Raw genomic sequence first — 72,089 nt, forward strand, 5'->3', positions numbered from 1 at the left:
CACAACATTACCAGAGATCATGCAGGAAGAGAGGCTCCATCAGTCAGAAGGCACTCAAACTGTGACTGATGAGGAACTGCTGAGTGGATTCAAGCCTGTGGGATCTTCATTTGCTGATAGGCCAAAACGCAAGGTAAGAAGTAACAGCTGCAAATATCTACTAATAATTGGAACGCGGAATGTATGGATTGCAAATCTACAAAAGTAGAAACTCATCAAAAATGAAATGGACTGGGGGCCGGCCCCAATCCCAACTACTAAGTGGACACCTGCCCCTCCCCCCAGAAGAGGCATCGAATCTGCAGCTCCGGTAGAGGAACATATCTGATCAGAGCATATGGGAGCAGATGAAGGGGGAGGAGGAGAGAGTGGAGCACATCCTGGCCCACCAGGCCACGAGGATGATGTTCCCAATTAGAGCAGCCAGTGGACAGAGAGGACCATGTGACCAGCCCCACTATGAGACATGACGCCCCTCACTGACCTTTAGCCCTACAGGGAACAACACCAGAGACAAGTGTGGGAATTGCACCCAATCTGATCCTGCCACACCGAGGCAAAACACTAAGAGGGTGCAACAGAACAGCAAGGGAATGGAGCAGTGAGGTCCCCCAGGGAATGCTGAAGGTGGACTTTGGGGCCAGGGCATGGTGCCCCAGCAGACTGGACTGGAAAATATTCCTAAAGGTCAACGGGAAATCCTTGAACTAACTACAAGCTTTTCTTTCTTGTTGTGTTTCATTTTTGTTTTGTTTTTTTGTCATTTGTTTGTTGTTGTTTTGTTGTATATTGTTGCTTGGTTTTGCTCTGTCTTGTTTTTGTGCATGTTATTATCTTTGCAAGTCTATCTAAATCAGATAGGCTGGATTAACAATCTGGAGGAAATAACAACAGGACCGACAATTTCCGCGGGGACATGGGAGTGGGGAGGTGGGGGGAAAGGTAGTGGTGTTAATAAACCTAGGGACAAGGGAATAACAAGTGACCAAAATCTGTGGTGAGGAGTGTTGGGAGGCCAGTAGGGCATAATCAAGGGTAATGTAACAAGAGGAATTGCTGAAATCCTGGTGGGGACTGAGCATGATAGTGGAACAGGAGGAAAGTCAAAGAAAATAAAGGAAAGATCTGGGAGGCAAAGGGCATTTATAGCGGTCTAGATAAAGACATGTACTTATTTAAATATATTTATATATTAGGATGGGGAAATAGATCTGTGTGCATATATTTATAGGTTTAGTATTAAGGTAGCAGAAGGATGTTGGGCCTCCACTCAAGTACTCCCTCAATGCAAGAATATTTTCTTCTATTAAATTGGCATTCTATGGTGCTCACCTTCCTGACACAACTGTTGAAGACAAAGCGGGTGAATAAGCAAATGTGGTGAAGAAAGCTGATGGTGCCCGCCTATCAAGCCTATCAAAAGAGATAGTGTCTGGGCTCTTAAAGACTTTAAGGCAGATAAGCGGCCATCTAGCTCAGAAGCAAAAAAGCCCACATGGAAGAAGCACACACACCTGTGTGATCACGAGGTGTCGAAGGGATCATCATAACAAAAAAAATCTTACCATAATAAATGAAGGGGTTACTGCAGAGTGGAGACCCAAAGCCCATTTGTAGGCCACTGGACACCCCCTTACAGAAGGGTCTTGGGGAGGAGATGAGCCAGTCAGGGTGTGATGTAGCAATGTTGAAAAATACAACTTTCCTCTGGTTCCTAAATGCTTCCCTGCCCCCCCCCACACACACCCTATCATGATCACATTTCTACCAGAGGATGTACACTGGTGCAGAAAGTATCTGGGAACTCAGGGAGTCCGGGGCAGATGGTCCCTTCAGGACCAGTGGTGTGAGTGGCAATACTGGGAGGGTGGAGAGAAGGTGGGTTGGAGAGAAGGTGGGTTGGAAAAGGGGAACTGATTACAAGGATCTACATGTGACCTCCTCCCTGGGGGATAAATAACAAGGAAGTGGGTGAAGGGAGACGTCGGACAGGGTAAGATAGGACAAAATAATAATCTATCAATTATGAAGGGTTCATGAGGGAGGGGAGAGGGGGGAGGGAAGGGAAAATGAGGACCGGATGGGGCTTAAGTGGAGAGCAAATGTTTTCAGAATGATGAGGGCAATGAATATACAAATATGCTTTACACAATTGATGTAGGTATGGATTGTCACAAGAGTTTTATGAGCCCCTAATAAAACTATTAAAAAATAAATAAACACACACAAAATGAAATGGAATGCATAAAGACCAATATCCTGGGCATTAGTGAGATGAAATTGACTGGTATTGGGCATTATGAATCAGAAAATTAGGATTTACTATGACAGGAATGACACAATCAAGAGGAATGGGGGCTTCATTCATTGTCAGAAAGGACATTTCAAGGTCTATTCTGAAGTGTAACACGGTCTGTGATAGGTTTACATCTATCATCCTTAAAAGAAAGTCAGTCAATACAACCACTATTCAAACTTTTGCACCAACAACAAACGCAAGTGATGAAGAAATTGAAGAATTCTACCAACTTCCTCAGTCTGAAATTGATCAAACACGCAATCCAGCCGTGTTGCTGATTACTGGCAATTGGAACTCAAACAAAGCAGACAGACAGTAGTTGGAAACTGTGCTCTGAGTAATGGAAACGAATCTGGAGATTGCATGATAGAATTTTGCAAGACCACGACTTGCTCATAGCAAATACCCTTTTTTCAACAGTACAAATGGCAACTATTCACGTGGATCTCTCAAGATGGAATTCACAGGAATCAGATTGACCACAGATATGGGAAGAAGCAATGGAGAAGCTCAATATCAGCAACTAAACCCAGCCTCAGGCTGACGGTGGAACAGACTATTGAGTACTCACCAGTTCATGTTGAAGGCAAAGAAATGAAAACAAGTCCATGAGAGCCAAAATCCACCTTGAGAATACCCCATCCAGATTTTGAGAACCTTTCAAGAACAGATTTGATGCATGAACACTAATGGCAGAAGACCCGAGGAGCTGAGGGAAGACATCAAGAACAACGTTCATGAAGAAAATAAAATAAAGAAAACTCACTGCTACTGAGTCGACGCTGACTCACATTAACACTAGAGGACCAGGCACAACAGTCCCTTTGGGTCTCTGTGATAGATAGTTGTATGCCAGCTTGAAGCTATGTAAAAGTGTAGGGGTGGTATTCAACCTGTCCATCCGGTCCCAGCCTGACAGTGCCTCCTTGCGAATGTGGCCTTCTCATAAGGAGGATCTTGGGGACCTCACCCTCTCTCCGCTTTTCTCTTGCTGTTGCTGAGCCTGAGAGCTACCGGAGTCTGCCATGTTCCCACGGACTTTGGACCCACGGGATGCTGCACTCACTGGCCTTTGATCATCCTGCATTCTCGAGTCTGAAGAGGGTCTTATGGACGAGCATCGGTCTTAGGACCTGAGTTGGACTGGGCTGGGATGTTTTCTTGACATATAATCACTTCTGGATAGAAAGTTCTCTCTTATATGTATATGAGTGTCTCCGTATTTGTTTCTCTAGTCACCCCGGCCTAACACAGTTTCCAAGACTTTAAATCTTTATGAGAGTAGAAAGCCCCATATTTCTTACACAGAGCAACTTCCAGTATGCCACTAGAACTCCTAAAGAAAGCAAAAGTTATTACAAAGACAAGAAAGGAAGGATCAAAGTGGACATCAGAAGAGACTGAAATGTTCTCATAACTGTAGAATATCCAAGGCAAGTGGAAGACAAGATGCAGTCAAAGAGCTGAGCACAAAATTTCAAAGGCAGCTTACAAAGACGCAGCCAAATTGTGTTAGTCTGGGTAGACTAGAGAACCAAATCCATTGGTACAATTATGTGTATAAGAAAGAGACTTATATATAAGAGCAATTGAACATTGAGAAAACATCCCAGACCAGTTCAGATCAGGTCTATAAGTCCGATATTAGCCCCTGTGTCTGATACCAATCTATAAAGTCCTCCTCAGACTCACGAAACACATGCAATAAAGCCAAATGTAGGACAATCACAAGCCAGTGGGTAGAAAGTCTTTGGGTCCAGTAAGGTTGTAAGCATCTCAGTGCTGACAGGGGTCTCTCTGTGGCTTCTCCGGCTTCTGAGGTCTGGTTGCATCCACGTGGCTTGTCTTCTGCAATGTCTCCCAAGGAGTGGCAGAGAGAGAAGTGTCTTCCGCCTCCAAGGAGGAAGTAATAGATTTCCCAGAATTCTTAGGAGAAGGCATGCCCACACAGAAGTCTCCTTAGCTATCGACAGCCTAGATGCCACCTCTACACTCTGAATCCTTAAATTGATACCAGATTAGGTGACTACCACACAAATATTATAACAAAATGTGAAAAGACCCAGAGTTAGAGAATTAAAGGGAAGAGCACACTCAGTATATCTTAAATTAAAAGAACTTGAGAAAAAAGTCAAGCCTCAAGTTGAAATATTGAAAGATTCTACAGGCAAAATAGTGAATGCTGCAGGAAGCATCAAAAGAAGATGAACAGAACATACAAAGTCACTGTACCAAAAAGAGCTGGTCTACATTTAACCATTTCAGAAGGTGGCTAGTAAGGTTGACTGAGAACCAGTGGTGCTGAGAGAAGGAGTTTAAACTGCACTGAAAGCATTAGGTACACACAGGGCTCCACTGACTGGTGCCCATGAACCAGGCACTGGCCTCTCTGTGTGCATGTCTTGAAGGTCACTTTGACGCAAGGGTCCTCACGTCAGCTGGGATCAAATAGTTGAGAGGGGGAGGACAGGATGACAGACTGGTGGCTGCCATGCAAACGTATGACAAGGTCTCCCCAGACTGGCCGAAATTCCTATCAGTCACGAGGGACACTGATGGAGATGTAGTTAAAGTTTATTGTGCCAACCTGGCTGATAAACACATGTGGGGTTAATTGAAGGGCGGAGAAATAAATGGCTCAGGGATCCTCGTCTTTCGAGTTCGTGGATCTCTTGCTTTGTGATGGTTGGATCAAGGTGCAGCTGCCTTAGCCAGTTCCCTGCTTTGGCTGGCAAGGCTTACTTCCTGCAAGACATCCCCAAGGAGAAGCTGCATGGACCTATCCAGAAGCAGCCCTGGGTAATGGAGCAGCCGTGTGGAGACATGTGCCAGAGCTCAGATACTTACACATTCACTGATTTGGCTTTCCTCCTGAAGTTGGCATCATTACTTGTCTTTTGTGAGATAGAGGAGGACTTTGTGGATTGGTGTTGGATATATGGGTTAATGTTGGGCTTGTGGGCTTGGGCAGCACTGGGTTGGGATGTTGTCTTGATGTGCACGCACCCTTTATATAAAACTCTCTTATACATGGGTTTCTTTGGATTTTTTTCTCTAATGTACCCAGACTAACACATATGGGAAAGTCACGTTAGGATGGTGGAAAAGGAGCAGACACATCTGGGAAAATACGTGTGTGCTGGTAGAAAAAAGGGGAGAACCATCGTTCTAGTGGGGGTGGGGTGGAGAATGCCTAACAATACTTTTAAGGACCCTAATTAGGGAGTATGCCTCCTAATAAGCTACATTGGTCTGCATTTCTGTACACCTCCTGAGGACCCAGGCCATGTGTCATAGAACACCGGGACATTGAATCCTGGATCTTCAAGGTGCACAACATGCTCCAAAGGACACACTCTCGAGAGGGAGCCAATGTGGAAACCCAACTAAGAAAACTGGACTCTACCTCAAGCACGCTTGTCACCTGAAGACTTAGACTGAGATTATGTGGTGTGCAAAGAAGCAGAAGACAGCCATACCAAGGATATTGAACTGTCAGTAGGTGGACCAACATTTCCTTAGTCCATCAATTCCCTGCTTACTGTATGAAGAGATGTGCTATTCAGGCAGATCTGCGACTGACATTGTCAGTGAATATTAATGTTTTATCTGACCACCAGCTCCCATTGTTTGTGCAAATAATGTACAATCATCTAAGGATGGATTCTGCACAAGTGAACAATTCTGGTATTTTGAGATGTAGTAGCCTACACTTGTTCAATCTCCCTCTCTCATTAGTGTTTTATTGAAACACTTCTATTGGTATTCTTGAATTCTTGGACCCTTTTTCCCCCCAAAACAACTTTATCAGGAATTAATCCAGACATTGTTTTGATTTTCTATGTTTTTTGGTATATGAAACCCAGAATAGATCAATCTATAGAGACAACAGCTAGAATAAGGTGGGGGGGGGAATACGGTAGAGTAGGGTGGGTAGAGGGGTGCTAATATCAAGGCATTCAAAGAAAGAAAATGTTTTGAAACTGACTTTGGTATCAATTGTACAATGTTACTTAATGTGATTGGAGTGTGGAATGGTATGATGTTCTCCAATAAAATAACACTGTCTCTAAAATGAACCAGGGACACATATAAATCATGGATTTATGAATGAATTTCAGGCTCACATTTAATCCTAGCCTTAATTTAAGAAAAAATTAGTTCCTATGACGTGACCCTACTCGATGTCACTGTCATGTAGCGATCACTGAAGATATGGGTGCAATTGCAAAGTGTGGTGTCGGGTAGCCTGGGCATAAGTGATATAATGGTTTGTTTGGTTTGGTTTGTTTTTTTTCCCCCAGAATTCTGGTCACACTCCAGCATACGAAAGACTGAGGTTCAGCCAGAAGGCTCAGAAAATTCACTGCCATCAAGTTGATGCCACTCATAAGCCACCCTTTTGGACAAAGTAGAACTGCCTGTGGGTTTCTGAGACTGTCCCTCTTCAAAGGTGTAGAAAGCCTACTCTTTCTCCTGAGGAGCGGACGGTGGTTTTGAACTGCTAGCCTTGCGGTTAGCAGCCCAACACTTCACTACGGCACCACTTAAAAGACTCAAAGAGCTATACAAATGCTTTGTTCCACCAGGGAGGTTAGGTCATTTCGGAGTGCTCTTCTACAAGGCTGAGCTGTCCTCCTGAAGTCTGAATGTTAGCGTCAGCTAGATAAGCAGGTTGTGTTGGGGGCTGGGCACAGGGGTTTCTCACTCCCTCCAGAGAAGTGGCAGCAGGTGCTTCCTTGAGGGCCTGGAGTAGCAGCCCTTGCTCCCCAGGGAGGGAGACAGGAGGCTTCAGAGTCAAGGCTGAGACACAGAAGGGAGACATTCTAGAAGCAAAACTGGGGCTTGGGAAGACTAAGCAAGGTCCTGTGAAAATAACTGTGAGGCTCCCAAAGTGCCCAAAGATCAAGAATTCAATTGCAGAGGTAAGGACCAGGCTAGTTCCATCCAATCCTAGGTGAGCTCAGAGATCCCACAAAGCTGGGCATGATTGACCTGCCAGGAAGCTGGCTGCTTCAGGACACAGTGTTGGCTCCTTACTGTCACTCACTCCCTTCATGCTCCCAGTATTCTCCCCTTGCAGGTTCTCCTGAGCAAGCCCTCCCCAATTCATTTGGTTCCTCTTCCTTCAAAGGAACCCTTCCTTCACAACCCAGGGTGATTTCTAATCTTCCACTTGCCTGTCCCTGGCTTCAAGCCCTGGCCGCAGGCTTTGGACTCAACAAGCACATGCAGTGAGTCCCCATGGCACATAAATGGTTGAGAGGTTGACCCCACCATTGAATCCCTTCATCAGTGTCTCTCCCCAGCAGCATCTCAAAAGACCTCCGGGAGCCCCAACCAAGCACCTGGAATCCAGCCTTGATCCCAGGCCCTGTAGGCATTAGAACTTCACAGCCCTGCTCTCCACCACCCAGTTTAACTCACACGCCACTTGCGCTCCTATAAGATCCTTCCCAGCCCCTGCTCCATCTTGTGGGAAATTTCACCTCCTCGTGGGACCTTGTGGGACCCCCACCCTGTATGATGCCTCAACACCCTCTGGCATCCTTTAGTAATCCTCATGATCCCTCTCATCCAGTAGGAACACTCCCTCCCCTCGTAGGATCCTCTACATTCCAGCTTTCATCCTTCAGGATCCCTCACTATCCCTCCTCTATTTAGTAGGGCCCCTCACTTTATCAGTATTCTTCCCCTTCACGGTCTATCTTCCATCCATGATCCATGCGCCACGGTGTACGAAGAACCCTCAGATCCCTTATTTCACATGTTTGAACTCTCGCCCTCACACCTCCAGGAGCCTATGTTTATTTCTTACTCCCCACATTCCCTCCTATCAAACCCTCACCACAGACTCAAGTCATCCTCTACACTACAACTGAGGGTAACATCTAGAGTAAACCTCGCACCCCCATTTTCAGCAGTCCTCTGACCCATAAGGTAACCCTTCACTGGGTCCCAGATCAGAGAACCTGCTGCCTCGGGACTTCCTATGGCTATAGAGTCCAGCACTCACACAGCCTTCCCAGGACACTTCCCAACTGCCTCCTCCCTAACAAGCTTTCTTGAGTTCATCTCCCCATCTAAGTCCACACTTGTAAGCCCCAACAGGGACCAGTGCTGCAGGCTTACCACTCCTACCTACATCTGCCCTCTGAGACTCGTCTGCATGTCCACATCCGAGGGCCAAACCCGCACGTACTGTTAGTCCATCCCCTCCACGACTACCTGGCTAAGGACACTGCTTTCTGTAGCCTTAGTCAGGACGGGGAGCAGCTTGAGCAAGTCTAGGACTGATAACCATTGGGAAGGGGATCTTATCTTCTATCTACGTGATAAATAGCTCACTAGAGGCAGATGTGGGACACAGGCTCACTCCTTGTGAGGCATTCTGGTTGACAAAACCCATAGAGTTACACTATTGCCCTGGAACTGAAGGAGCCATGTGGAGACCCCTGCCAGTGCTGAGAGGCTTACACCACCACTGGATCTTCAAGACTTCCCACCCACTGGCCTGTGATCTTCCTGCATTCAGCACCATTGCATGTGTTTCATGAGTCTAAAGAAGAATTTATGGACCAGTATCGACATATACTGGTAATATCAGAGTTACGGACTTGATCTGCACTGGGCTGGGATGTTGTCTCAATATTCCATTGCTCTTGTATATAAATTTCCCTCCTATACACATGTGAGTGTCTATTAATTTGTTTCTTAATCAACCCAGACTCACTCACACAGTCTATCTTGCAAGGTTCCCTGCTCCTGCTACCTCAGATCCCCAGTCCAGAAGGAGGTCTGTAAGAAGATGATGTGCCTTGACTGGAGGGAAACACGTGGTGGTCACCGCTGGGGGTCACTGACTGCCAGAAGCTCCTACTCAAGGTAACAACCAACAGAGAACCCATGACAGTGATGTGTCAATGTACTCGAAGAGAGAAGACGCCTTAGGACTGGGAAGTGCCATGGCCCCTTGAAGGAACTCACTGCTGCTTGGGTCAACAGTGCCCCCCTCCTCCCCATCCATGGTCGCCACTCCCACTGCAGAAAGAGCCTGCATGGCAAGAGGACAAAGACAACAGTGCAGGATCCCAGCCTCTAACAGCTCCATTGCCATCTTTCTTCTTAATTCAAAGATCATTTTATTGGGGACTCTTACAACTCCTATTACAATCCATGCATCAATTGCATCAGGCATATTTGTACATATGTTGCCACCATTCTTTTATAAACATTTACTTTTTATCTGAGCCCTTGATATCAGTTCCTCTTTTTTCCCTCCTCCCCCCACCCTTGATAGATTGTAAATTATTATTTTCATATCTACCTTCCCCCATGGTTTCTGTTGTTCCCTCTGGAAGGGGTGTGTGTGGTTATGTGTTGATCATTGTGATCGGTTCCCCCTTCTTCCCCTCCTTTACCCACCTTCCCCTTCCTTCTTGGTATCGCTATTCCCATTCCTGGTCCTGGAATCCGTTTGTCATGAGCTCTTATCTCTGATCTATACCCGTGTACATACTCCAGTCTAGTCCGAATTGAGAGGCAACACTGGGGTCATGATAGTGGGGGGTGAGGAAGCCTCAAGGAACCAGAGGCATATTGTGTGTTTCATCAGTGCTTTACTGCATCTTGGTTGACTCATCCCTTCCCTGTGGCCCATCTGGGCTGGGGGTGGGGGAATGTCCCACTGCTGTTTCCAAAAGAGATTCTGGGTGCCCACAGTACAGGGACCTTCAGTAGATGGCATTTCTGCACTGACCACAGGAAACCCAAAGTTGGAGGAGAGATGAGGTTACACACCCCACTCTCCTGACTGCCCTCCCCAACATCCCCAGCAACAGCTGCATCCTCTTCCTCCTTCCCTCCCCTACTGCCCCATTCCCACCCCTACCTCATCCGACCACCACTCCAAAAGCCGCAGCACCTCTGCCTCCCAAGGGCACCCTCAGTCCCCACCCAGCTGCTCTCTGGGTTTTGGTTGGGGCAGTCACCACGGTGATAACTGGGGCCACAGTGATTGAGGAGGCTTCAAAAACCCCAGGTCACTGCCTGACTGCTCTGGCCCATGCCTGGAGGCTGCAGGTCTGGGGCACCTGGTCACCATCTCTTCCGGAGATCCCCCACCCCTGCACTGTAGTCCCTTTGGACTGGCCCCTTGGGTGTGCAGCCAAATGGTGGGAAAACTGGGATAAGGTGGACATGAGGGTTGGACAGCCATCTCCACTGCCATTGGTCAGACAAGGCTGGGAGGACCAGCGAGTACCCCCGAAATGTTCCCGACCCAGTAACATGTCCTTCCCCGTCAGCAGATCTTACAGACGAAGGCTGGCGGCTAAGTGAGGGACGCCTGGGGGACTGTAGGAGGCATGAGGGCAGAGAAAGATGGTTGATGTACAGCTGAGCTGGCCACATACATCACTGTGACTATGATTACTTCGATGTCTGGGGCCCGGGAACCGAAATCGTCGTCACTTCAGGTAACTGCATTTCTGCTTGAGCTTCTCTTCTGCCTGGGACTTTTTGACATGACCACTGTCTGGGGTGGACATGTGGGATAATGGACTGCCAGCGATGGGCCCCAAACCCTGTGCAATGCTTTTGTCTTCTGTGGCCAGGGGCACATTGGCCGCTGTCTCTTCAGGTAATTCGGCTTTCTCTCTGCCTTCTTGACTGGCCCAGCCTCCTCTGTCCTGATGCTGGACAAAGAAAGTTCTGGAGGACCTAGGTCTGTGAGGTGCCTCCCGGGGCTCTTGGGGATGTCTCTGAGGGAATGGCTTGTGGTTTGGTTCTACATTCTCTAATTTGCTTCAGTGACACGGGTTTCACGTTGCTGGGACCTACAGTAGACAGAGTCACACACCTCCTACACCACCCCGTGTTTTGGGACACGGAAACCTAGAGCTTTCTGGTTTGGATCTGGCCGTAGGGTAGCCAGACCCAGTAATAGTTTTTGTACGGCCCCTAATGGGCCAGATGGCAATGTGACTACTTTGATCACTGGGGCTCAGGAACCCAGGTGACCGTCTCTTCAGGTGAGTCCTCATCGTCTATCTCTCACTCAAATAAGGGGATTTAGCTGTGTGTTGAGCCGTGTAATAAGTTCTGGGGATACTTTGGAGGTCTCATGCAGGATACATTCAGGGACTTGTGGCTATAGGGGTAGAGTGCTGAGGTTCCTGCCACCTCTCCTTTTGGACTCTGCAGTCCGGAGGTTCTCAGGGTCTCAGCCATCCTTGGCCCTCACAATACTTCTTGTGAGATGGCCCGAGATGGCCAGAGTCTCCAAAGTGGTCAGATGCTACTTCTTGTTTGGGGTCTCTACTCATTTGTTACATTATGACAACTGGTTTGACGTGTGGGGCCAAGGAACCATGGTGGCTGTCTCCTCAGGTGAGTCTTTGCTCCCTTTCCCACTCAGTGCATACTTTTTAGGATTGGGGGGCACAGATATTCCTCTCAGAAAGAGGCCAAGGCATTTTGGCTATCAGGAAAGGGAGACCTGCCCTTCTCTCCTCCTGGGATGACTGGCCCGTTTCGTGTTTTGTGACCGATTGCTGCTTGCTTGGGTTCTGAGGATTGAACACAACTCTGTGGAAAGGAGGCTTTTGTTCAGACCCCATTTGGCATTGGCAGAGGGTTCCAGGGCAGGGAAGGGGTGTCAAATGGTTGTCAGCCTCCTTAAGGAGAGTCCAATGGGCACAGATCCCTCTGCAGAGGGTTTTTGTGGGATGGAGAAAGAAATCCCACCACTGTGATTACAACGGCTTAGATTTCTGGGGACCAGGAACCCCAGTCACCGTCTCATCAGGTAAGAATAGTCTTTTGGGGTCTTTGCTTTTTTACTTGTGTTTATGGGGTTTTCTGAGCACTGTGGGGTGACCAGGGGACACGTGCCTCTGGGACTAGCCAGGGGAGGGAGAGGGACTGTGGAGCAGCCGGGATTTGGAAGCCACTATGGTTTCTCTGATGCCTTTTTATATTGTGATCGATGCTGGCGGTATCTGAAAATAAGCCTGCACTCCTGAAAATTAGGAACACTGAGTCTGGGGTTTGAAGAGTTTGGGGACACATGAGGGTGAGCCAAGGTAGCCGCTTTTTAAGACAAAGTAGGGGGACTTTTCACTGTGAAGTCACAGTGTTTGTGGAGCAATGTGAGGGCAGCACAGTGTCTATAGGATCATAGGGACAATCCACATCGAGGGCTGAATGGTTGACTGTTTGGTTGCTTGCTTGGTTTGTTTAAAATTATGACCTATGTTCTATGCTAGATTAGAACTTAAAATCCTGTAGGGGCTAGAAAAATTACTGCTCCAGCGAGTGAATTCTGCAAAAACGGTGTAGTATTTTTCTTGACTGTCTTCCAAAATCTTCTAGGGACCAGTCTTTCTGAATAAGACTTTCTTAGGGACCTTTATTTTCTGAGGACAATTTCTATAAGAAAATCTTTATTCATTTTAAGAGGTATGCCTACTAAATATTAAAAGAGAGAGTATCTCTGAAAGGACTCCCAGGAAATGGTCAAGATAGAGATTACTTAAAACTTGTAGACATTTCTCAAATAGGTTAAAACAGGCAAAGGATTTTAAAATCTCTTTTTAAAAAAATAATTTCATTGGGGGTTCAAATCTTATTACTCAATTGATAGGGCTACTTGTTCCGGTCAGGAAAAGCAATGGGTGATGCTATCATTTCTCCTACATCAAAACTCAGTTTTAATGCTATCAACCTTTTAAAAGATTACTTGGGCACGATACTGAGAGGACAGTCTTGAGTTGGAGTTAAGATGGCTTCCGAGTGAGGCTGGGACACCTGCAGCAGGTGGCCGGAAACAGGTCCCCCAGGCAGTCTATTTTAGGAAGCGAGAACATACAGCTGCTACATGTCTAGTTCTCGGTTCTGAAGAAGTGGTTTTCCCCATGATGGGTAGTGTTCCACTGTGACAAACAACACCTGGGCGATTTGCATTTCTAAAATAAGACTCAGAGGTTGATGAAGAGAAGAAGCTAGAGAGTTCCTTTTTTAACTTGCTTGAATTTAATTTTTCAGTCTTGACTTCCCAGCTTCTCAACTGTACTCATTCTCAGATTAAGAAATTATGTAACCAGCCATGGATGACTGATGAGTTAATCCATATGACTTTTTAATTCATGACTCTTGTTATTCTTTCAAATGATAATTAATGTCAGGCCATTTGTCAGGATATGAAAGCAATGGTTTTGTAATAATTGTGTTACCTTTTTAAATTTTTTGATTTAACCAATATCCTCTTGGGAATTAAGAATACCTTGCTAGTTTTATAAGAGTGCCTTCATTCCAGAATTTTAATATAGGTATAAAGATAGCGAGCAAGTTTTCCAATTCACCTTTTTTTTCCCATATGTAAAATTCAGGGAGACTGAATATGTGTACAACCATCTGCAATCCACCTCAATAGTCTTGAAGATAACTCTTCAAGAGTTAATTTCAACAATGCTTTCTTGAATTCAAGATATATATATGCATAATATATGTACCTAATACATATATGAGATATTTCTTGAATAATATTATTGTATATCAAAATATAATAAGTAATATACTATATAACAGGCATATAATACATATGTAGATGCATTCATATAACTTTAGAATGGATTTTAGATGCAGTGAGTACATCTGTGCTGATTTTTTCAGTTATTGTGTTAGTGTTTGGGAGAAAAGTGAGTCACGTAGCACAGCAGAAAGGCACTCTAAAACAGAAGACTCAGAACAGAAGTGTAGGTTCTGAGTGATCATTGGCCTGGCTCCTGAGTCAAAGGAACATCACCAGTGAGATCATGCGAACCGGTACTGTAGTCCTGACCCTTGGGGTGCAGTCCCCCAAGATTGCCCAGGTCTGGGAAAATGAGCTCTTGGCTTTGGCCACCAATGAACAAGCCAGCAATTCATGAACTAGCAGTTTTTAAATGGATCTGGTGGGATGACTTCCTGCCCCAGAGTCTCCGAGAGTGTCAAGAGACCAGGCGGCAGAGAAGGTAAGAGAAAAGCAGCCACCGCAGCCACACGGGCTGCTCCTCAGTTCATGTTGATGCTTTATGTCCATATAACAGAAAACCCACCTTTATCTCATTTCTCAGGGGGGAGGGGACTCTGTGACTCCATGTCTGACCAGGGTCTGGCCCGCACTTTGCTAACTTCTCCTAAAGCAGTGCTTCTCAACCTTCCTAATGCTGCGACCCTTTAATACCCTTTATGTTGTGGTGACACCCACCCCCAACCATAAAATTATTTTCATTGCTACTTCATAACTGTCATTTTGCTACTGTTATGAATTGGGTGACCCCTGTGAAAGGGTAGTTCGACTTCCAAAGGGGTCATGAGCCACAGGTTGAGAACCTCTGTCTTAAAGGGCAGTTGGTGGAAAAGTTGGCAGGAGCTGATCTATTGCTTACCAGAGATTGCGTGTGTTGTTCATGGTGTTTTCAAAACGAAGTACCACTTAAATGGTCTTTATACCTTACATAAGGTATCACTCTTATGTATTCTGAAGTAGTATATGCCTTCTAAAATAGTTTAAGGTGAAGAGCATCTTTTTAAATGGCAAATTCAGATAAAATTCATTCACTGGTAGCTTTTAATGATGATTTGATCTTTAGCTAGAAATAATCTCATAATTGCCATGGTTTTGTTGGGTTTTGTTTGTTTTAGACTCAGAAGAAAGGGGTTTGGGCTAAGGGATAGGGAGGCCCTGGGGGTTGAAGGGAATTGTTACCTGAGCCTGGATGCTGCTGTTGTCTCTAGTTGCCAAAGAGGGACTTTTTGTTTCCATGGAAGGAATTCTGTCCTTCCATTCTTTTATGCCTTTAAAAATTAACATAAATTTCCAAGAAACAGTTATTGTGGCAAAAGGGTGATAGTGCTTTGGAATCCAGGCTGGTTGAACTGAGGCAAGATGTGATTCTCAAGTGGAGATGCCCAGGAGGTGAGGAGAAGCAGGAAGAGGTGCTAGGGAAGAACTGACTCTGGGTTGAGTCGGGGTGCCCAGGAACTGAGCTGGACTAGCTAGGATGAGCTGAGCTGGGCTGAGCTGGGCTGAACTGAGCTGGACTAGCTAGGATGAGCTGAGCTGGGCTGAACTGAGCTGGACTAGCTAGGATGAGCTGGGCTGGCCAGGAGTGCACTGAGCTGAGCTGGGCTAGGCAGGGTTGAGCTGAATTGAACTGAGCCGACCAAGCTAGGATGAGCTGGGCTAGCTGAGCTGGCCTGGGCTAAGCTAAGGTGGACTGAGCTGGGCTGGGCTGATCTGGACTAGCTAGAATGAGCTGGGTTTTCCTGGGCTGAACTAGCTACGATGAGCAGGGCTAGCTGAGCTGGGCTGCACTGAGCTGAGCTAAACTGGGTTAAGCTGGACTAGCTAGGATGAGCTGGGCTAGCTGCATTGGGCTGGCCTGGCCTGAGCTGAACTGAGGCAACCTAGCTAGGATGAGCTGAGCTGTCCTGGGCTGCACTGAGCTGAGCTAAGCTGAGCTGAGCTGGACTAGCTAGATAAACTGGGCTAGCTGCGCTGACCTGGCCTGGGTTGGGCTGAGCTGAGCTAAGCTGGGCTGAGCTGGACTAGCTAGGATGAGCTGGGATAGCTACGCTGGGCTGGCCTGAGCTTGGCTAGCTAGGATGAGCTGGGCTAGCTGGGCTGGGCTGGCCTGAGCTGGACTAGCTAGGATGAGCTGGGCTAGCTGCGCTGGGCTGGCCTGAGCTGCACTGAACTGAGCTGAGCTGGACTAGCTAGCATGAGCTGGGCTAGCCTGGCCTGGGCTGAGCTGAGCTGGACTACCTAGGATGAGCTGGGCTAGCTGCGTTGGCCTGGCCTGGCCTGGGCTGAGCTGAGCTGAGCTGGGCTGAGCTGGGCTGAGCTGGGCTGAGCTGGGCTGAGCTGGACTAGTTAAGATGAGCTGGGCTAGCTGCACTGGGATGGCCTGGGCTGCTCTGAGCTGAGCTGGGCTGAGTTGGGCTGAGCTGGACTAGTTAAGATGAGCTGGGCTAGCTGCGCTGGGATGGCCTGGGCTGCACTGAGCTGAGCTGGACTAGCTAGGATGAGCTGGGCTAGCTGCACTGGGCTGGGCTGGCCTGGGCTGAGCTGAGCTGGACTAGCTAGTATGATCTGGGCTAGCTGCGCTGGCCTGGCCTGGGCTGAGCTGAGCTGGACTAGCTAGGATGAGCTGGGCTAGCTGCGCTGGTCTGGGCTGCACTGAGCTGAGCTGGACTAGCTAGGAAGAGCTGGGCTAGCTGCGCTGGCCTTGCCTGAGCTACACCGAGCTGAGCTGAGCTGGACTAGCTAGGATGAGCTGGGCTAGCTGTGCTGGGCTGGCTTGGGCTACACTGAACTGAGCTAGACTAGCTAGGATGAGCTGGGCTAGCTGCGCTGGGCTGGCTTGGGCTGCACTGAGCTGAGTTGGACTAGCTAGCATGAGCTGGGCTTTCCTGGGCTGCACTGAGATGGAGTAGCTAGGATGAGCAGGGCTAGCTGAGCTGGGCTGCACTGAACTGAGCTAAGCTGGGCTGCACTGAGCTAGACTAGCTAGGATGAGCTGTGCTAGCTAGTTGGCCTGGCCTGGCCTGAGCTGAACTGAGCTGAGCTGGACTAGCTGAGCTGGGCTAGGCAGGGCTAAGCTGAATTGAATTTAGCCAACCTAGGTTGGATGAACTGGGCTGCACTGAGCTGAGCTGAGCTGGACTAGCTAGATAAACTGGGCAAGATGAGCTCTGCTGGCATAGGCTGAACAGGGTTGGAGTAGCTAGGATGAGCTGAGTGAGCTGGGCTGGCCTGGGCTGAGCTGGACTAGCTGAGTTGGACTGGCCTGAGCTGAGTTGAGTTGGGCTGAGCCTGAGTAGCTAGGATGAGCTGGGCAAGCTGAGCTGGGCCGAGTTGGACTGGGCTGGAATGAGCTGGACTAGCTAGGATGAGCTGGGCTATCTGCGGGGAGGTAGGCTGAACTGACCTGAGTGGAGCTGACCTAGCTGTGCTGAGTTGAACACAGCTGGGTTGAGCTGAATGGAGCTGTGTTCACTGGGATGAGTTAGGCTAAGCTGAGCTGAGCTGAATCAGTCTGGCCTAACTGAACTCAGCTGGGCTAGCTGAGCTGGGCTGAGGTAGGATAGCTAGAATGAGCTGAGGTGGCTGTGCTGAGCCAAGCTATGCTAAATGGGATGAACTAGGCTAACTGGGATTTGCAGGGCTAGGTGATCTGTGGTGAGCTAAATGAAGCTGGGCTGGGCCGGGCTGAACTAAACCGGACTCAGCTAGCTGGGTTGAGTGAAATAAGCGGGGCTGGGCTATGCTGAATCGTGGTGGGGTAACTGGGGTGAACTGGGTGAGTTGTGCTGGAGTTGGCTGGGCTAGCTGGGATGAGCTAGATTAGCTTGGCTGGACCCAGATGAGCCAAGCTGAACAGACCTGTGCTGTGTTGGACCAAGCTGAGCCTTTCTGAGCAAAAGTAGGCTGGCTGGGTTTGAGCTGGCTGGGCTGGACTGGACTGACCTCAGCTTTGCTAGACTGGGCTAAACCAAGTTCTGCTAAGCTGTTCTGAGCTGGGCTGATCTAGTTAGGATGATTTGTAGTGAGCCAGAATCACCTGAGCTAAGCTGAGTGAGGCCAGATAAAGCTTGGCTAACTGTAAAACTGGGTTGGGCAGACTTGGGTTTGGTTGGACCAAGCTTGGCTGCGATGGGTTGAGCTCATCTGGGATAGGCTGGTTTGAGCTAGGCTTAGCTGGCTGTACGAAACAGCAGAACCATGCAGGGCTGACTTGAGGTAGCTGCACTGAGCTGTGCTAAGCTAAGTTGGGCTGGGCTAGCTGGGGTGGACTGAGCTTGGATGGGCTGGGCTGAGCTGGGCTATACTGATCTGGACTTGGCAGGACCAAGCTGGGCTTAGCAGGGCTAGGCTAGTGTCCTGAGCTGTGCAAGCATCACTGAACTGGGCAGAAAGGGACTCAAGTGGGCTAGGCTGAGATGAATTGAGCTAAGCATCAAGCGGTGCTGGGATACGTTGAACTTGTCAGCTGAACTGAGCTGGGTTGGGTTGGGCTCTATGGAACTGAGCTGAGTTGAATGGAGTCAGGTTAGATGATGCAGAGTTGAGCTGAGCTAGACCAAGTTGGACCACCTGAGCCCAGTTGGGCTGGCTATAACTAGGCTGGGCTGGACAGAGTTTGTCTGTGGTTGGCAAGCTGAATTGAGGTAACTTAAGTGAGCTGAGCTGGGTCCAACCAAGCTTTACTGGGCTGATCAGAGCTGGTAAAAGGAGCCAGTTAAGGTGCTTTGGAGTTCTGTTGAATGGGTCTGGGCCACACAGACCCAATGTGAATGGATCTGGTTGTACTGTACTATCCTGGATAACACTACTATGCTGACCTTTCTGGGTTCACGGGATCCCTAGAAACTGGGAAGTGCCTGCACAAAGAGAGTCCAGTGGGCTTGATCTTGACTGAGTTGGCTTGGCTCTACTCTTTGCTGGCTGTTGCTTGTGGTCCGGTTTAGCACTGCTGCTAAATGTCTGAGAAGGGAAACCGAGAGCCCTGACTGGGGCCCAATTTCTGAGGTGAGGGGCATGGCTTCTCTTCTGACCGGTTGCCAGGGCAGCACTCCCAGGCAAGGACTAGTGGTGGGGACTGGCAGAAGTGCCCATGCCACTCTACCCAACAGACAATGCCACCTCCTTCTCACACATCCTGAGCAAGGTTCCCCGGGATGGACATGTACACAGGCCCTCCTGGTGGCCATGGCTGTCCAGGATAGGAATCACAGAGATCAAATTGGGGGACAGAAAAGGACTGGGTTCACTTGCATTTTTTTAAAAACGTCTCACCTTTCCCCCTCTCTCTTTTATCCCTTCTGGGTCTTTAGCAAACCCCTCGGCTCCAAACCTCTTCCCACTTGTCTCCTGTGGAAGCATCCTGCCTGAGCAAAACACGGTGGCCATGGGCTGCCTTGCACGTGACTTCCTGCCCAGCTCCATCACCTTCAGCTGGAAATACAAGAACAACACTGGCATCAACGCCCAGAAATGGAAGGCCTTCCCATCCGTCATGCAGGAGGGCACATATTTGGCCAGTTCTCAGTTGCTTCTCCCTTCTGAAGATGTCCTCCAGAGCTCTGATGAGTACCTGCTGTGCACAGCCACATATTCCAATAGCAACAAGGAAGTACAGGTGCCCTATAAAAGTAAGACGGAGCAGGCTCCCATTTCTCTGTGGGCAGGACAGGGCCATGGCTTCCCCAGCTGGACATCCCTTAACCTCTCTATGTCTTCACCGCAGAGCCCGAGGAAGAGAAGTCCCCCAATGTGAATGTGTATGTCCCATCCCGAGAGTCCTTCTCAGACACCAGCAAACGGACCTCCAAGCTCATCTGCCAGGCCACAGGCTTCAGTCCCAAGAAGATCTCACTGTCCTGGCTACGAGAGGGGAAGCCAGTGCAGTCTGGTATCAACACAGGCGAGGTGGAGCTGGAGCCCAGAGGGTCTGGGTCATTGACCTATCAGATCACCAGCACAATGACCATCAGCGAGAGCGACTGGCTCAGCCAGCGTGTGTTCACTTGCCACGTGATACACAGGGGGCTGGACTTTATGAAGAATGTGTCCTCTGTGTGCGGACCCAGTGAGTGCATAAGCCCCCGGACGGGGGTGGGGGTGGGTGAGGTTCGGAAGTTCAGATCAGAATAGCCCCTACTCCTCCTGGGCCAGCAGGGACCCCAGCACACACATGTGCACACGTGATGCACATGTACAAACACACACCACATACACCAAACAGATAGAAACACATACCACAAAGGCATACACACAGATATGCAAGCACCAGACAGACACACAGATTTCACTATCTCCTCTGAACTGGTCAAGAACAATCCTTCCATTGCAGTGAGGAAGGGGCTCTGGCCACTGTGAGTGCCCTCTGTCCCTGCTCCCACAGGACCCCTATTAAGCATAGTCCACTATTAAGTGCTGGGGAAACAATACTTCCCCAACCGTCTGTCCTGCTGCATACTGACCCCAGTCTTCTCTTCAACCAGGCTCACTGCCAGGCATGCGGATCTTCACCATCCCCCCATCCTTTGAGGACATCTTCATTACCAAGTCTGCCAAGCTGACCTGCCTGGTCACAGACCTGGCCACCTACGACAGCCTGAGCATCACTTGGACACGTCAGAATGGCAAGGTTCTGAAGACCCACACCAACATCTCTGAGAGCCATCCCAATGCCACCTTCAGTGCCCAGGGCGAGACCAACATCTACGTGGATGACTGGGAGACGGGAGAGAAGTTCACTTGCACTGTCACCCACACTGACCTCCCCTCGCCACTGAAAAAGTCCATCTTCAAGCCTGAGAGTGAGGCCCCTTCCTGTGTGGGATGATGATGTTTGGGGTGGGATAGGTCACATGGGCCCTTTGGGTCTCGGTTTCTCTGCTCCACTCACTGTCACCTTTTCTCCCACAGACGGGGTCAAGCGGGCACCATCTGTCTACCTGACGACACCAACCCGGGACGAGCTGAGCCTGCGGGAATCTGCCTCCCTCACCTGTCTGGTCAAGGGCTTCTCCCCTGCAGATGCGTTTGTGAGGTGGATGCACAAGGGACAGCCTGTGCCCCGCCATCAGTACATCACCAGTGCCCCCATCCTGGAGCCCCAGGCAGTGGACTCCTACTTCCTCTCCAGCATCCTCACGGTGTCTGAGGAGGACTGGAGCGCTGGCGATGTATTCACCTGCGTCGTCGGCCACGAGGCCCTGCCTCACCTGGTGACCGAGAGGAGCGTGGACAAGTCCACCGGTAAACCCTCCCTGTACAACGTGTCCCTGGTGATGTCCGACACAGCCAGCACTTGCTACTGACCGCTGGGCTCCCCATCTCAGCTTGGCCCCGCATGATGACCTTCCACTGTATGTGTGTGTGTGCATGCGCACATGTGTGCATTCTAATTTACCGTGTCCGTGGGGTGAAATGTATATCATAAAAACTAGAAATAAAAATATCAGTTCCAAAAATGCGGGTCCTGTGGGAGCACTGCTCACCCTCCTGTGCTGCCCCCTGTCCAGCCTTCCCCTCCATGATGCCTACCGGCCTCAGCCGCTGCAGCACTGCCCTCTGGACACCTTCCCCTCCTGCGGCGGGCTCCTTCCCCCGGAGACCCAGCTCCCTGTTCCTCTGGCAATTTTCCAGGAAGCTAGTCGGCAGACAGCACCGGCAATACACAGAGAGGCACACACAAACACAGGTACACAGAGACAGGGACACGCACGCATAGACACAAAGACACTGACATGCCCACCGACAGGCATGAGGACACAGAAACGCTGAGGCGCCTTTGCACACACGTGAGCATGAACAGACATATGGGCGTGGACATACAGACACACAGACATGTGCATGGATGCTGACACTCAGGCACACACAGACACAGATGCTCATGGGCTCTGACCTCCTGGCACCTTGCCTACAGCTAGCTTGTACTTCCGCCTCAGCTTCAGGGGGCGAAGGGCGAGGCCCACCATGACTCTGACCAGTGTCTCCCCTGCCCCACCAGCCCAGGGCACAGGGGTCTGAGGCTCTTAGCATTACCCCTTCAGGTTCATTCCAGCCCAGCTCCTGGGGGAGTCCCTGACCTCTGCTGCAGGGCTAGGGGAAGGGAAGAGGTGGCCCTGGACGGAGATGCCTCTCTCAGTGAAGCAGTCCACTCTCTGGCACCCATAGTCCATGATCACATCCCGGGGGCAGGGGGCCAGGACTTGAGACCCAAGGGCAGAGATCTTATAGAAGCCTTCCTGCTTTGACTGAAGGCAGCTGCAGAGAGACCAGTGTTGAATGGCTCTAGGCAGCCCTCTCGGAGTGCTCGTGAGATCCCGAAACGCTGCAAAGGCAGCATGGATCCGTGGGACCACAGTGGACTCTTTGGAGACCTGAACTCTATGTATACTCAGTCTGTCCCCATGACTCTTATGGGCTGGGACTATCTTTCTGGCTATCTGTCCCCTTGGCCTCAGGTGAGGAATAACTAGCTGGATGTTCTCCCATTGCATAAGGGAGATGGACACAAGGACAGAGAGGATGTCTGAGGGGATCCCAGAAGCCACCACTCTCCCTGACATCCCCACTCACCCATCCTACAGTGGCTGAGCAGAGCCCTTCCAAACCAGCCTTCCTGACTGTGCTTCCCAAAAGGGCCCAGGACATGTCAGGGGCCTCAACTGAGGCCCAGCCCCTGGTTTTACTGGCCCTCTTTGGCCTTGTAGACCTCTAGGATGGCTGCAGTCCATTTAATTTGACAATGTCAGCTGTTCACCCTGAACCCACCCACATCTACCCATCAGATGCCAAGGTGATCACAGGTCAAGCCTGGCCAAAGACTCTTCCAGAAAGATCAGGAGGTGGTCACCTCAAAAGGCAGGCAGAGCAGGTGCATCAGGAGCCTGTGGAGTATGTTCCCTACATGCACACAGTCCCTCGCTAGTAGCATGCACCTCTCTCTAACCAGCACTCTGTCTACCCACTGTCCTCTTGCTTCTGCTGCTGCTACCCTATCCTGGGCACAACCCTGGGGGAGGCTGGGGGCTATGTGGTCTCAGTTTCCTCATCACAACTCCTGGTCCTGAACCCTGAGTTTCCAACCCTGTCCGCACTCCAGTACCCCCTCCCCCCACTCCCACCCCAGGACAGGCTCTGCTAGCACACTAACACTGACTCCATCCTGGGCTCCACTCTGAGCTGACCATGCCCCATGTCCTGTTGTCCTTGCAGTGGGGGAAGTGAATGCTGAGGAGGAGGGCTTCGAGAACCTGTGGGCCATGGCTTCCACCTTCATCGTCCTCTTCCTTCTGAGCCTCTTCTACAGCACCACGGTCACCCTGTTCAAGGTAGCCCAGTGAGGGGCTAGCGGGATGGGGTCCTGGCAGAGAAGGTAAAGTTGGGCACCTTGGGAGAGTGAGCAGGAGTGAGCCCACGGATGCATGACTCGACTAGAAGCTTGGAGAGGCAGGGACACTGAGTGCCCAAGACTCTGGAGGGTCAAGATCACATGGGGGGTGGGAGGAAGGTGTCACAGGGAAGGAGCAGGGGCCCAGAGGCAGCTGGGAGGAGCGCTGGGTGCACTTAGTGCCGGGGTGAGATGGCTCATTGGCCATAGGTGCCTGCCTCTTGCAACCTTCTGGGTTCAGTGTCGTTGACTATGGTTCCAATGACGGGAGAAGATCTCACACGGTCTTTGTTGTTCACAGGTGAAGTGACCCATCAGGTGAAGGATGCTGGAGACACGACATGAGACCAGGCCACCACCACCCGCACTCCGTGGGCATTTGTACCATGCACCACCCCCAGCTTTGAGCTTTGAGAAACAGGCTTCTTCGTAGATGTGTGTGCTGACCCTAGGGCCACAGACCCAGTCCCAAGTGCTGCTTTGTTGTGTATACACTTGTGACTGTGAAATAAATATGTACATATCCTCCTTAAACTGCCTTCCTGAGCTGTTTCTGTTTAGCCACCTGCCTTTCTTGTCACAAAGAGGAGGTGTCGAGAGATGGCATGTCCCAACGCGAACTGTGGTGGCAGAATACCTGGGTTTAGGTTCACACACAGCAAACCAAGGGGTCTCAGGCCCTTTTTAAGATGAAGGAAGAAAAATGGCTGGGCTGGAGGGAACTCCAGGGCCAATGTCTAAAACAAGATCAAATCAGAGGGCTGGGCTTCACCCTCTGTGGGATCTTTCTGTGGACCCTCTCCACAGTCTCCTGCTCACTGAGTGGTTCCCCCTGTGTGGTCAGTTAGCACGTCTTCTGTCTTCTTCACTGTGTGGTCCTCCTTACTATGACGCCCTTGCTTGGTGCCCTCCCCTCATTCTGACCTGTACCACGTGTGGTTGGTCCTGGGCTGTAACCTTCTTTTCAAGGCAGCTCTCTCTCAGTGGTCCTCTCTGTCACTTGTAGTATGGCCCTCCCCATGCATTCACTCTTTTGTGGGTTTTCACAGTGCAGGCCACTCACAATGGGTCTTCTTCTTTTTTTTAAACGTTGTATTAGGGGCTCATACAACTCATCACAATCCGTACATACACCAATTGTGTAAAGCACATCTGTACATTAATTGCCCTCATCATTCTCAAAGCATTTGCTCTCCACTTAAGCCCTTTGCATCAGGTCCTCTTTTTTCCCCCTCCCTCCCTGTTCCCCGATCCCTCATGAACCCTTGATAATTTATAAATTATTATTTTGTTATATCTTGCGCTGTCTGACATCTCCCTTCACCCCCCTCTCTGTTGTCCGTCCCCCAGGGAGGAGGTCACATGTAGATCCTGGTAATTGGTTCCTTCTTTCCAAACCACTCTCCCTCTACCCTCCCAGTATCGCCAATCACACCCCGGTCCTGAAGATATCATCCACCCTGGATTCCCTGTGCCTCCAGCTCCTACATGCACCAGTGTATACTTCCTCTGGTCTAGCCAGACTTGCACGGGAAAAATCAGGAACTAGAGGAAAGCTGTATTCTTCATTGGTGCTACGTCACACCCTGACTGACTCATCTCTTCCCCTAGACCCCTCTGCAAGGGGATCTCCAGTGGCCGACAAATGAGCTTTGGGTCTCCACTCTGCACTTCCCCCTTCATTCACTATGATAAGATTTTTTTTTTCTGGTGATGCCTTACACCTGAACCCTTTGACAACTCGTGATCGCACAGGCCGGTGTGGTTCTTCCATGTGGGCTTTGTTGGTTCTGAGCTAGATAGCCGCTTGTTAACCTTCAAGCCTTTATTTTTTTTTACATTTTATTAGGGGTTCATACAACTCTTATCACAATTCATACATATACATACATCAATTGTATAAAGCACATCCCTACATTCTTTACCCTAATCATTTTCAATGCATTTGCTCTCCACTTAAGTCTTTTGCATCAGGTCCTCTTTTTTTCCCCTCCCTCCCCACTCCCCTCTCCCTCATGAGCCCTTAATAATTTATAGATTGCTATTTTGTCATATCTTGCCCTATCTGGAGTCTCCCCCCCCCACTTCTCTGCCGTCCATCTCCCAGGGAGGAGGTCACATGTGGATCCTTGTAATCGGTTCCCCCTCTCCAAACCACTCACCCTCGACTCTCCCAGTATCGCCCCTCACACCCCTGGTCCTAAAGGTATCATCCACCTTGAATTCCCTGTGCCTCCAGCTCCCATATGCACAAGTGTACAACCTCTGCCCTATCCAGTCCTGCAAGGTAGAATTCGGATCATGGTAGTTGGGGGAACCTTAAAGCCTTTAAGACCCCAACACTATCTCTTTTGATAGCTGGGGACCATCAGCTTCCTTCGCCACATTTGCTTATGCACCCATTTGTCCTTAGTGATCGTATCATGGAGGTGTGCACCCAATGATATGATTCATTGTTCTTTGATGCCTGATAACTGATCCCTTCAGAATCTCATGACCACACAGGCTGGAGTGTTCTTCCATGTGGGCTTTGTTGCTTCTGAGCTAGATAGCCGCTTGTTTATCTTCAAGCCTTTAAGACCCCAGACACTGTATCTTTTGATAGCCAGGTACCATCAGCTTTCTTCACCACATTTGCTTATTCACTTGCTTTGTCTTCAGCGGTTGTGTTGGGAGGGTGAGCATCATAGAATGCCAATTTAATAGAAGAAAGTATTCTTACATTGAGGGAGTAGTTGATTGTAGGCCCAATGTCCTTCTGCCACCTTAATACTAAACCTATAAATATAGGCACATAGATCTATTTCCCCATCCTCATATATATATATTTGCATGTACATGTCTTTGTCTAGACCTCTATAAATGCACTTTGCCTCCCAGCTCTTTCCTCTATTTACATTGACTTTCCTCCTGTCTCACCACTATCATGCTCCATCCCCACCTGGGTTTCCGCTATACCTCTTCGTTACATTAACCGTGATTATGCCCTACCAGGCCTGCCTCACCCACCTCACCACCAATTTGGATCACTTATTGTTCTCTTGTTACTGGGTTTGTTAACACTACTTTTTACCCCCCAACTCTCCCTAACCCATGTCCCCCCGGAACTGTCGGTCCCGTTGTTTTTCCTCCAGATTGTTCATCCAATCTATTTTATTTAGACAGACCTGCGGAGATAATAACATGCACAAAAACAAGACAGAACAAAACCAAGCAACAATATACAACAAAACAACAACAAAAAACCACTGACAAAGAACAAAACAAAACACAATGAGAAAGAAAAGCTTGTAGTTAGTTCAAGGAATTTGTTGCCCTTTAGGAGTGTTTTCCAGTCCAGTCTTTTGGGGCACCATGCCCTGGCCCCAAAGTCCACCTTCAGCATTCACTGGAGACCTTGCCGCTCCATTCCCATTCTGTTCCATTGCACTCCCCCAGTGCTTTGCCTCGGTGTGGTGGGATCAGGTCAGACACAATTCCCACATTGTGTCTCCGGTGCTGTCCCCACAGGGCCATGGGTCAGTGAGTGCAGTCATGTCTCATGGTCGGGCTGGCCATGTGGTCCTCTCTGTGGAATGGCTGCTCTATTTGGTATCATGATCCTCAGGGCATGGTGGGCCAGGATGTGCTCCATTCTCTCCTACTTCCCCTTCATCTACTCCCTGTGCTCCCAACAGATACGTCCCTCTCCCAGGGCTGCAGATTCAATGTCGCCCTTTGAAATAAATTCTTCTGCGGGGAAGGGCAGGCATCCACTTAGTATTTGGTACTGGGGCCAGCCTTCCAGATCTCTCCAATGGTTCCCTACTCCATGCTGGAATGTTGCATTCACACTTTGAGGCACTGGGTTGAAGTCTGTTCCCTCCTTCTCTGTGGAGATATAAACAATACCCTCCCCTTGGGTGGGTTAATGCCCCATGTCCCCACTCCCTTTTCTTCCTTATATTCAACCTTTTTTGTTTCCCCACCTCCTCCCCAGTTGTCTACCATGTGCATCCCTGGATTTGATCTGGTCTCTGCCATACTACACGGTCCTCACCCCAAGAATATTTGCATACAGTAGCTTTTTCCCTATGCCCTTTGCATTTTTTTAAATACCTACCTCAGTGGGCTCATGTTGTACGTGTCATTTTGTGCCTGACTTACTTCACTTAGCATGATTTCCTCCAGTTCTACCCATGCTGCTATGTGCTTCATACGTTCATCACTGCTTTTTAGAGATGCGTAGTACTCCATTGTAAGTCTATACCACAGTTTTTTAATCCAATCGTCAGTTGATGGAAATTTGGGTTGCTTCCAACTCCTTGCCATTGTGACCTGTGCCGCAATGAACATTGGAGCACAGATGTCTGTCCTTGATTTATTTCTTGACTCTTCTGGGTATATGCCCAGTAGGGGGATTAATGGGTCATATGGTAACTCAATTTCCATCTGTTTTAGATATCGCCAGATCGATTTCCATAGTGGTCGAGAGTTCCTTCTCCCCACAGCCCCTCCAACACTTGTTGCTTTCTGATTTTTTGAATTGAGGGTCTTAGGTGGTACCTCATTGTTGTTTTAATTTGCATTTCTCTTATGGCTAAAGATCAGGAACATTTTCTCATATGTTTGATGGCCATTTGGATTTCTGCCCCTGTGAAACTTCTGTTCAAGTCCTTTGCCCACCTCTCAAGTGGGCTATTAGTTTTTTTTTTTTTCTTTTTGGAAGCTAGCAGAGTATTGTAGATTTTAGTTATAAGGCCTTTGTCTGATGTGTCATTGCTAAAGATGTTTTCCCAGTGTGTGGACTCTCTTATTACTCTCTTGGTGAATTCTTTCGATGTACACAGGTGTTTTATCTTCAGTATATCCCATTTGTCAATCTGTGCCTCCTCTGTGTGTGTGTCCTTCCCTATTTCTGATATCCTGTGTATTCCTTGTGCCAAAGTTCTCAAGTTAGTCCAAATTCCCTCATTGATGGCCCTAATAGTTTGGGTTTTAACTTCAAGGTCTGTGATTCACCTTGAGTTTATTCTTGTGCATGGAGTGAGATAATGTTCTTGCTTCATTTTTTTTCTGCAGGTAAATATCCATTTTTTCCAGCACCACTTGTCAAAGAGGGCATCTGCTTCCCATTTGATATTTTTGGGGCCCTTATCAAAGATCAGTTGTCTGCATGCTGATGTTTTTATTTCTGAGTTTTCAGTTCTTTTCCATTGGTCTGAATATCTGTCATTGTACCAATACCATGTGGTTTTGACAATTGTGGCTGTATAGTATGTGCTAAAATCAGGTAAAGCGAGCCTCCCACTGTGTCCTTATTGAGGAGTTCTCTGCTAATTCTTGGCTTCTTCCCTCGCCATATGAAGTTGGTAATCAGTTTTTCCATTTCTTTGAAGAAAGATGAGGGTAATTGTATTGGGATTACATTAAACTTATATAGTGCCTTTGGCAGAACTGACATCTTAACTATATTGAGTCTTTCAATCCAAGACCATCAGATATTCTTCCATTTGTTGAGGTCGCTATTGGTTTCTTGTAGTAGAGTTCTATAGCTTTCATTGTATAGATCTTTTGTTGTTTTTTTTAGTCAGGTATATCCCTAGATATTTCGATTTGTATTTGGCTATTGTGAAGGATACCACCTTTTTGATATCTTCTTCTGTGGTCCTATCCGATGTGTATAACAGTCCGAAGGACTTCTGTTTGTTGAGCTTCTATCCTGCCACTCTGCCAAACTCCTCTTTTGCTTCCATTACTTCCCTTGCGAAACTTTTGGGAATTTCCATGTATAAAATCATATCATCTGCAAATAACGATAGTTTCACCTCTTCCTTCCCCAGACGAATACCTTTGATGTTGCTTCTTTGCCTTATGCTGTTAGATAAAACCTCCAACACGATATTAAATAAGAGTGGGGACAAGGGGCATCCTTGTCTGGTCCCCCTTTTCAATGGGATTGTAGTAGTCTTTTCTCCATTGATTACCACGTTGGCTATTGGTTTTTCATATATAGCTTGTATTGCCTTGAGGAACTTCCCCTCCATTCCTATCTTCTCAAGTGTCTTAAACAGGAATTGGTGTTGGATGTTGCCGATGCTTTTTCTGCATCTATCAACCTTATCATGTGGTTCTTATAGTTTTTCATGTCAATGTGATGAATAATACTAGTGGTCTTTTGTGTGTTGAACCATCCCTGCATCCCTGGTATGAATCCCACTTGGTTATGGTGAATTATTTGTTTTATATACTTTTGTATTCTGTTGGCTAGTATTTTTTTCTTTTTTAAAATTATTTTTATAAGTTTTTATTTATTTTTTTAACAATTTATTGGGGCTCATACAATTCTTATCACAGTTCATACATATACATACATCAATTGTATAAAGCACATCTGTACAGTCTTTGCCCTAATCATTTTTTTCTCCTCTTTTCTTTTTTTACATTTTATTAGGGACTCATACAACTCTTATCACAATCCATACATATACATACATCAATTGTATAAAGCACATCCATACATTCCGTGCCCCAATCATTCTCAAGGCATTTGCTCTCCACTTAAGCCCCTTGCATCAGGTCCTTTTTTTTCCCCCTCCCTCCCCTTTCCCCCCTCCCTCGTGTGCCCTTGGTAATTTATACATCGTTATTTTGTCATATCTTGCCCTATCCGGAGTCTCCCTTCCCCCCTTCTCTGCTGTCCCTCTCCCAGGCTAGTATTTTTTTAAAGGATTTTTGCATCAATGTTCATTAGGGATTTTGGTCTGTAGTTCTTGATTCTTGTGGGATCCTTGCCCGGTTTTGGTATCAGAGTTATACTAGCTTCATCGAAGGAGTTTGGGAGTTTGCCATCTTTTTCTATGTTCTGGAAGAGTTTGTGTAGGATTGGTATTAGTTCTTCCCTAAATGCTTGGTAGAATTCTCCAGTGAAGCCATCTGGTCCAGGGTGTTTGTTTCTTTTTGTTGTTGTTGTTAATCCCCTGATAACCCTTTCTGTTTCTTTTATTGCTATGGGTCTGTTAAGATTCTTGTCATCCACCGAGGACCGTCTAGGGAGGGATTGTTTTTCCAAGAATTTGTCCATATCTTCCAAATTGTTGAATTCATTGGAGTGCAATCCTTCATAGTACTGTGTAACTATCCTTTTGATTTCATTAGGGTGGGTTATAATGACCCCTCTTTCATCCCTTATTCTTGCTATTGAAATTTGTTCCCTCCTTTCTTTTGTTAGGTTTGCCAGTGGTTTATCAATTTTGTTTATCCTTTCAATGAACCAACTTTTAGTATTATTAATTTTTTCCATAGTTTTCTTATTTTCCCTCTCCTGGATCTCAGCCCTGATTTTCATAATTTCTTTTATTTTGCTATTAGTGGGGTTGTCCTGCTGACTCTGCTGTAGTTGTTGTAAATTTTGTGCCAGTATATCAATCATGAGTCTCTCTTCCTTTCTCAAGTGTGCATGTATTGCTATGAAACTTCCTCTGATGACTGCTTTTGCTGTGTCCCATAAGTTTTGGTACGTCATATGCTCATTTTCATTGATTTCTAGAAATTTCCTGATTTCATCTCTGAAATCCCCTTTCACAGAGGTTGGCTGATTCGTAACAGTAGCAAAATGACAGTTATGAAGTAGCAATGAAAATAATTTTATGGTTGGGGATCACCACAACATGAAGAACTCAAAGGGTCGCAGCATTAGGAAGGTTGAGAACTACTGCCCTACACTATGCAGGGCTCATCAATATAGGGAAGGACAAGAATTCAAATCCCTAAGGTCCTCATGCCGCCTGGACAACACTCACCTACCTACCTCACATTTCTCCAGGGCTGCCAAATACAAGGTCCTGTGGGCAATGCTCCCAGAATCTAAGAGAGGAGCAGGAATACCCAAGAAAGGTAATGCAGGCAGGACCTAACAGTGGCCTGGGAATGGGTCTGTCATTTTGTTAGATGGTGGCCAGTGAGCAAGCCTAGGGAATTCGAATTTCATGGTCTTGCTTCCGGAACTATGTAAAAGGTGTGATGGTAGGACCAGAACCGAGATTTTGGAGAGCACTGGGTGAATTCTTTGATAATTTCCACATCCAGTTGGGTCATCTTTCATTGGAATAGACACATACAAAAAAAAGACTGAAATTTTCTGCAGTTAAGTAACTGTATTCTGATGCTCTTGGCATGAAGAAGTGAGCACCTTCAGTACTGTGCCCATGTATTGAAATATTTCTTGTGGTACTTTGCCGGTTACTAGAGGTTTGATTTTTGGGGTTTTTTTAAAGTCATTTTATTGGGGGCTCTTACAACTCTTATCACAATCCATAAATACATCCACTGTGTCAAACACATTTGTACTCATGTTGCCATCACATTTTCAAATCATTTTCTTTCTACTGGAGTCCTTGATAATGAGCTCCTCATTTCCCCCTCCCCCGCCCTCCCTCCCTCATGAACCCTTGATAATTTATATATAGATAATATATTTCATGTCTTACACCAGCTACTGTCTCCCTTCACCCACTTTCCAGCTGTACGTCTCCCTGAGATGATGTTATATGTAGATTATTGTGGTCTCCCTCTCTCCCCCTTTGGTTTTAATCAATGCCTTCAGCACAACTTGGGCTTCTTCCTACAATATCATTGGTTAGAGATCAAGTACAACCTTGGTTTTAATCAATGCCTTTGGTTTTAATCAATGCCTTCAGCACAACTTGGGCTTCTTCCTACAATATCATTGGTTAGAGATCAAGTACAACCTTGAGAAATGACCAAATGCCAGTCAATTGTTTTTCATACAGTTGTTGTTGTTGTTGTTGTTGTTGTTGTTGTTAGGTACCACCAAGGCAATATGCACAACAGAAAGAACCACTGTTGGTCCTGTGCCACCCTCACAATCATTCTGATGCCTCAGCTCTTTGTTGCAGCCACCGGGGTCAATCTGTCTCCTCGAGGGCCTTCCTCTTTTTGTTGCCCCTCTACTTTACCAAGCATGATAGCCTTCTCCAGGGACTCGTCTCTCTTGACAGCATGCCAACAGTATATAAGAGGAAGTCTTGCCATCTTTGCCACTAAAGAGTACTCTGGCCATGTTTCTTCCAAGACAGACAAGGTTGTCTTTGTAGGAGTCCACGGTACTTTCAATGTTCTTCTCCAACACAATTCAAATGCATCTTCTTTGGACTCTTCTTTGGACTTCCTTATTTATTGTCCAACTTTCACATGCATTTCAGGCGATGGAAAATGCCATGCCTTAGGTCAGGCACAACTTAGTCCTCAAAGGAACATCCTGGTTTATCAATATTCTAATATCTTGTGCAGCAGATTTATCTATTGTCTTTTGACTTCATAACTGCTGCTTCTATGACCATTGATTATGGCTCCAGGTAAGGCAGAATCTTTGACCACTTCAATTTTTTCTCCATTTATCAAGATGTTACCTAGTAGCCCAGTCACGAGGATTTGGGTCTTTTTTATACGGTTATAATCTGTACTGAAGGATGCAATCCTTGATCTTCAACCTAAGTGCTTCAAGTCCTCCTCACTTTCAGAGGGCAAGGTTGTGTCTTCTGCATATGGAAGCTTGTTAATAGCCTTACTACAATTCTGCTGTCACATTCTTTTTCATGTAATCCAGCTTCTCTGATGATTTGCTTAGCATACTTATTCAGATTGAATAAGTATGCTGAGAGTATACAGCCCTGACACACACTTTTCTTGACTTTAAACCATGCAGCATTCCCTTATTCTGTTCCCACAACTGCCTCTTGATTCATGTACAAGTTCTGCATGAGCACAATGAAGCGTACTGGAATTTCCATTCCTCTCAAGAGTATTCACAGTTTATTATGATCCACACAGTTGAATGCCTTGGCATTGTCAATAAAGCACAAGTAAGCAATTTTCTGGTATTCTCTACTTTGAGATACATATGGCATCAAAAATAATAGCCATTGGGGTCAGTCAGGGTGCAAGGTAGTACCTATGAAGAACACAGCTTTCCCCCAGATCCTGTATGCTTCCTCCCCCCAACTACCATGATCCGAATTCTACCTTGCAGGACTGGATAGGGCAGAGGCTGTACACTGGTACATATGGGGGCTGGAGGCACAGGGAATCCAGGGTGGATGATACCTTCAGGACCAAGGGTGTGAGGGGCGATGCTGGGAGAGTGGAGGGTGAGTGGGTTGGAAAGGGGGAACTTATTACAAGGATCCACATGTGACCTCCTCCCTGGGAGATGGACGGCAGAGAAGGGGGAGAAGGGAGACTCCGGATAGGGCAAGATATGACAAAATAACGATGTATAAAGTACCAAGGGCGCATGAGGTAGTGGGGAGCGGGGAGGGAGGGGGGAAAAAGGGGGACCTGATGCAAAGGGCTTAAGTGGAGAGCAAATGCTTTGAGAATGATTGGGGCAGGGAATGAGCAGATGTGCTTTATACAATTGTTGTATGTATATGTATGGATTGTGATAAGAGTTGTATGAGCCCCTAATAAAATGTAAAAAAAGAAAAGAGGAGAAAAAAAGAAAATGATTAGGGCAAAGAATGTACAGATGTGCTTTATACAATTGATGTATGTATATGCATGGATTGTGATAAGAGTTGCATGAGCCCCTAATAAAATGTTAAAAAAAATAATAGCCATTGTTGCACATCACATTGTGTTATACAGGGTTCTCTAGATAAACAAAACCAGGACATTTATGATTATATATATTCATATATATTGGTTATGTATATATATATTAAATAATGAAATATATAAATAGCTAATGGGTCCACAGAGTAGTACAGAGGGCTCAGTTCAACTCACTTCCATGAGATAGTTAATATGCTGGGAGTCTTTAAACTCATGAGGACTGTTGGGTTTAAGTCAAGGAAGCAGACAGCTGAGTATTCTACAGAGCAATATAGGCAATCCGGCCACAGGCAGCTAACAGCAGGGCAGGTCACCAACAGTCAGCCAGATGATAGGGTCCAAGAGTCCCCAGCTCAAGTGATGTATGCACCAGTAGTGTGGCAACTTAGGTCTCAAAGGAACATCAAACTATAGTGACACAGTCCATAAGTTGGGTGTCCCACAGGTATAGCTCGCAAATTGAGGCAGAGAACTAGCTATGGCAGCTGCACACTGATCCCATCAACAGAGAACAAGAGACGGACAGAAGAGGTTCGCCGAGCCATTTATCTCTTTGCCTGTCAATTAAACTGCAACCTTATTAATCCCACATATGTCTATTGGCCAGGTTGGCACAATAAACCTACCTATCACACACATCCTCTTCTGAATCCAGCCTATACTTCTGGCAGTTTTCTGTCAACGAATTTCTTCAATCATTGTAGGATGATCTTCAGCATAATTTTACTTGCATGTGATATCAATGCTATTGTTCTATATTTGAGCATTTTGCTGGGCCACCTTTCTTTGGAATGGGCACAAATATGGATACCTAACCATCAGTTGGTCAAAAGCAGTTGTTTTCCAAATTTCCTGGCACAGATAAGTAAGTGCTTCCAGCACTTCATCAGCTTGTTGAAACATTTTATTTGGTAGTCCATCAATTTCTGGAGCCTTAGTTTGGGGTGATACTTTCAAATCAGGTTGAACTTGTTTCAGTATCATTTATTCTTGCTCATATGCTGCCCCCTAAAATGGTGGAATGTCCACTATTGCTTCTTGGTACAGTGACTCTGCCTATTCATTCCATCATCTTTTGACACTTCTTGTATCGTTCAGTAATTTGCTCACAGAATCTTTCAATATTGAAAATTGAGACTTGGATATTTTTTCTTCAGTTTCTTTCTGTTTAAGATGCACTGAGCATTTTCTTCTATTTTGTTTGTCTGTTTTCATATAGTGACTTCCATCCCCTCCTTTCTGATTTTTTCATAAATTAGTTGGAGCTTACATCACAGATCATCAGTATTGTATTCGATGATTTAGTGAACATTACATTCATTTGTCTGTTTGTGTTATTTCATTGGGGTAGATCCCCAAGAAGGGATGGCTGGGTCTTAGGGAATTTTTATTCCCAGCTATGTGTTGTAGTGAAATATCACTTTCATGGTGGTTGTGTTAGGTCTCTCATAGGAAAAATACCTTTGTCCTTGGCTTTGCGTGAGAAAGAATTCACTCTGAAACCTGGCTTGTGATCCAAGTGAGGTGTTTTTTGTTTATAAAGGATAGAACATTTTAGGCAATACAGGAAACTAACTCTCTCTCTCTTGTGTGTGTGTGAGAGAGAGAGAGAGAGATGCACAGCCTAGCTGCGCTGAGCTGTGTAGCAGCCACTGGGAGAGCGCATATGCAACAAAACGCTTTGCAGGGCCCTGTTTGGAGGCGTGGTCAATGGTACTGGTAGACCCCATTGACTGAATCAAATTCACCTGGCCTAGATGGGGCCAATCTAGGTATCGCTCACCTAGGTGCACCACCCCTTCCTGTCTCAGGGCTTGAATTTCTGAGCATGGGTAGTGGACACCCTCGTCCTATTCTAACTACCTAATAGTTGCACATTTTGGGATTCCCCTCAGCTGTGCCTGAGTGTAATCTCTCCACACCTTCTCTTGTATTTATTATTTTCCAGGTTTGTTTTTGTAATATGGCTGTCACTGTAAGATGGTATTCCATTGTTACTTTGATTTGCATCTCCCAGATTCCTAGTGATTATGAGCATTTTGTCACGTTGTTGCCTCTTTGGATGCCATCTTTGCTGAAATATCTGCTCATGTCCCTGGGCTATTTTTAATTTGCTACTTTATTATTAAGGCTTTGCAGTTTTCTATAGATTTTCCCACTCTATATCATCTTTTTACTCTTTTAATGAAGTCTTTTGATGAGAGAAGGATGGGGCTTTCTACTCTTGAAAACAATTAGACTCCTAGGGTCACTATGAGTTGGCATAAACTTAAGAAAGTGAGTTTCTTTGTTTTTGTTGGTGGTGATGCATACAAATGTCCTATGTTTGGTAGGTATGTTAGGTTGGGTTGACTAGAGAAACAATTCCAGTAACACCCACGTTAGTCTGTGTAGACTAGAGAAACAAATTCATAGACACGCATATATGTATAAGAAAGAGCTTAATATACAAGAGCAGTTGAATATTGAGAAAACATCCCAGCTCAGTCCAGATCAAGTCCATAAGACTGATATTAGCCTACATGTCTGATACCAATCTATAAAGTCCTCTTCAGACTCACAAAACACATGCAATGATGCCAAATGCAGGAAGATCACAGGCCAGTGGGTGGAAGGTCTTGTGGATCCAGTGGCATTGTAAGCATCTCAATGCTGTCAGGAGTCTCCACGTAGCACCCTTGACTCCAGAGCTCTAGCTGCATCCGCCTAGTTCCATCAGGCTTGTCAGTCATGTCTCACAGGGAGGTGAGCATGTGTCCTGCCTTCAGTGAGATATTTATCTCCTTAGCACTTCCAAATGAGGTCATCAACTTGCGACCTGATTGACAGGCTAAACTCTACCTCTTCATTCTTAAGTCTCAAACTGACAACAGATTATGTAACTGCCAAAATGCATATATGTATAAGAGAGCTTCATATCAAGAACTAATTATGTATCAAGAAAACAAAACAACCCAGTTCAACTCAAGTCCATAAGGATGAAAATAGTAGTCCTTCTTCAGGCACATGCAGTCACAAGCAATGATGCAGAATGCAGGAATATCACAGGCTGAGTGCAAAGTCATGTGGATCCAATTGTGATGGAAGCATCAGATCACAGAGTGGCCCACCAGCAGGAAGGTGAAGGCAGAGAGTGGGGGAGGTCCCCAGCCCCCTCCTTATGAGGTCATGCCCTCAAGGAGACACCGTCAGGCTGACCTGATGGACAGGCTAAACCCCACACCTATACTTTTATACTTTTATATATCTTCTAGTTGACATGAAATTATGTAACTACCACAATAGGCTCTACTCATCTACTTTGTCTTCTAATGTATGTGTTCCCTTTGTTATATTTCATAGCGTGTCTATTCCCGACAATAAAGCTCTTAACTTTTCTTTACTTTCTTGTTGATGGGCTTTATAGCACTGGAATATACATTTTAGATTTTGGATCTTGGATCCATTGTGAGTTTTTCTATATGAGAGGTGGTATGGGGTACTGTTTCATTCTTCTGCACAGACTTAATTAATATTCTTGAATTTACCTCTAGTTTCTAATATCAATTGAAATGGCTACACAGAAACTCATGGGCAAAATTCATTATTAAAGGGTTTATTAAGGAAGATGACAAATTGTAAATCCAGTGAAAAAACGTTAAAGGTAGTTGTTTAACAGAGCTAGTTACAGAGTTTCAGCTCTGCTAATAAATTCTCCAAGGGACATACCTCTCTGCTGTAAGCCTTCGATGGAAGGAGACCTGGGATAGTGGTTAGATGTTGGTCTGTGATGTGCAAGTTCTGCAGTTCAAAACCACCAGCCACTCTGCAGGAGAAAGATGAGGCTTTCTACTCCTATAAACAGCTACAGTCTCAGAAACTCACAGAGGTTTATATCCTGTCCTCTAAGGTCACTGTGAGTACCTATATGGAATTGGTTGTGTTTTGTTAAACCTCAATATGAAGGCATTCAGTTTAAGCTCTGTGAGTCATTGAACCAAACTCCTTGAATTATGTTCTCAGAGATAGCCTACTCTAGTAAGTCTCAGTCTGAAGGCATTCATCCCCATTACTGTGTTTAAGCATGTTAAACATCCCCAATTATGTGCCTGAAGGCACCTTACTCCACAAGCCAGCCTCCTCCACACAATCACTCATCTTAACCTGCTCCATGGCTTTGAAAGTCCATCACTCTGTTCCATGCTCACGGTCCTGGCTTTCTGATAATCCTCTGATGATATAGTGTTATCTGGATCCAGGATGTGAACTGTGCAGGAATCTCAGGTCCAGAGAACGAGCTCCACTCCTGGCTCTTGCTGATAATAAGATCCCTCCTCCTGCTTCTCAGAGAATTTACTTTATAATTTCCAGGTTGGCACTCCAGGGAATCCTATTTGCGTTTAATCACAGGTGAATCCTATCAGTATTGTCCACCACGTTCTTTCCAGACCCATTTAAGGAAAAGTCATTTGGTGGGAGTTATGTTGGCTATAAAAACCACATTACATAATTCACCACCCCTGCATGATCCAATTTTGACAAAATTATTCGTTGAGGATACACTCTCTTCCCTATTTAATGCTTCTGGCCATTTTGTCAAAGGTCTGCTGTGGATAAGTGGGTGAGTATATTTCTAGGTTCTCTCTTTTATTCCATTGGCCTATGCACAGTCATTGTACCAGTACCACATTGTCTTAACATTTGCAGATGAACAACAGGTTTTGAGGTGAAAAACATAGAACCCTTTTACTTTGTACTTAGGTACCTGTTTGTTTATTATGTGTCCCTTTCCTCTCCATTTAAAGTTAGTTATTAGTTTTTCCATTTATTAAAAGAGTGAGTTTGGGATCTGCAACAGACAGCTTTGTATTTGTAGATTGCTTTGGGTAGTATTGACATTTTCACAATATTAAACTTTCCTATCCATGAACATGAAATATTCTCCCCTTTGTAAGGATCTTGTCTGGTTTCTTGTAGTAATATATAGTAGATTTCTTTGTCCAAGTCTTTCATTTCTCTGGATAAGTTTATTCCAATATATTTCATCTTTTATGACTATTGTAATTATTTTGCTTTATTGATTTCTTATTCAGAGATCTCTTTATTACTGTAGAGAAATCCAATTGATTTTTGTAGATTGATTTTTTATACTGCCACATTGCCAAATATTTCACTTGTATTTAACAATTTCTTGGCCATGTCTTTGGAGATTTTTACTTATAAGATCATATCATTTGCAAATAGAGATAATTATATTGGTTGCTGTGTTAGTCTGGGTACATTAGAGAAACAAATCCACAGAAACTCATATGTATAAGAGAGGGTTTTATATAAAGGGTAAGTGCACATCAAGAAAACATCCCAACCCAGTGCTGCCCAAGCCCACAAGTCCAACATTAGCCCATTTGTCCAACACCAAGCCACAAAGTCCTCCCCTATCTCACAAAATACACACAATGATGCCAACTGCAGGAGGAAAGTCGAATCAGTGAGCGGGTAAGCATTCAGTGCTGACAGGGTCCTCCACATGGCTGCTCCAGCACCCAGGGCTGCATTGGGGTAGGTCAATGCTGCTTCTACTTGGGGATGGCTTACAGGAAGTGAGCCCTGCCAGCTGGAGCAGGGAACTGGCTAAGGCAGCTGCACCCTGGTCTGACCACCACAAAGCAAGAGACCGGAGAACTAGAAAGGTGAGGCTTACCATGCCATTTATCCCTCCACTCTTCAGTTATCCCCACATGTGTTTTTGGCCAGGTTGGCAAAACAAACTAACTACCTCAGTTGCCAATGTGGATTCCTTTGAATTCTTCTTGGTATCATATAGCTCTGATTAAGACTTCCAGCAAATGTTGAATAAGTGTAGTGATAAAGGGCATTCTTGTAGGATGCCCCTTTATAAGGTTCATGCTTTCAATTTCTCTCTGTCAATAGAGACATTGTTGGTCACTGGTTTTGAGTATATGACCTATATTGTATTGAGAAATTTTCCCTGCTAGTCCTATTCTGCTCCATTTTTTTATGAGGAATGCCTGCTGGATAGTGTCAAATTGACTGATATGGTCATGCATGTGATTCTTTTGCTTTATTTGTATGGTGCATTACATTGATTGTTTTCTAATGGAGAATCATCCTTGCCTATCTGGTACGAATCCCATTTGATAGTTATATATTATTATAATTAATAATAATATACTGTTGAATTCTCTTAGGCAGGATTTTGTTGATAATTTTGTCTATGTTCATAAGTAATATTGGTCTTATTTTTTGTATTAGGGCTACACTTCATAAAATGAGTTCAGGAGTTTGATATCTGTGTTAGTCTGGGTTTCCTAGAGGAACAAATCAAGGGGGATGCATATATATGTAAGAGAGCTTTATATAAAAGAGTAATTGCATATTAAGAAAACATCCCAGCCCAGATCAAGCCCATAAATCCAATATTAGCTCATATGTCTGATACCAGTCTGTAAATTCCTCTTCAGATTCACGTAACACATGCTAGGACACTGAGTGCAGGAAGATCGCAGGCCAGCAGGCAGAAAGTCTTGTGGCTCCAGTGGCAGTGGAAGCATCTTAGGGCTGGTGTGGGTCTACATGTGGCTCCTCTAGCTCTAAGGCTCTGGCTGCCATCAGCATTGCTCCATGTGGCTTGCCCACAAGAATGTCAAGCAGCAGAGCATCTCTGGCCTCCAGGGAGCTATTTATCTCCTTCAAGTCTCCAAATGAGATAATCAAGCTGAAACCTCATTGATAGGCTAGGCTCCACCCCTTCACTAGTTGACAGATTATGTAACTACCACACTATCCTTTTCAACATTTTAGAAGAGTTTGTGTAGATTTATTGCCAACTCTTCTCTGATTTGTGGTAGAAATCTCTGGAGAAGCCATCTGGTTTTCTTCTTTAGCTCCAGATGTTATAGACACACGCGCGCGCACACACACACAACATATAACACGCATTTCAAAGCTTTACACATATCCTCTCATTTTCTGTCTTGAAAACAGATGCCTTAGATGGCAATATTTAAAATACTTCTATCAAATTAGTTACACTCAAAATACAACAATTACATAGATGACAATGCACAAAATATAATTTATTAGAACATATCCTAAAAAGTTAGGAATAACCAGTCAGGAGGAATCTGATCCAATACAAGAATCAGTTAATGACATACCTCAAAACAAACCTATCTAAACTTCCAAACCAGATGTTTGAAAGTGTTTATTAAATCCTCATTGGAAGAAAGTGATGATTAAAATCTACCTTGCCTTAACAGCCTTAATCCCCAATACTGAGCTAACACCAATGTTCACCATTTAATAGCAATTATTGTAGTTTGTTAAATACCTAAGTGCCAAACTCTTAATTCCATTGTGTGCATAGAAAGGTTAAGTTTCATTTAAAACAATCTAAAACAAGTAGTCATTAAATATTCACTCTACTCAACCTATCTCACTAGTGCTTACTAGAATCCAAGGTCTGCTGCCCTTGTTACCTAGTATCTGGTATAGACAGCAATATGCTGGGCTTGGAGGAGGAAGTCATCTGTGCTTCTCCCTCTGAAAGGACGTCTTTATCTACAAACGGAGCAGATGATTCAGACACAACTGAAAACTGATAGATAAACAGAGAACTGCCTCACTTGCAAAGCAAGTGGTGTGTAAGGAATGTTATAGAAGGGGGTTAATTGATACCAACAACCTAGAGAGAGGAGGAGGTGAGGAGACCACCATAGGATTTAATACTGAACAGGTAGCCCTCACGTGCTTGGAATCCTGCACTGTAAATGGTGGAAATAGGTTTCACTCCCACCTTCATGTCTCCTGGATAACTTCTTGTTTAACATACACTGGGCATGCCTCGGATTCCTGTACATTGCATTTGAGCTTGAGTTCTAAGCATCCGCTTTCAAAAGACCATGGATGGCAGTGACAGCCCAGAATCTACTTGCAGTTCCACCACAAAGATTTTGCCTCCGCTGAAATCTTTCTGATCATCAACCAAGGATGTAGACAATCGTACCTTCAGGAAGAGGGCCCTAGAAAGTAGATAACTCCACTGCTCTCCAGCCAGTCCAGGGAGGGGGACTCTCTCTTAGGGGCTTGCTTGGGTGTGTCCTTAATGGAAGTCACCATACTGTGGATCGTGCAAGGTGTCGAATGGTCATGAGTTATGCCCTGTGAGTCTTGCCCTAACTGCCTTGGTTTGAAGGCCCTGGACTAATCTTATAAGCACTTCTGTCTAACAATGTATGTGTGCCAATCATGGTTCCCTTCTTGCTTTTGTAGCCTCTCCTATAACTGTGTTGTAGTTATCTGTCACCAATGATGAACTTGTGAGAGCTTGCTCTGCCTTGTGTCTTATTTAACTAGCATCCTGTGAATCCTTGGATGCCATTTTGATCTCGTGCTAATGGTCTCCCTCATCTGGATGATATGTCTGTGTCTTTGTCCCTTTATGACTACATGTTCTCCTTAAATCATATTTGATATTGGCGTCCTCTTTGTACCCTAAAACAACCCACAGCACATGATTGGGAGTCCTTGAACTGATCCCAGCCACCATGCCCTTAGATGTAAGAATGGCTCTGAGATACTTAGCCTTCTGGTGTTTCTTCTTCCTTCACCTGACTCCCAGTTGTTGTACACACAATCTCTTCCATGGAGAGTCCATTAGAGTCGCTCTGTGGGCTCATGGGCTTGCATTGGAGCAATTCTCCCCTTGACTGACTGTGGCAAACTTCTGGAGGGCCTCCAACAAGGGGTTTCCTTCCCTTGAACTGCTGCTGACAATTTGGCTTAATCTGCATGTCCTTCATGCCTTCTGTGGGGGCAAGTCTGCATATAATCTCAGGCAGCTGTCAGTATACACTGCTTCTGGTCAGCACCATCCAAATACAAAAAAGTATGCCAAGGTCCTTCTGTCTTGAGTCAAGGAGTGCAACTGGTTTCTAACCACAAGGTAAGCAGTTTGAAAGTACAAGTCGGTCAGTAGGAGAAAGATGCAGCTGTCTACTCCAGTAAATAGTTACAGTATTTTCACATGATTACCCCAGTAAATAGTTTCCCTGTGGAAACTCATAGGGCAGTTCTGCTCTGTCCTATAGGGTTGCTACGAATCAGTATCAACTGATGGCAGTGAGTTTGGTTGTTTTCTGTGTATGTGTCTGTGTGCTTTTTAAAAAAAGATATCAGGTCAAAAGGGAAATAACTCAATGAAATCACTCAATGAACAGGCTGAGGTCACTGGGGAAGCTTCCCATTTGTCCGTATGTATTTTTTAAAAATAATTTTATTGGGGGCTTGTACAATTCTTACCATAATCCATACATAAATCCATTGTGTCATGCACATTTGTACATTTGTTGCCATCATCATTCTCAAAACATTTACTTACTTTCTACGTGAGCCCTTGATATCAGTTCCTCATTTTGTCCTTATGTATTTTCATCTCTCCTGTATTCAAGGTGATTTGCACCCTCAGAGAATTCCTCTTTGGGCAAGCTACATACTAGGTGAAGGACAAAGGGTCCCCCAGGATAGGGGGTGAGGCAAGGGCCACAGCCTTCCCTCTGGGATGGGGAGCTATAGGTTTGGAAGATAAGCAGGGGTAGGGCCCCTCAGAGAACAAAGTCCAGGGCAGATTTCAGGTGTCTGTTATTCAACTCCTTATTATCTCAAGGGGCATAAGCCCCAGAATTTAAGGAATTTCCCACCATCTCGCCTCCCTCTACCAAGAATGTCTAGTTGGATCATGGTGTCAAAATTCAATTTAAGTACCAGTTAATCAGCCAGGTTTCAAAATCTTCCAACTCATCCAGTGGCTAGGTGGTATTATGAAAAAAGCTACCTCTTCCTCTTGAAATTATTTAGAGATGGTGTGGTAGTTATATAATCTACTGTCAATTTGAGACTTAAGAGGGAAGAAGTGGAGTTTAGCCTGTCAATCAGGTCACAGCTTGATGACTCATTTAGAGGCACTAGGGAGATAAATAGCTTGCTGTATGTGGACACACACTTACTCCCTGTAAGACATTTCCATTGACAAGACACAGGGAAGGGAGCTACACTAGAGCTCTGGAGCCAGAGGAGCCATGTGGAGAACCCTGCCAGCACTGAGATGCTCACAACACCACTGGATCCACAGGACTTTCTACCAACTGGCCTGTGATCTTCCTGAATTTGGCATCATTGCATGTGTCTCATGAATCTGAAGAGAACTTTATAGATTGGTATAGAACATATGGGCTTATATTAGACTTATGGACATGACCGGGATGTTTTCTCAATATTCAATTGCTCTTACATATAAGCCTCTTTCTTTTACACATATGAGTAAAATGTGTAAGTTTACTGCATGGATTTGTTTCTCTGGTCTACCCAGACTAACGAGATGGTTTAGGGTTTTTCCAGTTCTTCTGCAAGCATGCCAGAGGAATGCAACCAAGAGTGGACATTCCTTACCCCATGGCCCAGTATAAAAATAGGAGTGGATTAAGTCCAAGATGTCTTGTGTCCTGTGGTTAGGAACCAAAACCCTCTCAGCCACTCAGGAGGCATTCCCTATTGACAGTTTCTCAGTTTCCCAGAGTGGGTTGCATTGTCTCCCCAGGCAGCACCTGTATGGTGGGAATGACTGAGTTCAAATCAGCCTGCTCTCACACCCTTCACTCCATGTCCACAACTTGCTTCCCTGTGGGACAAACAGGTCATTCTTGACATTCTCATGGGTCTCTAATTGGAAGAGATCAAATTCTCTCAAGCATCCAGGATACAGACAAAACAGGGACTTCTGCCCTGTCTGCTAATGGGATGTACAAATGACCCTGTGAAACAAGTGATGAACAAAAGACTCTGTGAGAACTGACTTGGGAAATACCTTAACCTTGAAGCCAGACCCTGGTAAAATTTTGGATAAGACTGTACTTCAAGGTAATTCTGAGATATGCTTACCCAATGCAGCAGCCTAGAAACAGTGTACAAGACCTAATGATGAACTGAGTAACTAATTAGAGGTTTGTTTGGCCATATGGAGAGCATCAACCCTCTCCCCTTTGAAAGTAATCCCCTAGACAACTTCCCCACCTCCGTTCTCGAGCAAAGTATATCATATCTATGTTTCAGGTGTCCTTCTGAACTTGAGAGGAGGCCTGCTTCATCTCTTTTGAAGCAACCCTATGCTTTAATAAACTCATGGCTTACCTTTTTGCTGCAGGAGCTCCTGGTACTGTGAATGTGTGTGTGTGTGCATGTGTGCACTGCTTACCTCTTGACCCTAACAAACCATAGGGGACCAGAATTAGCTAGTTCTTCTGTGCATGAAAATCTGGGAAGCTCACCTACAATCCACTTACTTCTCAGAGGGTTCTCAGATCCCTACTTGTGACTCCTCCCTGTAGGTTTTCTACAACTGGTGACCCCAGTCATGAGGGAAGGGATGTATGCCTATAATTCAGTTCTGGGGTGGAGGAGACATTGTGCCCTTAGTAATTTCCAGTCCTAAGAATTAGCCATTTAGCCTGAAGTACCAAAAAGGGAATTTACAAGGAGTCATTCTTTGCAAATGAGTTCTGTGAGAGTTATTTAATTTCATGTCAACTTGATGGTGTATGAGTGGAGTATAGTCTGTCAATCAGGTCATAGCCTGATGATGTCTCCTTGTGTGTGCGGCCTTCTCATGCATAGGATCATGGGGACCTCCCCAACTCTCTCTGCCTTCACCTTTCTATTTAAGAGACATGCTGAGAACTGCCAGAGCCCTGTGATGCTGCCACCACCATTGGATTCACAAGAATTTGCATCTGCCCACTGGTGCTGTTCCTTGTATTCTACACCATTGCATGTGGCTGCATGAGTCAGAAGAGGGATTTATGGACTAGCATTGGACTCTTGAACTTGATCTGGACTGGGCTGACATGCTTGCTTGATATATAATCACTCCTTAATATAAAGCTCTTTCTTACACATATAAATGATTGCCACTGGATTTGTTTCTCTAGACAACCCGTCCTAACACAAATATGCTACAGGGAAAATGTAACTGAAAACAAGTATTTCTGGGCCTGTAAGTCTAGTGCAGGACACAAACTAAGTTGTAGAAGAAAATGGGCCACTCTTTCTGGTAACAGCATCCCTGAAGTTTGATGTCTGGCTGCAAAATGTAGAGGGTTCTGGGCAGTCCTTCCCTAGATGTCTAAAAGTCAACTGACTAGGTTTACAGGATAGGAAGAGGATAGAAATCAAAGCAGAAAATTCGACTTCCGGCAAGATGGGGGTAGAGTAACACACACCAGAGAGACTCCAGAGAATTTAGGCCAGGAGAGTTTCTTAGAGGGAAATTCAACACTGCTGGAGCACAGGAGGAGCATCATAAAGATAAGTAGGCACAGACTCACAGGGTTTTGAGGGGATAGGGGCTTTTGGCTTACCTCAGGGGAGACGAGCTGGGGTTTGACCTTGACCCCGCCACTGTCTCTGCCATAGCCCGGGACCATTTGGAGCCTGTAGGGTGGCTTGGTCTCAACACAGCCACAATTCGCCACCACCCACCTTGGGGCAGGGACTGGACCCTTGGGGCTCCTCTCTGCCCCGCCCCCCCTCACTCTTGGAGGGCTGCACAGGGGCCTTTTCTCAACACAGCCACCGCTTTCAACTGCCACCTCAGAGCAGGGACTAAACACTTGCAGCTCCACTGGTGGGGATTGCAACTCAGATAAATTGTTGCTTTGTTTCCATCTCTTCACTATAACCCCCCCCCCCCCGCACCCCCTATACACCCATTGGGCTTGCTTTTTAACCTTTTTTCCTCCTCTTTGTCTCTTTCTTGATCTGTCACACATTACTGCTAACCTCCAGACCACTCTCCTTAGCCTAGGGCATTTACACCTGCGCCACACCCAGTTAGGTGAGCTCCACCCTGTGTAGCTAGCACAAGGCTGGGAAGGCCCTGCCCACATCTACCATGGGATACTCTACTCAGCTTCTTACTGGGGAATTCCTGCCTGTGTGCCTTGGGTCCTAAGGTAGCTCGGCCAACACTCCTCAACGTTCCAAGCTGCTGCAGGAACCTCTGCCCAACCTCCCCAACACCAAATCAGGCAACCCTTCTGGGTCACTCCCCTGAGAGGGAAGCCACAGGATGACAAAGTGGTAGGTTAATTCCATGGTGAAATAAGCTGTCGGCAGTTCAAAGAAGCACTCCTACAAGTCTCCCAGTGCTCTTAGACTACTTAGAAAATGGTACCTGGCTCATCTAAAACAATGCAACGCATACAGCCATCAGTCCCAATGACCTCAACGAAAAAATGGGAGAAACAAAAGGCAATGCCAGAAGATGTCTTGAACATAATGACATGGATAGAGGAAGCAGACATTGAGCTGCCACAGAAAGAAATTTTCAGAATGCTACTTGGAGTCATAGAGGACATGAAATAAATAATACAGAAAAAGGATGAAATGATAGACGAAGTAAAAGCTATAAATCAAAGAGAAATATACGAACTTAGGGAGGAGATAACAAAAACCAGTAGCACACTCACGGACCTCAAGAAGCGACTGGAGGAATCAGAGAACCGCATGAGTGTCTTGGAGGACAGCCAAGCAGACTTTAACAAACGTAAACAAAAATCTAATAAGATCATCAGAGAAGCTGAAGAAAACATAAGAGCTATGTCTGATGCTATGAAGCGGAACAAGATTAGAATTATTAGCTTACCAGAAAAAGACACAACAAATAAATCATCTACAACTATAGTGAGAGAATTCTTGAAGGAAAGCTTCCCCAGCTTAGTGAATGAAAGCCAGGAGGCTGTCAAGGCACATAATAGTTAAATTATCCAACTTTGAGGAAAATGAGAAAATCATGAGAGCAGCAAGAGAAAACAAGCAATCACATATAAAGGTTCCCAAATAAGAATATGCTCAGACCTATCAGCAAAAAATATGAAGAAGAGGAAAGAGTGGAGTAACATATTCCAAATATTGAAGGAAAACCAATGAAAACCCAAGAATACTCTACCCAGTCAAATTATCGATCAAGATAGATGGAGAAGTAAGAGTCTTCCCAGACAAGGAAAAACTCAAAGAATACGTTAGAAGAAACCCAGCCCTACAAAAGATCCTTGCCGACCCAGTATGGGCAGAAGAACAACACTCATCAAGCATAAATAAGAGGCCACCACATAGAACAACTTCACCCAGAGGGCAAAAAAGAGAAAACAGACCTCAAGATAGCATTGACTCAAAGATAGAAAGACTTCAAAGGCAGCTGAGGTAAACTTAAAAAAAAAAAAGGCAAAAGGGGCATAGGGAAAACATACAGTATACTAACATTCCTGGGGTGAGGGCCAGGTAATAATGCAGGGATCAGACCAAATACAGGGATACACATGGTACACAACTGAAAAGGAGGTGGGGAAAGGAAAAATAATAATAATAAAAAGAAAAGGGTAGCGGGCGCACAGGGCACTAACCCACCTAAGGGGAGGGTATTGTTTGTGTCTCCACAGGGAAAGAGGGACCAAACTTCAACCTGGTGCTCCATGATGTGAATGCAACATGCCGGTGTGGAGTAGGAAACCAGCGGAGAGGTCAGGGGGCCCGGCCCCAACACCAACTACTAAGTAGACACCTGCCCCTTCCCTCAGAAGAATTTATTTCAAAGAATGATACTGAATCTACAGCTCTGGAAGAGGGACATATCTGATCGGAGCACACGGGAGCAGATGAAGGGGGAGGAGGAGAGAGTAGAGCACATCATGGCCCACCAGGCCAGAAGGTCGATGTTCCCAATTAGGGCAACCAGGCGATAGAGAAGAGCACATAGCCGGCCCCACTATGATACATGACGTCCCTCACTGACACATAGCCCTACAGGGGACAACACCGGAGACACAGTGTGGGAATTGCACCCGATCGGATCCTGCCACATTGAGGCAAAACATTAAGGGGGTGCAACAGAACATCAAGGGAATGGAACAGCGAGGTCCCCAGGGAATGCTGAAAGTGTACTTTGGGGCCAGGGCATGGTGTCCCAATAGACTGGACTGGAAAACATTTCTAAATGCCAACAAAGAATCCTTGAACTAACTACAAGCTTTTCTTTCTTGTTGTGTTTTGTTTTTGTCATTGGTTTGTTGTTGTTTTGTTGTATATTGTTGCTTGGTTGTGCTCTGGCTTGTTTTTGTGCATGCTATTATCTCCGCAGGTCTGTCTAAATAAGATAGACTGGATGAACAATTGGGGGAGAAAACAATGGGACCGATAGTCCCGTGGGGACAGGGGAGTGGGGGTGGTGGGGGGAAAAGGTAGTGGTGTTAATAAACCCAGCGACAAGTGAACAACAAGCAATCCAAACCGGTGGTCAGGATGGTGTGGGAGGCCTAGTTGGGCATGAACAAGGGTAATGTAACTAAGAGGAATTGCTGAAATCCTGGTGGGGACTGAGCATGATAGTGAGACAGGAGGGAAGTCAAAGGAAATAGAAGAAATTGCTGGGAGGCAAAGGGAACTTATAGAGGTCTAGATAAAGACATGTACATATGCAAATATATTTATACATGAGGACAGGGAAATAGATCTGTGTGCATAAATTTATAGGTTTAGTATTAAGGTAGCAGAAGGACATTGGACCTCCACTCAAGTACTCCCTCAATGCAAGAATATTTTCTTCTATTAAATTGGCATTCTATGATGCTCACCTCCCCAACACAACCACTGAAGACAAAGCAGGTACATAAACAAATGCGGTGAAGAAAGCTGATGGTGCCCAGCTATCAAAAGATATAGCATCTGGGGTCTTAAAGGCTTGAAGGTATACAAGCGGCCATCTAGCTCAGAAGCAACAAAGCCCACATGGAAGATGCATACCAGCCTGTGTGATCACAAGGTGTCAAAGGGATCAAGTATCAGGAATCATCAGAACAAAAAAATCATCTTATCATAATGAATGAGCGGGGGGGGGTGCGGAGTGGAGACCCAAAGTCCATTTGTAGGCCAATGGACTTCCCTTACAGAAGGGTCCTGGGGAAGAGATGAGACAATCAGGGTGTGATGTAGCAACGATGAAAAATACAACTTTCCTCTAGTTCCTGAATGCTTCCCACCCCCACCCCACCCATTGTCATGATCCGAATCCTGTCTTGCAAGTCTGACTAGACCAGAGGATGTACACTGGTACAGATGGGAACTGGAAACACAGGGAATCCAGGGCGGATGATCCTCTCAGGACCAGTGGTGTGAGTGGCGATACTGGGAGAGTAGAGAGAGGGTGGGTTGGAAAGGGGGAACCGATTTCAAGGATGTATATGTGACCTCCTCCCTGGGGGACAGACAGAGAAAAGCGGGTGAAGGGAGATGTGGGACATAGCAAGATATGACAAAATAATAATTTATAAATTATCAAGGTTTCATGAGGGAAGGGGGATGGGGAGGGAGGGAAAAATGAGGACCTGATATCAGGGGGTTGGGTGGAGAGCAAATGTTTTCAGAATGATGGGGGCAATGACTGTACAAATGTGCTTTACACAATTGACGTATGTATGGATTGTGATAGGAGTGGTATGAGCCCCTAATAAAATGATTTTTTTAAAGCAGAAAATTCTGAATCAGAGGGCGAGGTTGGAATGAACAGACAAGAGAAAGGGGTAGAAAACTTTCATCTCTTCTTGGGGGCCTAGTGCGCTGGAACAGAGTGCTTAGGGAAAATGCGGTTTTCTCCAAATACTCGCTATGAAGTTAGCCTCATCCGTTTTATGGTTAATTCACTCACACCCAGATGAGGCTTAAGGACCCAGGCTGGCAGTTAGCAGGTGTTTTATGATACTTGGATGAGCCCTTACCTGTCTAGTCTTTGGACCACAGGAATGTGGACTCCAAGAATGACATAATGAGGAGGTCACCCTGCGGATCCCCTGCATAGTTTCAGTCAGTCACTGAGTCACCTCACTGAGGTCATGCTGTGTATCTTCCAACTGGGAAAACATAAATCTTCCAGACTAATAAAATAAAACTAGCTCTAAGAATTGTTTAAAAGAGAAAGGAGGAAAGAGGCACACCAAATACACGTGAAAAGTCCAGGAGCTCACAGCATGACTTACCTCTGCTGCAAGAAAATCTTGAAGAAAAGACAGGATCCTGGACAAGCCCCCAGAAAAGTTACCTGCTGATGCCACTGAACTTTCTTCCTCAGAATTAACTATCACATCCCTCTCAAGCAGCTTGTGGCAACAACATAGATAGCCCGGCACATACAAGACCACGCGGTAGTTAATAAATGTGTTAATAATTAGTTGATAAACAAATATGCTTCAAGAGAGTAAAGTGCAGCCCGTTGTGATTTGAGGAGACCCCAATCTGAGGACAAGGCACTTATTTTGTGATGGACTGTTGGAGGAGTTCCATTGGCTAGTTTAAGCCCAAACTGGGTCCTTTAATTACTCTTAACTTCGGTGTTTTGATTCGTTTGTGAAGTCTCCTGTTGCAATTTGATGATTAGCCCTTTGGACAGCTGCTTGGACTCCTGATTATCAATTGAGGCAGCAGACACTGCAGGGATGATTAGTCACTTTCTGCTGGGGGTTTGGTACTCAGCATCTGGTCTGATCTTAACAAGGGGCTTGTAAACAGATATACTGCCTTTTTTCTGCTCCTTTGCCCGGGAGTTATTGTCCACCCTGCTCTAAGCACAGGTACCTCATTTGTGTCTTGAATCTCACTGCTTGCCTCTTCAGGGCCTTTTGAGGGACTCTGATTTTCTGAAGGCGTCTCACCTACTGAGAAAATGGAGGTGCAGTGAGACCGGGCTTGGACACCATCTTGTCACCCCTCTCTTCTAAGACCTGTCTTCAGAGAAGACTCGTTTTCTTCATTCTTGTACCTTTGTGATTTTGAATTACCAGAAGTAGAAGGGAGCCTGAGCTAGGATTTTCATAACAACAGGAGGAATGGACTTTTGAATGTGCACTTTTGGAAGTAGAGGTTTTACTTGGTTTCTTTTGTGCCTCTCCGTTGGCAATTTTCAACATTTCTCAGCTTTTGCATGATCCATGTTCTTACTATGGAGTACTTAGTTAACTGAGTTTTTAAGGTATTTTCCTTAGCAGAAATTTTAACTACCATGTCTCTACTTTGCCCCTACTTTGAAATCTTAATCACATTTGTTTTATGGATATCATTTTTTCCCTATCTGCTTTATGGTCAGTTTAAGATTCTTGCCCGGGGTAGTGACACTTCCATTTATTATTTGTTTTATTAATCTTCATATTTAGAAGAGTCACTTGCACTACTATCTTTGGTCAGGGGAGCCAACCCCTAACACATCGTCACAGGTCTGGTAGGCGCAATTGTACAGTGATAATAAGTAAAGATTATATTAAAGTCATAGAGAGTATGAGAGATAGAAGAGAGATTGAAATAATGGAGTCAGACACATTTCATAGAAGCATGCTCACCTCAGCCTCACTTGGTAGTCCACGTGGAGAGAGAGAGAGCGATTTATTGCTAACCAAGGTTTATATTCTCTGGGGATGTGCAAGCCCCCTAATTACAGGTGAAGACATACATCACAGGAAAGGGTTGTGCTATAAGTAATACAGTAATGGGAGGGGGTGATCTAGGGGTACATACACTAAGGGAAGAGGAGGGAATAAGGCTATACCATGGACCCTAGATTCATGATGGTGGCCTAACCTTGATTGCTTTAGAGCTGGAGACTTTATTTAGCCTGAGCTTTCAGGGAAAGTAATCCACTGACCCTAACAGCAGGGTGAGCCCTGCCTATTGTGAGAAAAACAGTGGTATCTGTTTGCTCTGGATGGCTGGCGTCTTCAGGGAGATAACTTGACAATCATTTACCATCAGTTGCAAGCAGTGTCCTGAGTCTAACATATATTTGGGGGAGATGACTTGGGAGAAATCTTTCTGCTTCCCACAACCTTTCTGATTTCCTTTTGCTCAGTAACAACTTAAAAAAAATTGTCTCACAGTACTTTCCTGGGTAGTGGTTTAATAGCATTCATTAAATAGATATGGGTACTTCCCTGTACAGTTTTCATTTGGGTTACTTAATTTTCTGAGGAGATGGCTGAGGCATCAATTGGCTATCTGTGTCCTTGATAAACAACAGGGGAAGGTAAGGTGCTCCTTCATGGAAGAGAGATAGAGGCTTTCAGCTCGTCTAGGCTCCAGAGGCAGGTCTGGAGAAAGGTCATGGGAGAAGCACCATTAGCTTCTCCCTTGACTTCTACAGCTTCTTGGATCACATTACTTTGTAGCTGCATGGCCTCAGGGTAATCTTTATATTCTTTTTTGGGAAACAATCTCACAGGGATCCCACGGGGCCCAAACCTGTGCCTGGGACTGCCACAGCCTCCTGGCCTTCCTGCCATCCCACTCAGAGAAGCCATCAATTACAAACAGGGCCAGGCTGAGATATAGTAAGACCCAATGCATGCCTGGTCTCTAACTTTTTTTTTAACCTGCTCTATTTCTTGTTACTGCTCTGTTGAGGTTTTCTATAACAGTATGTGTTAATTTGGGTCGTTAGCATATTTCTAGAAAATTTTCCAGGTCACCTAGGTTTTCAAATGTGTTGGAGGACAGACAGCCTTTCATAGCAATGTGTTATTAAGTTTTAATGTCATTGGTTCTGCTGTTATAGGACCCTTTCATACCTCATTCTTGGTATTTGCCTCTTCTTTCTTTTCCTTTCCTTTGTTAAGCTTGCCAATGGTTGGTCGATTTTATTAATCCTTTCAAGGAACCACCTTCCTGTCTTGTTAGTTTTTCTATCACTTTCCTATGTTTCAATTCACTTATTTCTACCTAATCTTTATGATTCCCCACCCCGCCCCCATTACTGCAGGTGTATTTTGCTACTCTTGTTCTGGTTGTTTAAGATGTTGGGTTAAGGTGTTGGTTTGGGTTCTCTCTTCTTTTTCACATGTGCATTCATTGCTATAAATTGTCCTCTGAATATTGCTTTCACTATGTTGCAAATGTTTTCATGTGTTGTATTTTCATTCTCATTTATTTCATGGGAGTTTTTTATTCAATTCTTTATTTCATCAGTTACTCAGTAGTTTTGAAACAGTATGCACTTCAGCTTGCATATGTTTGACTGTATTTTACTTTTTCTTCCTATGTTAGTTTTATAAAATTTACAGTATGTGGTGAGAGAAAATGGATTGTAAATACCTCAATACTTTTCAAGTTATTAAGGCTGGCTTTTTGGTCTCACGTGTAGTCTATTCTAGGGAATGCTCACGTGCACTGAAACAGAATATATACTGTGCTGTCATTGGGGGGAATGTTCAGTATATGTCTACAATGACTGCAGCATTCAACACTTTGCCCATAGAATCCTTCAAAAATGCAATTAAATGTTTTCCCCAGTGCTTTCAACTTGATAAATACCAAGCATATTTGTATCCATTGACTTTCTAATATTATATCTTTGTATATTTCATTATAAACTTTACTTTTTGTTTTCTTAATTTCCCCTTTTTAATCTCCTGTACAAATTTTTCATTTCATTTCTTCCATTCATTTTATCTATTTATGTTCAGAAGCAAGGTTCAAAATATCTCTGACATCTTTTTTTGTCATTTCTTTCTTTCTTAACATTCTGGTCAATGACTATTTCATTTCTTCATGTATGATATACACAGTATCTTTTATATAATCCCACTGGCTGGTCTTAAAATATTAGTGTTCAATGCAACCAATATATTTTTGAAATTGTCTAATTTGTCTAAATTTAGGTGTAATATATCCAAGTTGTACTTTGACTCATGTGGATTTGTTTTCATTGTCTTCAACTTGAACTTGATTGATGTATGAGCAATTAACAGTGCATATTCAAGCATATTACAAATAAAGGTGACCCGACAGAAGCAGAATGAGGCAAGTATGTATTTTTTAAATTCATCAATAGAAAATTCAACTAAAATTCTGCTGAACATAATTTTTAACAAATTTAAACAGTACATAGACAGGAAACTACCAGAAATTCCAGCTGAATTCAGAAGTGGAACAAGGGATATCATTGCTGACAAAAAAATCAAATTGGTCCAACGCAGAGGATATCAAAAAGGAATTATTTTACCTATGCCTCAATGACTACACAGGAATTTAAATATGTCAATCATGAAACATTATGCATAACATTGTGAGGAGCAGGGATTCTGGAACACTGAATTATGTTCATGAAAAGCTGTACAAAATCCAAGAGGCAGTTGTTCAAATAAAACAAAGGAATCACACGTGGCTTAGAATCAGGAAAGGTGTACAACAGGGTTGGATCCATGCTTCATGTTTTTTGTTGAACAAATAATCTGACCTGACAAGGTGGACCGTATGAAGAATTATTGGCCTCAGGGATATATGTATTTGTGGGTTCTTGCCCCCCCCATCCTGGATTCAATTATATTTAAATATGACTATTATTACAAATGCAACACACACACATGTCTAAGATGATATATGAAGACAGACATGCACAGCAGTTGTATTTACCAGCCTAAATATATGAAGACTGCCAGCAGCTACTAAAAGCTGAAAATGACAAAGGACGATTTATACTCTTCAACAAAATCCAGACTTCAAACTTCTAGCCTCCTCAACTATGATAAAATGAATTTCTGTTCTTTAAAGCCACCTGTTTTGTGGCACTTCCTTATAACCAGCCATTTTGTGGAACTTCTTAGGAAACTAAGACAATCAGTGCTTATCATGGAAGCTCTAAGAGTACAGAAAATTTCCAATTGCTCACTAATGATCCCCAGCATCAAGATACTTCAGACAAAGCCCATTAAACATCCAATGTCCTATTTATACCCATCAAATGAATGAATAACAGGACTGTCTTGAATTGTAATATAAAGGAGCGTGGGTAGCATTATCAGAATGCATCGGTCTGCTAACTGCAAAGTCAGTGGTTCAAACCTGTAAGCTTTCCAGAGAGAGAAAAATGAGGTTATCTCTTTCAGAAAAATACTTACAAACTCTGAAACATATATGAGGTTCCTGTTAGTAAGAATTAATGAGGCTGTAGTGAGTTTGTTTTGGGGATAATATACATAGATAGATCATCAATATACTATTTTATATCAATATACTATATTAAATATATACAGAATTATATATATATATATAAATTTATATATATAAGTTTACTATATCAGAAGTTTAATATCCACAAATTAATGTCTTCTCTTGTCAGTCCTTAGCCTTTGCCACTTCAGTAAATGGCCACCAATTGTCAGCTTGCTCAGGTAAGAAGATTCAAAGTCATTATTTACTCGGTAGATTTAGCTTTTGTCCCCCAGCTATTTTCCTACCAATGCTGTTCTAATAAGTCTATCAAAGGCACAATCCAAGCCACTTTCCCAGAGTAAGCCCACATCCAAATCATGGCCATTGTGACCTGGTTAAAAGATAAATCTGTCATGACACCACCAGTCTAAATCATTTGATTGATAGTCATCACACGTAGGATGACATCAAGTAAGTCTCCATCTGATCTGGTTCACTGGGCTCAGCATCCCTGTACCTCACCTCACTCATCATTCTTCTATCACGGTCTTTAGTAGAGTCAACAGGTTCACTTGTAGTCCCTTCTTTGAGAGGCCCCCTCTTACCACTACCTAGCCTTTTCACCTTCTTTGAGTCCATTCTAAATGCCTGCTCCTTCTCTCAAAGTGTCTTGCTATTGACTATAATTTGTATTTAGTTATCTGTCCTCATTTGTACAGCTTGCTTCTCATTTTGGACTCTAATCTTCAGGATATTAGAGACAACACACACCGGAAAACATAACAGTGAAATAAATATTTGGAAGGGTGAATGGAAGGAGAGGAGAATAATAAGATCGGTGGGTGGATAATTAGGTGGCTGGGTGGATGAACAGATGGGTAGATGAATGGATGGGTGGGGGAATGTATGGACAAATAAAGGGGCTTATGGAAGGGCATATAAGGACAGATAGGCAGTTGGGTGTGTGTACATGGATAAACTGATGGATAGATAGATTGATTTAAATTGGTGGATAGATGGATGGTGTGATAGTTAGGTTTATTGTACCAACCTGGCCAATAGAAACATGTGAGACTAATCGGGTCACAGTGTGATTGGAGGGCAAAGAAAGAAATGGCCCTGAAAAGCCTGCCCCCCTCCTCTCTCTTACTCTCTGGTGATTGGAGCATGCTGGAATGTGAGCGCTGCTGCTGTAGCTCATTCTCTGCATCAACCTGTGAGCTACACTATCTGTGGGCCAGGCCAATCTGTGGATTGTGTTGCTAGAGCTTGAAGCTCCTTCAATACCTGCTTCGCCACAATGCTGGTGCATACAGCACTTGAGCTTGAGGATGGTGGATTCCATCACCTTGGATTGCTTGCATTTGATATCCCATCCAGGCCTGCTTCACTAAGGTCCCCGCGCTACTGACTGTTGGTGACCCACCCTGCTGCCTACTGCCTGTTGGCAGACTCTGGCTGTATTGCTTGAGAGAAGATTCGGCTGTCTGCTTCCTTGACCTTGGACTTGGCAGCCATGTGAGTGGAAGTACTTCCAGTATATTAACTGTTCCATGGAAGTGAGTTAAACTGAATCCTCTGTACTACTGTGTGGACTGTTATATTCCAACTCACTGTATAAAACCTATCCTCTTTTTTAAATATGTAAAATCATAAGTGCCCTGGTTTCATTTCTCTAGAGAACCCTGCCTGACACAATTGGTACCAGGAATGGTTCTAGAGAAACAAGATCATAAGTGTGGGCTTCTCAAATTGGTTCTCTAGCCTGATGAGGCCTAACAGCTCTGAGAATGCTGCCTCTACCCCTAAAGGCATGGATCAATCTGCCACTGTTCCTAGATAGGGTGGTGTTTATCCATGGTGTGACATCCCAAAGCTAATAGCCAATAGATGAAGGGCTGGTGAGCGGAGAGGCTCTGGGTGATCATGTGTTTGATATTTTCCAGATGTTTTGTCAAAATGAGAAGTTTAGGGAAGCTGGTTGGCTGGTCCTCCTTACAATAGAAAATGTGACCAAAGAAAGGGATAATCTCAGAACCTCAGAAGCACATCTCAAGTGCCGAATAACAGTGCTACAAAGGAGAGTCTTCTCTCCTCTCGTAATAGAGCTGACATTGCTGAAAACCAAATCCAGAGTCTCATCATGTGAGTACCTGAATTACAGCATCAGCTGAATTGAAGGTCTAAAGTAGCATCTGATATTAAAGTAGGGGCATTAATCGGAAAGAAATGGGACTGTGAAAAATGGGATGGGAACATATGGGTTGATGATCCAGAAGAGGAGGATATTGAGCCCCGGGAGTCATTTGAGCCACCCCAGCTGAGGGGGATTAATCCACTATGAGTAAAACAACTCACATTTGAGAAGATTAACCCAACTGTTCAAGCTGAGATGCCAGGTGGTGCTGCATCTGGAGCATTGCCTGGGGGAGATGCCTTACAAAACATCGTGAGAACCCCCAGGAAACACCCCCCCTCCCATTATTTCCTCTAGACTTGTAACAAAAATTAAGTCCCAGAAAGTTCCTAAAGGTGAGGTTCAGATGATGACTCGGGAAGAAGTTTGCTGTACTCAAAAAGATCTGCTTGAGTTTTCTAATACATGCACGCAGAAGCCTGGGGTATATTCGTGGGAATGGTTACTAAGGGTGTGGGATACCAGTCCAAGGAATGTGACATTAGACCCGGCTGAGTTCTGTGATATGGACCTCCTAAGCACAGATTCTTCTTTCAATGTCTCAGCAAGATTGGCAAAGAAAGGATCTAATTGCTTATTTGGTTGGTTCACTGAAGCAGGGACTTCCAGATGGCCAAGATTAGAGCAACTTGAGGAACCTGATCTACCCTGGTACACTGAAGAAGAAGGCGTCCAAAAGCTTAGGGAAATTGGTATGTTGGAATGGAACTATCAGAATAATCCCATAGACCCAACACAGGAGTGCCCTGAGGACATACCTTTCACCAAAACCATAAAAACAAGTTAGTGAAATTGGCCCCAGCATCTCTGAAGACTCCTCTGATTGCTATTTTATGCACAACAGGATTAAGAGTGGGACCTGCCGTAAGTGAACTCTGACATTTGCCTACGATGGGGCTGATTGGGTCCTATGGTGGTAGGGGACAGATGTCAGCACTAAATCAACAAAGATGGGGTGAGTGTGGTCATCTTAATGGACAGCAAGTTTTCCATAGTAATCAAAACAACCTATCCCATGTGGACTTATGGCATTGGCTACTTAGCTACAGGGTCCCTAGGAGTGAAATACATGGGAAGACTACTGAATATTTACATGCTCTATATAGGCAGAAGCATGCTAGATCAGGTGAACAGCAGAATAGAGAGTCACGACTGCTCAATCAATTCCCAGACCTGAGCCCATTTACAGACCCACAACCCCTTGAATAAGGGGAAGGCCGAGTCCCTTTGAAGAAGGACCTTGCTACATCACCGAAGGTTTACACTCGTAGTCTTTCTTCTAGCCTTCCCCAAAGGGAATTCTGACCTTTCACAAGCATGATTTCAATGGGGGAAAGGAGATAATCAAACTTTTCGGGGATTAGTGGACACTGGTTTGGAACTGACACTAATTCCATGAGAACCAAAGTGTTTCAAAGGCCCACCAGTCAGAATGGGGATTATGGAGGTCAAGTTATCAATGGAGTTTTAGCTCAGGTACTCCCTCACTGTAGGTCCAGTGGGCCCCCTAACCCATCCTGTTTTTATTTCACCAGTTCAAGAATGCATCATTGGAACAGACATACTTAGTAACTGACAGAACCCTCATATTCGATCCCTGAAATGAGGAGTAAGGGCTATCATGGTAGGCAAGACCAAGCGGACACCATTAGAACTGCCATTGCCTAGGAAAATAGTAAACCAAAAGCAATACCACATTCCTGGAGGGACTGGAGAAATTAGTGCCACTATCAAAGACTTGAAGGGTGCAGGGTGGTGTTTCCTACCACATCCCTATTTAACTCACCTATTTGGCCTGTAAAAAAACAAAACAAAACAGATGGCTCTTGGAGAATGCCAGTAGATCATAAACTTAACCAGTTGGTGACTCCAATTGCAGCTGCCATTCCAGATGTGATTTCATCGCTTGAGCTAATTAATACTTCTCCTGGTACTTGGTATGCAGCTATAGATCTGGCATATGCCTTCTTCTCAATATCAGTCTCAAAGGAGCATCCGAGTCAGTTTGCCTTCAGCTGTCAGGGACAACAATATACTTTCACAATTTTCCTCCAGGAGTACATCAACTCTTCCACCCTGTGCCATAATTTAGTCCAAAGGGAACTTGATCGCCTGTCTCTTCCACAAAATGGCACACTATCCCATTATATTGATGACATTATGCAGATTGGATCCACTAAGGAGGGTGTATCAAAGACTCTAGATTCATTGGTACAACATCTGCATGCAAGAGGTTGGAAAATCAACTCAACAAAGATTTAGGCATCCTCCACATCAGTAAAATTTCTAGGGGTCCAATGGTGTGGGACATGTTGAAACATTCCTACTAATGTGAATAATAAGCTATTGCATTTGCTCTGCCCCCCCCCCCAACAACTAAATAGGAGGCACAATGCCTAGTGGGCCTCTTCAGATTTTGAAGGCAACATATCCCTCATTTGGGTGTTCTACTTCGACCTATTTGTCAAGCGACATGAAAGGCCTCCAATTTTGAGTGGGGCACAGAACAAGAAAAGGCTCGCTAACAGGTTCAGGCTGCCGTGCAAGCTGCTTTGCCACTGGGACCATGTGACTCAGCTGACCCAATGGTGCAAGAGGTGTCAGTCATAGATAGAGATGCAGTGTGGAGTCTTTGGCAGGCCCTTATTGGTGAATCAGTGTAGACCCTTGGGATACTGGAGTAGAGTCCTTCCATTCACTACAGACAACTTTTAAAAAAACAGCTGTTGGCCTGTTATTGGGGCTTAGTGGAGACTGAATGCCTCACCATGGGCCACCAAGTCATCATGAGGCTAAGCTGCCCATCATGAACTGGGTATTGTCAGACCCACAGAGTCATAAAATTGGACAGGTGCAGCAACACACCATTGTTAAATGGAAGTGGTATATACAAGGTTGGTTTAGAGCAGAACCTGAAGGTACAAGTAAGTTGCATGAATAAGTGGCCCAAATGCCCATAGTCTCCACTCCTGTCACCATACTTTCCTTCTCCCAGTCTGTATCTATGGCCTCCTGGGGAGTTCCTTAGATAAGTGGACTGAAGAACAGAAAATTCGTGCTTGGTTTATTGATGGCTCTGCATGATATGCAGGTGCCACAAGTGGACAGCATCAGCACTACAGCCCCTTTCTACAGCCACATTCTGGGATCTCCCTAAACTTCGAGCAGTGCACCTGGCCATTCAGTTTGCCTGGTAGGAGAAATGGCCAGATGGAAGATTGTATACTGATTCACGAGCTGTGGCTAATGGCTTGGCTGGATGATCTGGGAATCGGAAGGAACATGATTGGAAAACTGGTGACAATAAGTATGTGGATGGACCTCTCTGAATGGGCCAAGAAAGTAAAGTTAACCTTGTCTCATGTGAACATTAACCAAAGTTTTACCTCTGAAGAGGAGGACTTTAACAATCAAGTGAATAAGATGACACGTGCTGTGGAGACTAGTCCTCCTCTTTCCTCCATCACTCCTGTCATTGCCCAATGGGCACATGAAAAAAGTAGACATGGTGGCAGGGATGGAGGTTATGCATGGGTGCAGCAATGTGGCTTCCACTCACCAAGGCTGACTTGGCCACTGCCACTGCTGAGTGCTCCATCTGTCTGCAGCACAAACCAACATTAAGTCCAAGATATGGGACCATTCCTTGGGAAGATCAACCAGAAACTTGGTGGCAGGTTGATTACATAGGACCACTTCCATCATGGAGGGGACAGCATTTTGTTCACCTACTCTGGATATGGATTTGACTTTGCAGTGTGCGATGCTTCTGCCCAAACTACCATTCATGTGCTTACAGAATGCCTCATACACCGGCATGGCATCCCACATAGCATTGCTTCAGATCAAGGAGCTCACTTAACAGCAAATACAGTGCGGCAATGGGCCCATAACTATGGAATCCACTGGTCATATCATGTCCCTCTTCATCCTGAAGCAACTGGCTTGATAGAACCATGGTGTGGCTTTCTAAAGACACAATTTTGGCACCAGCTAGGTAGTAACACCTTGTGGGGCTGGGATAATGTTCTTCAGGAGGCTGTATATGCTCTGAACCAGCGGCAAATATATGATTCTGTGTCTCCAATAGTCAGGATTCATGGATCCAGGAACCAAGGGGTGGAGGTTGGAGTGGCACCACCACACTTACTCCTAGTGATCCACTTGGAACAGTTTTGCTTCCTGTCCCAACAACCCTGTGCTTCAGGCCTGGAGGTCCTGGTCCCGAAGGAAGGAGCTCTCCCACCTGGAAACAGCACGGTTTCCATTGAACTGGCAGCTGAGAATGCCCCCTGACCACTTTGGGCTTCTCATGCCTTTGGATCAACAACAGGGCAGGAAGAGTCCCCCTGTACTGAGTGGTGTGATTGATCCTGATTACCAAGGAGAAATTGGACTGGCATACATAATGGAGGTAAAGAAGAATATGTCTGGAATCCAGGACCACTACCATTCCCTGTGATTAGTAAATGGTAAACTACAGCAACCCCATCCTGACAGGATGTTTAATAACCCAGACCTCTCAGGAATTGTCTGGGTCACCCCACCGGGCAAAGAATCATGGCCAGCTGAGGTGCTGGCTGAGGGCAAAGGTAATACAGAATGGGTAGTAGAAGAAGGTAGTTCTACCTATCAGTTATGACCATGGGATCAATTGAAGATGTGAGGTTTTTGATTGTCAGTATTTCTTCTTTATGAGATAAATGACTCTGCAAACCTGCCCCCCTCTCTTGTCTCTCTGTTGACTGGAGCAGGCTGGAGTGTTCGTGCTGTTGCTGTAGCTAGTTCTGTGCCTCAACCTGTGAGTTACACTACCCGTGAGGCCAGGACAGGCCATGGATCATGTTGCTAGAGCTTGAGGCTCCTTTGAGACCTGCTTTACCACGCTGCTGGTGTTGACATCACTTGAGCTTGAGGCTGATGGATCCTATACCCTTGAATTTCTTGGGCTCGATACCACATCTGGGTTTGCTTCACTAAGGTCTCCGAGCTAGTAACTGCTGGTGACTCACCCTGCTGCTTGCTACCTGTGGGCAGACTCTGCTTGCCTTGGCCCAGGGAGGACTCTGCTGTCTGCTTCATTGACCTTGGACCCAGCAGCCCATGTGAGTTGAAGGACTTCCAGTATATTAACTGTTCCTTGGAAGTGAGTTGAAAAGAATGCTCTGTACTATTGTGTGAACTAATTAGCTGTTATATTCTTCTCACTGTATAAAACCTATCCACATATATATGTATATATGTGTGTGTATATATATATTATATATATATATAAACAATCATAAGTATCCTGGTTTAGTTTCTCTAGAGAACCCTGCACAGATGGCTGTATAGATGTTCATGCTGGCCATGTGAATGGTGTCAGAGCCTGTTTGCCACAGGAAAGAGTTTGTTTTAACTTACTGAATGCACATTTTCCAGTACTACTTCAACAAGATAAGCCCACTTGTGCTATCCCTACTGTTGCCTAAGTGTTCTGAAGGAAGGAAGTACAGACTATGGCATATGACTATGGATTTCCACCTCAACCCCTCTCTCCTAGGAAGTCAAGAAGGGAAACTAAGCAACAAATGATATAACTCAATGCCAATAGGTATCTGGTTTAGTACAAAGCATGTAGTATTTGTGCTTCCCTCCCCCCTCTACAACCCATAGATTTATAGAGTACCCAGAAACACATAATACACCATGCATTGTCATCAACAAACTTCTTATGCTACATTCCTTTTTCAGCACCAGAATTTTATCAAATATGTTGGCTTAAAACATCTACAACCCTTTTAGCTGTTCTATAATTATTTCATATATCACACTCACTCTTCAATAGAATAATAAATGAGCTGTCTTTTGTCATGAATTTCCCTTTTCATCTTAAATAAATGTAAGCTAATTCCTGTCTACTACAGAAATATACTTGCTGGAAGCATGTGACCGTCCCCAGGGTGGCCCCAGGGTCCAGCCCTAAACTGAGCCTGCAGCTTCTCCTCCAAAGACCATGTGTTTTTCACCTTTTTCAGCCTCAAAGCCACAGGCCATAATTTAGTGCAATGACACGCTGCTGGGCTCCTTCACCTGCTCGCATTGTTGCTCAACCTTGTCACCCAAAACCCCCAGCTTGGATGAATTCTTTCAAGCATCCCTTTAGAGCAGAAACATCTGCTTTCAACTATGGTAACAAACAGGATGCACATGTCCTTGGCTTCCCTAAACCAATTGCTAGACAAAGCTGATCTGAAATGGTAGCATCAACTGACTAGCCATTTTGTGGAACCCACTAATATCTTGTGGCATTTTCAGTTGCTTATATGCATGTTAAGCCTGGATGATGAATGATAAAGACCTCAGAAGAACTTATGAATTTGGTGTATGGTGTTGGCAAAGAATATTGACAGTATTGTGGACTACCATAAGAACAAACAAATCTTTCGTGGAAAAAGTACAGCCATGATGTTCCTTAGAGGCAAGGATGGCAAAACTTCATCTCACATACTTTGCGCATGTATCAGAAGAGATCAGTCCCTAATTCATGTTAAATAAAGAGACAGAGGGAAAAAGGAAGACCCTCAATGGGATGAATTGACACATGGCCGCAACAGTGGGTCGAACATAAAGAGTGTGAGGATGACATAGAACTAGACAGTGTTTCCATCTGTTACACATGGATATGGCCCCTATGAGTCAGAATCAACTTGACAGTACCTAACAATAACACACAGTGATGTCCCTTACTTTCTAAGTGTTTGGAAGAGGTAGATTTGGTTCATCCCACTTCACAGCGATTGCTGATGGATTCGTCTTGGGACTTGGAAGAAACTGGAAAGAACTTGGCTGGGTTTGTGTTTACCTTGTTTATTCTGGAAGATATATTCAGGGGAAGACCCCAAAAGAGAATTTGTTCAATGAGAGCTATATTTAAATTAAAGACCTATGGTTGGTTAAATGGGAAAATTCACAGGTAGAGTTCTCAAATTCCATGAGAAAGACCTAGGTTCAAATAACAGTCAGGCACATCCATCAGTCACTCAGATATGTATATCACAGTAGGCTAACCAGATTTCATCAGAACTTTCAGAGTAAGAATGTCTTCAGAGATAGGCCTGGTGATCTAATTTTGAAAATCAATCAATGAAAACTCTATGGATGCCAAGGGTGCAATCCATAAGTGGTTTATGGGATGATGCAGTATTTCATTCCACTTTGCTTTAAGTCACAACGAATTGGGTAACAACTTGATGACAGAAAAAATAACATTTGCATATATATATGAAATCCCAAGAAAACAACTTGGTTCTCGCAAGTGAATGAATGCTTTCTTAGAATGATACCAAATTCAGGAAGTTTAAGAAATAAGATTTCTAGATTTGCCTACAGAATTTTTAAAGTTAAATCTGAGGAGAGTTCCAAAAGTTTAAGGAATAAAGGAATTGAAAAATTATTAAGTTTTTCCACAAGCTTTTCTGAAGCTCTGTTGTATCTATAAATATAAAAGCAATATAAGCAACATACAACCCTACAGAAAAGAGAATGGCCTAAACATCTGCTATCGAGGAACCCACATGAATGAACACGGCATACATTTGATGAATTCAACAGATTTGGCCTTCAACAACAATTTCCCAGGGAAATGTGAAGTAGGGAAATTACCTCCAGTGAGCTGTAAAGACAAATGACGCACAGAATATTTGGAAATTGTTAAAAGTCACAAATGATTAAAGAAAAGCAACAACCAAATGTGCGATCACATGGAAGATAACTGTGTGAAACCAACTGCATGCAGGACAGGTTGCCCAGTGAAAGTGCCCATGTGCAGTGTCTCTACTTATAAGGAGCTCTCATTTTCATGCAGATACTCTATAGAAACCATGAAGCTAAATGAGGGCACAGGCAGGTGATTCAGGTCCTCTTTAGTGAGCATTCAGGGAAGTTCCTTAAGGGGATATGTGACCTACGGAGGAGGTGAAGGGCAGTACATTTCAGGATGAAGGAGGAGAAAGTTCAAAAGCCTTGGTGCAGAAATGTGCTTCAATATGGCTTCAGGAATAAAGGAACATGAGAACAGAAAGAAGAGTCTGGAAGACTGACCACAGGCCAGAACAAGAGTGATAGTATTAGGCCTGATTCAAAGTTCAAGTTCAGGAAGACTTTGGATGACTTTTGTGTTGTCTGTGTAGCCATTTTTGTTGTAAATATCTGAAGGTGAGTCCAAAAGTATTGCTACTAGGGTTCCAGTTCATATATACAGAGGTTTGCTTCCAAGAGATGGGTTTGAACATGACTTCATAATCAATGGATGTCTGAAGACAACTTACCTCAGTTAAAAACCTTGTCGTAGTCTCTTTAGGATGCCTTATAAAGAAAGGTTGAATCAAGACAGTGACTTCAAAGGGGATCTAGTGGGCCAGTTAAATTCAAGATAGAGATGTAGGCTCAGAAGGTTATGGCAACTGAATTCCAAAAGAAAGACAGTCCTGATGGAGTTAATCAAAGGGCACAAGATGACCCCTGGGGCTTAGTAGGAAGATTTAAAAAAATCATTTTATTGGGGGCTCGGACAACTCTGATCACAATCCATCCATCCATTGTGTCAAGCACATTTGTACATTTGTTGGCATCATCATTGTCAAAACATTTTCTTTCTACTTGAGACCTTGGTATCTGCTCCTCATTTTTTCCCTCCCTCCCCTACCTGAAGATGTTTTAAGAAATTGTAAAGCGATGTTGTATTATCGTTAAGTACCATCAAATCAGTTTCAAAGCATAGTGACCCAATCACTACAGAACAAAACATTGCATGGTCCTGTACCATCCTCACAATTGTTCCGAGGCCTGAGCCCATTGTTGCAGCCACTGGGTCAATCCATCTCATCGAGGACCTTCCTCTTTTTCGTCACCCCCTCCACTTTACCAAGCATGATGTCCCTTTCCAAGGACTTGTCTTTCCTGATATTAGGTACAAAGTGTGTGAGACAAAGCTTTGCCATCCTTGCCTTTAAAGGGGAAATCTGACCTTTCTTCTTCCAATACAGACCAGCTAATTCTTTTAGCAATTGGTTTTAATATTTTAGTACTTTTAATATTCTTGTCCAGTACCACAATTCAAATGCATGAATTCTTCTATGGTCTTCAGTATCCAACTTTCACATGCGTATGATTGTAATAGAGAATGGGTCAGGCACACCTTAGTCCTCAAAGGAATATCCTTGTTCTTTAATACTCTAAATAAATCTGGTGCAGCAGATGTATCTAATCCAATTCATCTTGATTTCTTCACTGCAATGTCCATGAGTTCTGATTATGCATCCAAGCAAGACAAAATCCTTGAAAATTTCAACCTTTTCTCCATTCAGCAATGATATTACCTATTGGTCCAGTTGTGAAGATTTGGGTCTTCCTTACATTGAGTTGTAACTCAAACTGAAGATCCTTGATCTTCATCAGCTAGTGCTTCAAGTCCTCCTCACTTTCAACAAGCATTGTGACATCTGCATCTCTCAGGTTGTTAATTAGCCTTCCTCCAATCCTGAGACCATATTCTTTAACATATAATCCAGCTTCTCTGATGACTTACTCAGTATATAGATTGAACAAGAATGGTGAGAGGATACAGCCGTAACAAACACCTTTCCTGATTTTAAACCATGAAAAGTATTCCTTTGTTCGATTCGCACAGTTGTCTCTTATCCATGTACAAGTTCTGAAATGAAGTGTTCTGGAATTCCCATTCTTCTCACCTTATTTGGTCCACGCAGTTGAGTGTCTTTGCACAGTCAATGAAACACAAGTAAATATCTTTTTGGTATTCTCTGCTTTGAGCCAAGATCCAGCTGTTATCAGCAATGATATCCCTTATTCGAGTGCACTTCTGAATCTGGCCTGAACTTCTGGAAGTTCCCTGTCAATGTATTGCTGAAACCTTTGTTGGATGCTCTTTGTGCCATCTCAAGGATATCGCTCCATAGTTTGAGCATTTTTGGTCTGTATGGTTTTAAAATGTGAATGCTCAAACTTTAAAACCATATGGGCAAAAAATGTTGCACCAAGAAATTCTGTTGTTTCAAATCATGGTATGTTAGACAGGGTTCTATAGAGAAACAACATCATAACACTAATAATTATATATATATTTAGATAGATACCATAAGAAATAAGCAGTTAATTAATCTATAAAGCAGTACAAATGGCTCAGTACAACTCACTCCCGTGAGACACTGGCAGTCCTTCAAGTCTTGAGGGCCGCCAGGTAGTCCTCTGTAGAGCAATTCAGGCTCTCCAGGCACAGGCAGAAAACAGCAAGGCAGGTCACCAACACTCAGCCAGATGACAGGGCATGACAGTACCCAATTCAAGAGATGTAAATTCCAATTGTGTGGCAAAGCAGGTCTTAAAGGAACCTCAAATTACAGTGACACAGTCCTTGGGTTAGGTGTCCCACAGGTAGTGTAACTTGCAAATTGAGGCACAGAACAAGCAAGGCAGCAACACACTGGTCTGATGATCAAAGAGCAAGAGACACAAAAGGTGAGGTTTGCCAAGTCATTCATCTCTCCACCCTTCGATTAATCCCACATGTGTTGACTGGCATGTTGGTACATAAATGTTAACTATCTCACATGGTTATTCTTGTTTCACAAAATTCATTTGAGTTTATAATCCTGTTCTATATTTTGAAATGGTTTGTGTAGAATTGGTGTCAGTTCCCCTCTGAATGTTCAGTAGAATTCCTCAGTGAAGACATCTGATCCTGAATTTTTGATGGGGAGCAGGGATGGGTGGGGCAGATTTTATTAATAATTTATTCACTGTCTATGGGACTATTTAGGTTTTCTATATCAGTCTGTTAGTTTTGTATAGTGTTTTTCTAGAAAATTTCCCATGATATCTACATTTTCAAATTTGTTGGATTACAGACATAGTACTGTGTTATTTCTATTTCAGTTGATTTTTCTTGTACTTTATTTATTTAACATTTTATTAGGGATTCATACAACTCTTATCACAATCTATACATATATCAATTGTATAAAGCACATCTGTACATTCTTTGCCCTCATCATTTTCAAAGCATTTGCTCTCCACTTAAGCTCTTTGTATCAAGTCCTCTATTTTCCCCTCCCTCCCCACTCCCCACTCTCTCATGAGCCCCTGATAATTTATAAATTATTATTTTGTCATATCTTGCCCTGTCCCGCGTCTACCTGGACCCCCTTTGCTGTTGTCCATCCCCCAGGGAGGAGGTCACATGTGGATCCTTGTAACTGGTTCCCTCTTTCCAACCTACTCACCCTCTACCCTCCCTGTATCGCCTCTCACACCCCTGGTCCTGAAGGTATCATCCACCCTGGATTCCCTGTGCCTCCAGCTCCTATCTGCACCAGTGTACATCTTCTGCTCTATCCAGACTTACAAGGTAGAATTTGGATCATGGTAGTTGTAGGGGAGGAAGCATTTAGGAACTGGAGGAAAGCTGTATTCTTCATCGGTGCTACATCGCACCCTGACTGACTCATCTCCTCCCCTCAACCCCTCTGTGAGGGGATCTCCATTGCCCGACAAATGGGCTTTGGGTCTCCACTCTGCACTTCCCCCTTCATTCACTATGGTAAGATTTTTTCCCCCTGATGATGCCTTATACCTGATCCCTTCGACACCTCATAATCACACAGGCTGGTGCGCTTCTTCTATGTGGGCTTTGTTGCTTCTGAGCTAGATGGCTGCTTGTTCACCTTCAAGCCTTTAAGACCCCAGACACTATCTCTTTTGATAGACGGGCACCATCAGCTTTCTTCGCCACATTTGCTTATGCACCCGTTTGACCTCGACAATCATATCATGGAGGTGTACACCCAATGATATGATTTTTTGTTTTTTGATGCCTAATAACTGATCCCTTCAGAACCACATAATCACACAGGCTGGTGTGTTCTTCCACGTGGGCGTTGTTGCTTCTGAGCTAGATGGATGCTTGTTTATCTTCAAGCCTTTAAGACCCCAGACGCTGTATCTTTTGATAGCCGGGCACCATCATCTTTCTTCACCACATTTCCTTGTTCACCTGCTTTGGCTTCAGCGGTTGTTGGTGATTTTTTTTATATTGTCTTTCATTGCTAAGTTTGCTAGTAGTTTGTCAAATCTTCTCAAAGAACCTGAAATTTTTCTTATTAATCATTTCTGTTGCTTTTGTTTTGTTGTCTATCCTAGTATTCCCCACTCCTATCTTCTTGTGATTGAAATCTTATTTTAACTGCTCCTTTTTTAAACTTTTGAAACTCTTGCATTATACCATTAAATATGGTTATTTCTGGAGGTGGTGTTGACCAACCCAGGGACAAGGGAGCAACACGTGATCCAAAATTAGTAGCAAGGAGGGTGTGAGAGACCTGGTAGGGATTCAACAAGGGGGAATGTAACCAAGAGAAATTACTGAAACCCAAATGAAGGCTGAGCATGATAGTGGGACAAGAGGAATATAAAAGGAAATAGAGAAAGGAACTAGGAATCAAAGGGCATTTATAGAGGTCTAAATATAGGCATGTGCATATGTAAATATATTTATATAGGATGGTAGGGAAATAGATCTACGTGTATATATTTATAGGTTTAGTATTAAGGCAACAGATGAACATTGGACCTCCACTCAAGTACTTTCTCAATTCAAGAACACTTTCCTCTATTAAATTGGTATTCCATGATGCACACCTTCCTGACACGATCACTGAAGACAAATGTGTGCATAAGCAAATGTGGCGAAGAAAGCTAATAGTGCTTGGCTATCAAAAGATATAGCGTCTGGGGTCTTAAAGGCTTGAAGGTAAACAAGTGGCCATCTAGCTCAGAAGCAACAGAGCCCACATTGTGTGACCAGCCTATGTGACCACGAGGTGTCAAAGGGATGAGGTATCAGGCATCAAAGAACAAAAAAATCATATCATTGTAAATGCGGGGGAGTGCAGAGTGGAGACCCAAATCCCATCTGTAGACAACTGTACACCAACTTACAGAAGGGGAAGGAGACAAGCCAGTCAGGGTACAGTGTAGCAACGATGAAACATACAACTTTCCTCAACTTCCTAAATGCTTCCTCCCCCCAACCCCCCACCCCACTATCATGACCCCAATTCAACCTTACAAATCTGGCTAGAGCAGAGGATGTACACTGGGACAGATAGAAACCGGAAACACAGGCAATCCATGACAGATGATCCCTTTAGGACCAGTGGTGAGAGTGGCAATACCAGGAGGGTTCAAGGAAGGTGGGGTAGAAAGGGGGAACTGATTACAAGGATCTATATATAACCTCTTCCCTAGGGGATTGACAACAGAAAAGTGGGTGAAGGGAGACATTGGACAGTGTAAGATATGTCATATTAATAATTTATGAATTATGAAGGGTTCATGAGGGAGAGAGGAGGGAAGGGGAAAATGAACACCCAATATTAAGGGCTCAGCTCAAATAGAAGGCAAATGTTTTGAGAATGATAATGGCAACAAATGTGCAACTGTGTTTGACACAATGGATGTATGTATGGATTGTGATAAGGATTGTATGAGCCCTCCAAGTAGAAGGCAAATGTTTTGAGAATGATGATGGCAACAAATGTACATATGTTCTTGACACAATAGATGTCTGTATCGATTGTGATAAGAATTGTACGAGCCCCCAATAAAATTATTTTTTAAAGATATGACAAAATAAGAATAATTTCTAAATTATCAAGTGTTCAAATTGTCAAGAGCTCAAGTAGAAAGCAAATGTTTTGAGAATGATGATGGCAACAAATGTATAAATATGCTTGACACAATGGATGCATGTATGGATTGTGGTAAGAGTTGTATGAGCCCCCAATAAAATGATTTTTTAAATATGGTTCTTTCTTTTTTATGTGTTCATTCATTTTTGTAAACTGTCATCTTGTTTTGTTTTTGCTGTGCCCCAAAGGTTTGCATATGTGGCATTTTTATTCTTGTTTGTTTCAATTACGGTTAAATTTTCATGTCAACAATTTCACAGTACTTT

General features: G+C 44.6%; 1 pseudogene and 1 gene segment (V, D, J or C); one reads left to right on the plus strand and one right to left on the minus strand.

Moving 5' to 3' along the window:
* Nucleotides 1–11,568: 11,568 nt before the first annotated feature.
* LOC142430574 (immunoglobulin heavy constant mu-like) lies at nt 11,569–23,203 on the plus strand. The segment is given in 6 exon segments: nt 11,569–11,689; nt 19,181–19,498; nt 19,594–19,935; nt 20,351–20,668; nt 20,778–21,110; nt 23,076–23,203. Coding segments are annotated over 6 exon segments (1,560 nt in total).
* Nucleotides 23,204–23,207: 4 nt separating this feature from the next.
* LOC142430575 (PWWP domain-containing protein 2A pseudogene) lies at nt 23,208–53,123 on the minus strand (annotated as a pseudogene).
* Between the last annotated feature and the right edge of the window lie 18,966 nt (nt 53,124–72,089).

Source organism: Tenrec ecaudatus, chromosome 17, assembly GCF_050624435.1.
Source record: "Tenrec ecaudatus isolate mTenEca1 chromosome 17, mTenEca1.hap1, whole genome shotgun sequence".
Taxonomy (NCBI): domain Eukaryota; kingdom Metazoa; phylum Chordata; class Mammalia; order Afrosoricida; family Tenrecidae; genus Tenrec; species Tenrec ecaudatus.